The sequence below is a fragment of the Triticum aestivum genome, chromosome 3D, assembly GCF_018294505.1.
Source record: "Triticum aestivum cultivar Chinese Spring chromosome 3D, IWGSC CS RefSeq v2.1, whole genome shotgun sequence".
Classification (NCBI taxonomy): Eukaryota; Viridiplantae; Streptophyta; class Magnoliopsida; order Poales; family Poaceae; genus Triticum; species Triticum aestivum.
In genome coordinates, this window is record NC_057802.1 from 596,085,016 (window position 1) to 596,157,104 (window position 72,089).

Genomic DNA, 72,089 nt, shown 5'->3' on the forward strand with positions numbered 1-72,089 from the left:
GAGGTGCTGTTGCAGGCAGAGGAGGGGGAAGGCAGCTGCTTGGAGGATACTTCAGCTCGGAGAAGGCAGCAGCAGCTCGTAGGAGCAATGGAGGTGGCTATTCTGATGTGGGATGCCATTAAAGTTTGGTAGAAATCAAAGTTTTCTCTGGATGCCATTAATCATGCATTAGTTAGTAGCTAACGAATATTGCTTGTGATGAAACCACTCTGTTTTGATCTATCTGGTAAGCCGAATGTTTGAGTTAAATGCATCTGCATATTAAGTAAGTTACATGTTAACTCTGGACCTCTTGAAATTGTGCATCTGCATTGAGTATATTTATCACAACTCATGTGGAACAAAGCGGGTAGAAGTAGTATCAAGGTAAATGTGGATGCATCTTTCTGTGCTGAAACCATGTTGGGAGCTACGGGTGCTGTTGCTCGTGACGACAGAGGTGAATTCATTGTAGCGGCTACATGGTTCATGCCTCATGTTTGCACTGCTGATTCTGCGAAGATACACGTGGTCCGAAACGGTATTTGGCTTGCGCAAAGAATTGTACAACTCGCTGGCAATCGAATCTGATAGTATGAGTGCAGCTGAGGCTTTTAACCAACAAGAAGCTTACTATGGCCCTGAAGCGGCTATCATTATGGAGTGCAAGCAAATGGGTTCAGAGTTTGCAAAATCTTCTTGTGTTCATTGCTTCCATGAATCAAACTCTGAGAAATGTAATGAATATATTTCCAGACGTATGAATCAAATGAAGTTTTGGGAAAATTCTATTCCAGACTTTATTTCTCATCTTATTGTAAATGACTTATCTATTATTTGAGGAATAAAGTCTATTTGCTGTCAATTTTTTTATCACAACTCTTACGGCTGGAAATATATTCATTACATTTTTTGTACTTCAACTCTCTGAGTACGTTATTGAAGATAGTAAGAGATTGTTCTTCATTGTTCTTGCAGGCCAGTCTTAATTTTTTTTACGATGCATTGTCATAGAGTAACGGACAATTAATGGCGATCCGTCTCCTGTCGCGTCAAAATCTGAGGAAGCTGGCTGCTTCCTTCACACTCCTTAATCCATCCCAGAAGATACTGCTTTCACCTCCCCCTCCTGCTCACAGGTAGTGAAACCGTTTTGTTGATTCTCATCTCTTTCAATCCTTAATTCTATGTTTTCTGCATACCACATGGCCAAAATTTATACCTCATTTGCTTGTTCATGAAGTGTCAGAATTTATCAGTTGCAGCTGATTCATGCAACCAAAATGTAGCTTAACTATAATAGTTCTGTATGAAGTGTGGTTGCATTTTTCGCATAGTAGTATCACTAGACATGATTTGTCAAATGTGGCCTACTTCGTCACTCAATTTCTTGTCTAGCAAGTACATAAGACATAGCTTATCGTTTTGATCATATTTTATCCACAAGTCGAATTTAGTTTTCCTCATATTTTGCCTTCTAGTCATTGCAGATCTGATGCTATTTCCCCTAGCAAATGCTTAAGCCCCTTTTACCCGTCTATGTATTCACGGGGTGTTAGATGGGCTAGCTATGAATCAGTGAATCTGGTTTTGTCTGATGATGGGAAACCCAAGTTTGAGATTGAGGAGGTGGAGCCTTCGAAGAAGGGGAGGTTTTTAACAAAGAGGCGTTTGAAGCTTCAGAGGAAGCGGGAAAAGAGGAAGAGGAAGGAGGCCAATAAAAACGATCCACGCCGTATCAGACCCAAGGGGAAAAAAATAAAACAGAAATTTCCTACACCTGAAGCTCGGCTCAAATACAAGATCGAGAAGGTACCAACAAGTTAGCTTTATTTTCTTTTTTGTCCATTTGGTTTGCTTGGCTACTTCCTTGCTTTTTTCTATATTATAAATAGGACTTTCTAATTGCTACACAATATTTGAATAATCACTTTAATCCATCCCATGAGCATTCTGCTTTCCTAATGTTGCTCTATTAGTAGCTATTCTAACCATAACAGGGTTGGTTCATTTTGAACCTGTGATTGGCCATTTAATAATGTTGGAAAATGGAAATGCCACATAGTCCTCTACCAGGATTGGCCCTCATTTAGGATTATCTGTTTAAAATCATAATTAGCTTGTTTGATGGAAACTTTCAATACCATCGAAGCAAATGCTTAAGTGGTTGAAGATAAGATGCTTAGTTTCTCATTTTGATTCGTACAAGAGGATTTATTAATATGTGTTGTTTCTTTTCCAGTCCAAATTAAAAGAAGCTATGTTGGTTGAGAAGCTAAAGAGGTATGAGGTTGCGAAAGCTGAAGGCCCCGTCGCCAAACCAGACGATCTTGATGGTGAGGAAAGATTTTATTTGAAGAAAGTTTCACAGAAAAAGTCAAACTATGTCCCGATTGGAAGGCGAGGAGTATTTGGGGGTGTAATTCTGAACATGCATTTGCACTGGAAGAAACATGAGACTGTCAAGGTCATCTGTAAGCCCTGCAAACCAGGGCAAATCCAGGAGTATGCAAATGAGATAGCTCGGCTTAGTGGTGGTGTCCCTATTAATGTTATTGGAAATGACACCATAGTCTTCTACCGAGGAAAGGACTATGTTCAACCAGAAGTCATGTCACCAATTGATACACTGTCAAAGAAAAAGGTAGGTAGGATAGGTTGTTGGTTTATTCTATTTCCATAGATTGTCTCAACTCTCAAGTTGATGCTTGCTAATGGTTGGTAGTAAGTAGCAATTAGGAACTACAGAGAATTTCCCCTTTTTCTACTCTTTTGAACTTTCTGTTATTTTCTTTGTGGATGGCAATGCTTTGCTAGTTTGCTTATAATACTGTAGAAGTGTAGCTTTCAAGATTAATGTTTAACAAAAAAAAGATAGTAAGAAAAAAGAATAATCAACAAACTGCTACAATTTATATTTAATACACAACAAAACACAAATATTATTGTAAACTGTAAACTTGAGCATGGTTTGACAGTAACATCCATTCAGAGTTTATGTCAGGATCATACTAGCAGCTTGTTGCTAGTTCATATGTCCAAAAACACAGCTTAAGTTCAGTGGCAGCATTTGGTTCTGATCATTAGCCATCAGGCTGACCGTATATACATGCACATCTTTCCCACTGACACATGTCTTCTGTTTATCTCCAGGCACTTGAAAAATCAAAATATGAACAATCGCTGGAGACAGTTCGGCGTTTCATCGCAATCTCTGAAAAGGAGCTCGAACTATACTATCGGCATGTTGCACTCTATGGAAAACCACAACCCCAGAATGCTGATCTGGCTCATGGTGGTGGCATCCAAGCTTCTTCACTGGAAACAGAGGATATGAAGCACGGAAAGGATCAAGCTTTCTCTGATGTTGACATCATGGATACATCCGAGTCTGATGAGGAACATGATTCTAGTAGTGAATCTGATGCCAATGATGTTGCAACTGGAGATGCTACAGACAGCCCTGAAGATACTGATGTTTCTGATCATCAGCTGTTCTAGGTGAGTGAGGTGCAGTTACCTCTCGTGGCACTCTTCTCTTCATAAAAATTGAGTTGCTTCTGATTGAGCCGCACCATGATGGCATTGGTATTTTCTCTTCATTTCAGATAGACTTGAAAGTTCCCGAGACAATGTTAATGTGCTAAATCACTAAGGGTGCAAGTGGGGTTGTGACTGCCCCGTAAGACGATGTCCTGCCCTGCAAACCAAGCCAAATAAACGCCACTTGGCAGACCGCATTTGCTCAAGTGGATTCAAGCTGCTATGCCGGCTTTGTCCGGTGGGCATCCCACATATCCTGCAAGAAGAGTTGGCTGTCTCTCCCAATGAAACCCCACCAGGTCCATCTCCTTTTTCTGCCTAGAAGCTACAGCAGGCAGCAGTGTGACCACCTCTGTCGCCAGTGTCCCCTGCAGTGCATCATGTGGCGTTTGCCATCAGCATAGTAGCCAATTGTGCCAACTGCTATCAGCAAAATAGCCAAGAGAGCTTGGTCCTGTAAATTTCATGTTCCAGAGTTGCTTGCTACTACTCCCTTCGTCCGAGGATACTTGTCGAAGAAATGAATAAAAATGGATGTATCTAGAACTAAAACACGTCTGGATACATCAATTTCACCGACAAGTATTTCTGGACGGAGAGAGTAAAGACCCAACATTGCCCTTACCTAAGTTTAATCACAATTCACTGCGATGGTGGTCCGCTCATGCACTTCACCTCACACACCGTTGGCAATCTCCCATGGTGATGCTAATGACATCGATTGGTGTTCTGCAATTCGGTGCATTGGTGGTCCGCCCGTTGATGCAGTAATCCTGCATCTCATTTTTTGTCTTCTGATTTTACTCTCTAGTACTTGCTCTTTAGTACTCCCTATGTTCCTAAATATAAGTCTTTTTAGAGATTTCAATATGGAGTACATACGGATGTATATAGACATAGTTTAGAGTGTAGATTCACTCATTTTGCTTCATATGTAGTCCATATTGCAATCTCTAAAAAGGCTTATATTTAGGAACAGAGGGAGTAGCAGCGAACTCAATCTGCAATAACTTTACCTCCCAGGCTGATATTATTGAGCTCTTCATGCTGAAAGAACAGAGGACAGGCAGAGAGGCTTTGGTCCGAAGCAAGGCTCTGTCTGAAGCTTGTGTGTTGCTGAAGCTTCTTTGTTCACCGAAGCTTTTATGCCTCATGTATGGGAGTACTAATGTCGCCGGCCTAATCGCATTCGTGCAAACACTTTAATTGCCTCCATACTTGCTTGAAGAAAACACTTTAGTTAGGTCAAAATATAACTTGCCATGGAAAACACCTGCTTTATGCCCAGGAACTCATCCATGGCCTCCCATCTGCCACCAAATGCAGTTGATCAAATGTTGTCTCATGTTTCCAAAAGTGCCCTCAGCCCTCACGGTCAAAAAGGGAGCTTGTGGGGAGGCCTTGCAGTTGCAGATACGCAGCTGTCAAAAGGCCAAAGTGTACAATACCAGGGTGGCCTGCTGTATTATACTACTGTTTGCCCTTCTCACTTTTTGGCAGGCCATCATGGTCTGATCCACTGGGATTATTATTTCAGGTCAAGGCCTTAGCCTGGTCGTGATTGTGATGACATGTGGACCCAAGCTCGGCAACTAATAATAGTGCTATCCCGCAAAAAAAAAAAACTAATAATAGTGCTGTGTAGCTTCCAGCAGGTTTGCATACACAGCGGTGTAGCCAAGCCCAAGTTTGGCGCTGTTTAGGGCTCGTTTGATTCAAAGGAATTCTATAGGATTTTTGGAGGATCGAAATCCTTTGTAATTTTTTCTACATTTGTCCTTTGATTCATAGGACTGAATCTCACAGGAATTTTTTCCAATGGAATCTTTTGTACTACATTTCATAGGAAATCTAACATCCACTCCAACCTCTTTTTATAATTCTTTTGATTTTCCTGTGAAATCAAACAATCCTTCTAATCCAACGTGGGCATGAGATTCCAATCCTATACCTTTTCTATTCCTGCGTTTTCAAAATCCTGCGAATCAAGGAGACCCTAGTGTGTGTTCGGTCTGGGGCCTGGCCTGATCCTGCCTATGCCACTGTGCATACATATGAGACATACTTTTTTTGTGTGCAGAGAATACATATGAGACGTACCAATAGTAGAGAGCAATGGTTGAAACTATCAACGCGCTAAAGAGGGAATTAACCATACATGACACTCCACGCAAAAAAACAAACAAACATGACACTCATGTTACTTAGCAATAAGTAGCAGTCTAAGGAGCTTGGGAATTAAGACCCTAATCCCTTGACTTAACTATACCTTTTTTTTTGAGAATTTGCTTAGCTATAGCTATAAGTTCAAGGATTGGGTACCCTTTGGGCCTTAGCGAGGCGTAGAGAAGGACCAGCGCGTCCTCGACAGTGAGAGCACCCATCGGCAAAGCTAGCCCACATGAAAACCCGAGCTTGCAATAGATAGATTCGTACTCGTTGACACATTACAAGGGAAGGTCGCGTAGATCAAGACGGCCCACGCCCCCGAGGCTGACAACCAGTACACAGTCGCCAACACCTGCATCCATGCGCGTGAAATGAGTTTCTTCAAATAAAATAGTATAGAAAATATTAATTTAGACAATGGTGAGTTAGAAAAATAACGTAAAGAGATTATACTTATCCACTCAAAGGCGATAATGGGCTAGGAGAAGTGGTCGCGCGGCCCCTCCCCCCGCCAGTCGTGTAGGTTACTGAAGGAAGACTAGCCTCAATGGGCCCAGGACCATCAAAACACCACTTAAGCCAAAGTGAGCTCAGCCAGATCCACACCCAACCCCTCTTCATTTCCGATAGGAGTGGACAGATAGATTTGTTAATGTTCATATTGTGTGATGTACTAAGATTTTAGGCACAATTTTGGTTTCTGTATTGTGGGGTAAGGGGGCAATGCCCCCCTACCCTAACATAAGTGGGAGGGGAGGACCGCTGTCGTGTACCCTAAAAACCAGATAGGAGGAAAAAACAATAGGGAGGAGGAGGGGGGGGGGGGGGGATAGGCATTGTATCTTTTCGAAGGAATTAAGCCCCTAATCCCTTGGCTTGGATATACCTACAAGATCAAGGAATCACGACCCATTGGACCTTAGGCAGCCTTAGAGCAGAACCAGTGTGTCACGCCCATTAGCAGAGCCAATCCACAGGAAAGCCTGAGCCTGCGACAATGGACTTGTACTCGTCGACACTGCCCAGACAGAAGGTCGGGTAGATCAGGATGCCCCACGCCGCTGAGGCCGACACCCAGTACATGGCCACTAACACCTGCATATGTGCATGAAGTTAGGGTTTTTCAATAAAATAGTATGGAAAATATTAATTCAGGCAACAATTAATTGGAAAGATAAGGATATAGATTATACTTACCCACTCCAGGATGACGACCAGGTAGGAGAAGTGGTCGCGTGGCCCCTCCTCCCGCCAGTCGTGTAGGTTGCTGAAGTGGAAGGCCAACATATGTAGCCGTATGCCTACCCTATAGGCGTTTCCCCGTCAGTAGCTGTAGCCATGCACCTAAGCTGAAGGGGTATGTTATAATCTCCATCGTTGATTCACTTAAAAGAGGGTGTACTGAAGCGGAAGTGAAACAAAAAACATATGACTTTGTTCTCAACAGAACGAAGTTAACAAGAGTGTGTTCGTCCACTACTTCACGATGGTCAACCACAAAAGTCCAAATGAGCTACATATTATACGTAACAGAGAGTAGGGAGCAATAATAGTTAAACCTATCCACACGCACTAATCAAATAAGGGCCGTGTATTGCTCTCCCACTGAGAAATATTTTTCCCATACTTTCACTTTGATAAGATCGATCGATTTAAAATTCTTTCCTCCTTATGGACTTTGGTTGCTGAGGGGATCTTTACCCCGTCCTCTCCTTTAATATACAGTGCGTATTCGAGAAAAATAGGACTTTGGTTGCTTTCCATTGATGTATTGCTTTCATGGTGTCATTTCATAGATGGGTGTGATCATTTGGGGGTTCTCATTACACCTAAACTATTCATTATGGCTACATAATTTTCATTCACATCATAGTTTACCCAAATCACACTAAATTAAAGTTACAAAAGTTATGGCATAGCAACTGAAAATTCTATCTCACTGATCACTTTTCGAGAAATGTGCGCATGTCAACCGAGCACGGGGCTTGACAACCGCCGAGTCAGCCTCTCGGGCCCAACTGCCGTACGAGGGTCCCACCAACTTGAGAAGCAAGCTATTGGCGCCCGACATGGTCCGACGGGACCAAGGGGCGCGAGCCTGCTGACGATCCGACCCAAGCCATGTAATTCTAGCTCAGACAGCTATATAAGGCAAGCTGGAGATCTTCTCGGGGACCGAACACATTCTAGATCATAGTAGAGTTACGGTTCTCACCTTCCATCATCTTCTCCCTCTCTGCTTCCAGGCCGAGAGCTTGTGACCCAAGAAATCGATCTCTCAGGCAATCTTCCCGATTGTCGGTGAGCACTCGAGCAATACAACCACAAACGTGCTGTTTTCCCATTAGCATAATAGCCAATTGTGCCAATTGCCATCAGCAAAGTACCCAAGAGAGCTTGGATTTTGACCAGCATTTTTATGTAAGTCCTGTAAATTTCATGTTGTGTGCTGCATGCTAGTAATGAACTGATATATCCATTTCCTGCATCCGAAGTTTAATCCGAAATCAATGTAAGGGTTGTCTGTTCATGCACTTAACCTTTTACTGCTGACAACCTCCCAGGGTGATGCTAACGTAATCGAAGTGGTGTTTTGTAATTCTGTGTAATGGTGGTCAGCTCGTTCATGCAGTAACATTTTTGTCTTATGATTTTACTTTGCGGTGCTTGCACTAGTAACAGAAATTCAACCTGCAATCATGGTGACCTCCCGGGGCTGCTTTTACTGAACTCTGAATCCTGAGAGAACAGAGGGCAAGCAGAGGCTTTGATCCGAACCAGCGTTCTAGTGGTTTTGCCTGAAGCTTTTGTCCAACGAAGCTTGTGTGACATGTAACGTTGCCGACCTGATCACATTCACGCAAAAACTTTAAATCACTATTTTCTTGTGTGAGGAAAAAAATAATTACATCAAAATGTATTCTTCTCTCTCAGTACTATTACTTACACTTGTAATATTGGTTGTAGTTTCTGATGATGGTTTGCCATGTAAAAGTATGCACTGAAACTCAGCCCTGGCCTTCCATCTGTGACCAAATGCAGTTAGTTGATACAATGTTCGCCTGATGTTTCCAAAAGTGCCCTAAGCCCGCACGGTCAAAACGGAAGCTTGTAGGAGGCCTTGCAATTTCAGATACGCAGCTGTCAAAAGGCTAAAGTGTACAATACCCGTTTGGCCTGCTGAATTATACTGTTCGCCATCCTCACCTTTTGTCTGGCCATCATCGTCTAATCCACCGGGATTATTATTTCTTGTCATGGAAGGACTTTGGTTGTGATTGTGATCACGCCTGGGCCCCATAATCAGTACTTAATAATGTTGTTGTTTGGCATCCATCAGATTTGCAAAATTGTATATCCAGAGAAATTTTCTAGCCGAAGGTCATGAGAAGTTTTAACGTTTACTCACTGTTGACGCTCAAAAGTGGCATAGTCATAAAATTAGCTTAGGCTATATAAAGACTAATTCAAACTTAGGATTGGAGGTCACTCCGGATGGCTCTCTCTAAGAAGATCGAGATGGATATGAAGATGGTCTATAGAGGAGCTCGGATGTAATAGTTATGACAAGTTCAGAGATGCTCATGTTGACACCAGATTAAAGAATGGCATGAAACTCAATTAAGACGGCCTCTGATGAAAAGCGTTTCAACATTAAAGTTGTGCGTCTTGTCGAAACGGTGGATTTTGATATACAAATCATCTTAATCCGAGGTCGTATGCAACCTGTGGAGGCAAAACAAGGTCAGAAACAGAAGCTGCAGAGTCATTTCAGACCGGCCGAGTTGATTTGATCGGTGAGACAGAATTGGTCCGAAAATCTACCAGAGAGTTGGCAATGTTGACTCGGTAGGACCGAAGCAAACCAATCGGTGAGACCGAGTTGATCCGAGAAATTACAGAAGGATACATAGAGTTAGCAACGTTCACTCGGTGGGACCGAAATGAACCAATCGGTGAGTCCGAGTTGGTCCGGGAAATTATCAAAGATTCCTGTCCGAGTTAGGTTAGGGTTTTTGATGTTTTGGACGGAATTTTTAGTCCTTTTCTTGTACGGGAAGTCCAGCCGCCTCATAAATAGATGAGAGGTGACGGCCGATTGAACAACACACAATCGCAAAAAACACATCTACTACTTTTTCATCTACGTTTTGTCCCTCCCTCGTTCTTGCTCATTCGTTCTTCGTCGTTCTTCGTGTTGGAGAGCTGCGAATACCGAGGCTCTAGGGGCGGCTTGACCGACCTAGGGCAGCCCATAGCCGCCGCACCCCCCGACGGGGTCCCTCCCGGAAGTGTGGGGTTTCGGGTCCCCAAAAGCTCTCGCCGGTCGACTTGCGAATACTCCTTCGACGTGAGCTGCGGTGCATCACCCCCGGCGTCGAGGGTACACGTGACGTGTTTGTGTGCGGACACTCACAAGGGAGACTCAGATAAGGCCAAGAGCTAGAATATATGTGGATCATTTCACTTTTTGGAAATGAAACATACTAGTACATTATGTTTTGTCGTACCGAGAAAAGCCATTGTTTGGTGAAATCTAAGTTGAAGCCTACACATTGTCTGTATTATCGAAGTATATACTTATTCATGTGTGCGACACCATTCTATATAAAACAGAGTGTATCATCTAATCCACCAAATGCCTTCATAGGTTTAAATTTAATGGTCATGTATGTCCATGGAGAGTTGCTTAATAAATAGAATAAAAGCCTGACCTCATAAGTCAACACGCGTATCCCAAAAGTAGTGACGTGTTATTCTTGACTTATAAACAAAACAAAATTAATAACAATGTGTTCGTCCACTACTTCGCAAGGAGCAATGGCTAAAGTACAAAAGAGGTGGATACATATGATACGTAACAAGAATAGAGAGCAATAATTGAAACTATCAACGCGCTAACTAAAAGTTAAGTAGTTAGCATGGGTAGCTGTCATCTCAAAGAGGATTCATGTATAGTTGCCCCACGCAGCAACAATATTATGTCTACCCTTCTTTTTACAAGATTCTACTTTTCTCATGTTCTTTTTAGTTTTCTAGCTTAATGTTAGTTGGGCTGCCGAGTGTGGCCATTTGGAGCCCGGGCTCTCCGGTGAACCCATGATAATAAAAAATATATACTAACATTTTTAAGTTTTGAAGAAATCTGAAAATAATTCCATATGTATTCTACATGTGTATGAAATTTCAGTAATATATACTTTTAACATGTAAATACTTCTTTTCTTGTGTGTGGGAAAAATATTTATATCACTTTTTTTGTGTGTGGGCATGCAAATAAGACATTTTGATTACTCCAAACTGTAATTTTGTAAGTATTACCTACAATATTGTTTGTAGTTTCCGACGATGAATGCACTTGGTACAATGTTGCCTGATGTTCTTGAAAGTGCTCTCAGCCTCATGGTCAAGAATTGAGCTTTGTGGGGAGGGCTTGCAGTTGCAGATACGTAGGTGCCAAAAGGCTAAAGTGTACAATACAAAGTGGCCTGCTGTATTATACTGTTTGCCCTCTTCACTTTTTGGCAGGCTGATAATCGTCTAATCCACTGGAATTATTATTTCTGGTCATGGGTGGAGTTTGGTTGTGATTGTGATCACATGGGGCCCGAAGCTCGATCAACAATTCCGCGAAAAAGAAGAAGCTCGATCAACATTAATAGTGGCGCTGTGTAGCATCAGATTTTCAATAATATATTGAGAACTTCTTCTCGTTCGTAATGTGTAGTAGCAGATGGTTTTTGAAATTTTGCAAGGCCATCACAGGTTTTAACGTTATCTCCCAAGGGAGATTCTGATAAGGCCAAGAGCTAGAATTAATATAGAATTAATATATGTTTTGAAAATGAAATTTATTACTCTCTCTCTTATCCATATTACTTGTTGCTCAAACAGATGGATCGGAGGGAGTAGTATATTTTCTTTTTCTAACAGAGAGCAATTCAAACATATGTTTTGTCATACTAAGAAAAGCTATATATATTTTAGAATACCTCAAGAGGGGCAGGGAGTTCCATTCCATTATAGAAGATGAGAATTGCCCAGTTAATTGAGGATAACTAGGTGAAAACAGGATAAGAAGGCCACCAAGCCCCCGCCGATGGACAAGCGATGGAAACTCAAGACAAAAATGCACCACCAACACACCAACACACCCATGAATGCCTCGACGAGTAAAACAGATCTGGCATGGTCACCACCCAAAGGGGGTGGAGGGACCCCGACGGCTCCCGAATGAGCACGCAAGACGCCGCGCATGAAGCACCACACCACCACATCGCAAGCACTGCCGTCGTCAAAGAGGTACATAAATCACCACGACTGTGGGAGGAGCTGAAGTGTGAAACTCTGACTTCGAAAGCAAGGCAAGCACACCTCCAAGACCTCGAGTGGTCTTCAATGTCCCAACCACCGAAGACCCACCACCCAAGGCCGCCGCCTCGGTATCCAAAAGAAATGCTACAACCTCCACAGCCCACCTCCACCACCCTCCGGGGGCACCGCCAGGACATCCTTCGCTTGCTTGCAAGCTCTGACGCTGCACGACCCAGAAATCCTGTAGCCACTGCTACCCAGGTCGTCTACTTGCAAACCACAGCCGCCACGCCCACTCTCGAGATGTTGCCTCGACATCCAAGCCAGTTAGACCTAAGAGGGGTGAAGTGGCCGGGCTGCCACCACCCCTGCAACGCAGAAATGGCACCCACACCAAGCACGGCTAGAACCCCGCCACATAGAGCAATCGCCGCATCGTTTCCGGGGCCGCGCCCTTGCTTCCATCCTGATGATCCATCGCTCGGAGCCTCTGCCACGACGTCCACCATCACGTCAACGAAGACCATAGTGTCGGGGAACGTAGTAATTTCAAAAAATTTCCTACGCACACGCAAGATCATGGTGATGCATAGCAACGAGAGGGGGGAGTGTGTCCACGTACCCTCGTAGACCGAAAGCGGAAGCGTTAGCACAACGCCGTTGATGTAGTCGTACATCTTCACGATCCGACCGATCAAGTACCGAACGCACGGCACCTCCGAGTTCAGCACATGTTCAACTCGATGACGTCCCTCGAACTCCGATCCAGCCGAGCTTTGAGGGAGAGTTCCGTCAGCACGACGGCGTGATGACGATGATGATGTTCTACCGACGCAGGGCTTCGCCTAAGCACCGCTACAATATTATCGAGGTGGATTATGGTGAAGGGGGGCACCGCACACGGCTAAGAGATCCAAGGGATCAATTATTGTGTCTCCAAGGGGTGCCTCCCTCCCCGTATATAAAGGAGTGGAGGAGGGGGAGGGGGCCGGCCACCCTAGGCGCGCCCCATGAGGAGTCCTACTCCCACTCCCCCCTTCCATGTGGGAGTAGGAGAGGAGAGGGAAGGAGAGAGGGGGAAAGAAAAGGGGGGCGCCGCCCCCCTCCTTGTCCAATTCGGACTGGGGGGGGGGGGAGGGGGCGCGCGGCTGCCCCTTGGCCGCCCCTCCTCTTCTCCACTAGGGCCCAATAGGCCCATAAGTCTCCCCGGGGGGTTCCGGTAACCCCACGGTACTCCGGTATATGCCCGATACTCCCCGAAACCATTCCGGTGTCCGAACATAGTTGTCCAATATATTAATCTTTATGTCTCGGCCATTTCGAGACTCCTCGTCATGTCCGTGATCACATCCGGGACTCCGAACTACCTTCGGTACATCAAAACACATAAACTCATAATATAACCGTCATCGAACTTTAAGCGTGTGGACCCTACAGATTCGAGAACTATGTAGACATGACCGAGACACGTCTCCGGTCAATAACCAATAGCGGAACCTAGATGCTCATATTGGCTCCCACATATTCTACGAAGATCTTTATCGGTCAAACCGCATAACAACATACGTTGTTCCCTTTGTCATCGGTATGTTACTTGCCCGAGATTCGATCGTCGGTATCTCAATACCTAGTTCAATCTCGTTACCGGCAAGTCTCTTTACTTGTTCTGTAATACATCATCCCGCAACTAACTCATTAGTTGCAATGCTTGCAAGGCTTAAGTGATGTGCATTACCGAGTGGGCCCAGAGATACCTCTCCGACAATCGGAGTGACAAATCCTAATCTCGAAATACGCCAACCCAACAAGTACCTTCGGAGACACCTGTAGAGCACCTTTATAATCACCCAGTTACGTTGTGACGTTTGGTAGCACACAAAGTGTTCCTCCGGTAAACGGGAGTTGCATAATCTCATAGTCATAGGAACATGTATAAGTCATGAAGAAAGCAATAGCAACATACTAAACGATCAAGTGCTAAGCTAACGGAATGGGTCAAGTCAATCACATCATTCTCCTAATGATGTGATCCCGTTAATCAAATGACAACTCTTTGTCTATGGCTAGGAAACATAACCATCTTTGATCAACGAGCTAGTCAAGTAGAGGCATACTAGTGACACTCTGTTTGTCTATGTATTCACACATGTATCATGTTTCCGGTTAATACAATTCTAGCATGAATAATAAACATTTATCATGATATAAGGAAATAAATAATAACTTTATTATTGCCTCTAGGGCATATTTCCTTCAGTCTCCCACTTGCACTAGAGTCAATAATCTAGATTACACAGTAATGATTCTAACACCCATGGAGCCTTGGTGCTGATCATGTTTTGCTCGTGGAAGAGGCTTAGTCAACGGGTCTGCAACATTCAGATCCGTATGTATCTTGCAAATCTCTATGTCTCCCACCTGGACTTGATCCCGGATGGAGTTGAAGCGTCTCTTGATGTGCTTGGTTCTCTTGTGAAATCTGGATTCCTTTGCCAAAGCAATTGCACCAGTATTGTCACAAAAGATTTTCATTGGACCCGATGCACTAGGTATGACACCTAGATCGGATATGAACTCCTTCATCCAGACTCCTTCATTTGCTGCTTCCGAAGCAGCTATGTACTCCGCTTCACATGTAGATCCCGCTACGACGCTTTGTTTAGAACTGCACCAACTGACAGCTCCACCGTTCAATAAAACACGTATCCGGTTTGCGATTTAGAATCGTCCGGATCAGTGTCAAAGCTTGCATCGACGTAACCATTTACGACGAGCTCTTTGTCACCTCCATAAACGAGAAACATATCCTTAGTCCTTTTCAGGTATTTCAGGATGTTCTTGACCGCTGTCCAGTGATCCACTCCTGGATTACTTTGGTACCTCCCTGCTAAACTAATAGCAAGGCACACATCAGGTCTGGTACACAGCATTGCATACATGATAGAGCCTATGGCTGAAGCATAGGGAACATCTTTCATTTTCTCTCTATCTTCTGCAGTGGTCGGGCATTGAGTCTTACTCAACTTCACACCTTGTAACACAGGCAAGAACCCTTTCTTTGCTTGATCCATTTTGAACTTCTTCAAAACTTTGTCAAGGTATGTGCTTTGTGAAAGTCCAATTAAGCGTCTCGATCTATCTCTATAGATCTTGATGCCCAATATATAAGCAGCTTCACCGAGGTCCTTCATTGAAAAACTCTTATTCAAATATCCTTTTATGCTATCCAGAAATTCTATATCATTTCCAATCAACAATATGTCATCCACATATAATATCAGAAATGCTACAGAGCTCCCACTCACTTTCTTGTAAATACAGGCTTCTCCAAAAGTCTGTATAAAACCATATGCTTTGATCACACTATCAAAACGTTTATTCCAACTCCGAGAGGCTTGCACCAGTCCATAAATGGATCGCTGGAGCTTGCACACTTTGTTAGCTCCCTTTGGATCGACAAAACCTTCCGGTTGCATCATATACAACTCTTCTTCCAGAAATCCATTCAGGAATGCAGTTTTGACATCCATTTGCCAAATTTCATAATCATAAAATGCGGCAATTGCTAACATGATTCGGACAGACTTAAGCATCGCTACGGGTGAGAAGGTCTCATCGTAGTCAATCCCTTGAACTTGTCGAAAACCTTTTGCAACAAGTCGAGCTTTATAGACAGTAACATTACCGTCAGCGTCAGTCTTCTTCTTGAAGATCCATTTATTCTCGATGGCTTGCCGATCATCGGGCAAGTCAACCAAAGTCCATACTTTGTTCTCATACATGGATCCCATCTCAGATTTCATGGCCTCAAGCCATTTTGCGGAATCTGGGCTCACCATCGCTTCTTCATAGTTCGTAGGTTCGTCATGGTCTAGTAACATAACCTCCAGAACAGGATTACCGTACCACTCTGGTGCGGATCTTACTCTGGTTGACCTACGAGGTTCAGTAACAACTTGATCTGAAGTTTCATGATCATCATCATTAACTTCCTCACTAATTGGTGTAGACGTCACAGGAACCGGTTTCTGTGATGAACTATTTTCCAATAAGGGAGCAGGTACTGTTACCTCATCAAGTTCTACTTTCCTCCCACTCACTTCTTTCGAGAGAAACTCCTTCTCTAGAAAGGATCCATTCTTAGCAACGAATGTCTTGCCTTCGGATCTGTGATAGAAGGTGTACCCAACAGTTTCCTTTGGGTATCCTATGAAGACACATTTCTCCGATTTGGGTTCGAGCTTATCAGGTTGAAGCTTTTTCACATAAGCATCGCAGCCCCAAACTTTAAGAAACGACAACTTTGGTTTCTTGCCAAACCACAGTTCATAAGGCGTCGTCTCAACGGATTTTGATGGTGCCCTATTTAACGTGAATGCGGCCGTCTCTAAAGCATAACCCCAAAACGATAGCGGTAAATCAGTAAGAGACATCATAGATCGCACCATATCTAGTAAAGTACGATTACGACGTTCGGACACACCATTACGCTGTGGTGTTCCGGGTGGCGTGAGTTGCGAAACTATTCCGCATTGTTTCAAATGTAGACCAAACTCGTAACTCAAATATTCTCCTCCACGATCAGATCGTAGAAACTTTATTTTCTTGTTACGATGATTTTCAACTTCACTCTGAAATTCTTTGAACTTTTCAAATGTTTCAGACTTATGTTTCATTAAGTAGATATACCCATATCTGCTTAAATCATCTGTGAAGGTGAGAAAATAACGATACCCGCCGCGAGCCTCAACATTCATTGGACCACATACATCAGTATGTATGATCTCCAACAAATCAGTTGCTCGCTCCATAGTTCCGGAGAACGGCGTTTTAGTCATCTTGCCCATGAGGCATGGTTCGCAAGTACCAAGTGATTCATAATCAAGTGATTCCAAAAGTCCATCAGTATGGAGTTTCTTCATGCGCTTTACACCAATATGACCCAAACGGCAGTGCCACAAATAAGTTGCACTATCATTATCAACTCTGCATCTTTTGGCTTCAACATTATGAATATGTGTATCACTACTATCGAGATTCATCAAAAATAGACCACTCTTCAAGGGTGCATGACCATAAAAGATATTACTCATATAAATAGAACAACCATTATTCTCAGATTTAAATGAATAACCGTCTCGCATCAAACAAGATCCAGATATAATGTTCATGCTCAACGCTGGCACCAAATAACAATTATTTAGGTCTAAAACTAATCCCGAAGGTAGATGTAGAGGTAGCGTGCCGACGGCGATCACATCGACTTTGGAACCATTTCCCACGCGCATCGTCACCTCGTCCTTAGCCAGTGTTCGCTTAATCCGTAGTCCCTGTTTTGAGTTGCAAATATTAGCAACAGAACCAGTATCAAATACCCAGGTGCTACTGCGAGCTCTGGTAAGGTACACATCAATAACATGTATATCACATATACCTTTGTTCACCTTGCCATCCTTCTTATCCGCCAAATACTTGGGGCAGTTCCGCTTCCAGTGACCAGTCTGCTTGCAGTAGAAGCACTCAGTCTCAGGCTTAGGTCCAGACTTGGGTTTCTTCTCTTGAGCAGCAACTTGTTTGCTGTTCTTCTTGAAGTTCCCCTTCTTCTTCCCTTTGCCCTTTTTCTTGAAACTGGTGGTCTTATTGACCATCAACACTTGATGCTCCTTCTTGATTTCTACCTCCGCAGCCTTTAGCATTGCGAAGAGCTCGGGAATCGTCTTATCCATCCCTTGCATGTTATAGTTCATCACGAAGCTCTTGTAGCTTGGTGGCAGTGATTGAAGAATTCTGTCAATGACGCTATCATCCGGAAGATTAACTCCCAGTTGAATCAAGTGATTGTTATACCCAGACATTCTGAGTATATGCTCACTGACAGAACTATTCTCCTCCATCTTGCAGCTGTAGAACTTATTGGAGACTTCATATCTCTCAATCCGGGCATTTGCTTGAAATATTAACTTCAACTCCTGGAACATCTCATATGCTCCATGACGTTCAAAACGTCGTTGAAGTCCCGGTTCTAAGCCGTAAAGCATGGCACACTGAACTATCGAGTAGTCATCAGCTTTGCTCTGCCAGACGTTCATAACATCTGGTGTTGCTCCTGCAGCAGGTTTGGCACCTAGCGGTGCTTCCAGGACGTAATTCTTCTGTGCAGCAATGAGGATAATCCTCAAGTTACGGACCCAGTCCGTGTAATTGCTACCATCATCTTTCAACTTTGCTTTCTCAAGGAACGCATTAAAATTCAACGGAACAACAGCACGAGCCATCTATCTACAACAAACATAGACATGCAAAATACTATCAGGTACTAAGTTCATGATAAATTTAAGTTCAATTAATCATATTACTTAAGAACTCCCACTTAGATAGACATCCCTCTAATCATCTAAGTGATCACGTGATCCAAATCAACTAAACCATAACCGATCATCACGTGAAATGGAGTAGTTTTCAATGGTGAACATCACTATGTTGATCATATCTACTATATGATTCACGCTCGACCTTTCGGTCTCAGTGTTCCGAGGCCATATCTGCATATGCTAGGCTCGTCAAGTTTAACCTGAGTATTCTGCGTGTGCAAAACTGGCTTGCACCCGTTGTAGATGGACGTAGAGCTTATCACACCCGATCATCACGTGGTGTCTGGGCACGACGAACTTTGGCAACGGTGCATACTCAGGGAGAACACTTTTATCTTGAAATTTAGTGAGAGATCATCTTATAATGCTACCGTCAATCAAAGCAAAATAAGATGCATAAAAGATAAACATCACATGCAATCAATATAAGTGATATGATATGGCCATCATCATCTTGTGCTTGTGATCTCCATCTCCGAAGCACCGTCATGATCACCATCGTCACCGGCGCGACACCTTGATCTCCATCGTAGCATCGTTGTCGTCTCGCCAACTATTGCTTCTACGACTATCGCTACCGCTTAGTGATAAAGTAAAGCAATTACAGGGCGATTGCATTGCATACAATAAAGCGACAACCATATGGCTCCTGCCAGTTGCCGATAACTCGGTTACAAAACATGATCATCTCATACAATAAAATATAGCATCATGCCTTGACCATATCACATCACAACATGCCCTGCAAAAACAAGTTAGACGTCCTCTACTTTGTTGTTGCAAGTTTTACGTGGCTGCTACGGGCTGAGCAAGAACCGTTCTTACCTACGCATCAAAACCACAACGATAGTTCGTCAAGTTAGTGCTGTTTTAACCTTCTCAAGGACCGGGCGTAGCCACACTCGGTTCAACTAAAGTTGGAGAAACTGACACCCGCCAGCCACCTGTGTGCAAAGCACGTCGGTAGAACCAGTCTCGCGTAAGCGTACGCGTAATGTCGGTCCGGGCCGCTTCATCCAACAATACCGCCGAACCAAAGTGTGACATGCTGGTAAGCAGTATGACTTGTATCACCCACAACTCACTTGTGTTCTACTCGTGCATATAACATCAACGCATAAAACCTGGCTCGGATGCCACTGTTGGGGAACGTAGTAATTTCAAAAAATTTCCTACGCACATGCAAGATCATGGTGATGCATAGCAACGAGAGGGGAGAGTGTGTCCACGTACCCTCGTAGACCGAAAGCGGAAGCGTTAGCACAACGCGGTTGATGTAGTCGTACGTCTTCACGATCCGACCGATCAAGTACCGAACGCACGGCACCTCCGAGTTCAGCACACGTTAAACTCGATGACGTCCCTCGAACTCCGATCCAGCTGAGCTTTGAGGGAGAGTTCCGTCAGCACGACGGCATGGTGACGATGATGATGTTCTACCGATGCAGGGCTTCGCCTAAGCACCGCTACGATATTATCGAGGTGGATTATGGTGGAGGGGGGCACCGCACACGACTAAGAGGTCCAAGGGATCAATTGTTGTGTCTCCAAGGGGTGCCTCCCTCCCCGTATATAAAGGAGTGGAGGAGGGGGAGGGGGCCGGCCACCCTAGGCGCGCCCCATGAGGAGTCCTACTCCCGGTGGGAGTAGGACTCCCCCCTTCCATGTGGGAGTAGGAGAGGAGAGGGAAGGAGAGAGGGGGGAAAGGAAAGGGGGGCGCCGCCCCCCCTTGTCCAATTCGGACTGGGGAGGGGGGGGAGGGGGCACGCGGCTGCCCCTTGGCCGCCCCTCCTCTTCTCCACTAGGGCCCAATAGGCCCATTAGTCTCCCCGGGGGGTTCCGGTAAACCCCCGGTACTTCGGTATATGCCCGATACTCCCCGAAACCATTCCGTGTCCGAACATAGTTGTCCAATATATCAGTCATTATGTCTCGGCCATTTCGAGACTCCTCGTCATGTCCGTGATCACATCTGGGACTTCGAACTACCTTCGGTACATTAAAACACATAAACTCATAATATAACCGTCATCGAACTTTAAGCGTGCGGACCCTACGGGTTCGAGAACTATGTAGACATGACCGAGACACGTCTCCGGTCAATAACCAATAGCGGAACCTGGATGCTCATATTGGCTCCCACATATTCTACGAAGATCTTTATCGGTCAAACCGCATAACAACATACGTTGTTCCCTTTGTCATCGGTATGTTACTTGCCCGAGATTCGATCGTCGGTATCTCAATATATACCTAGTTCAATCTCGTTACCGGCAAGTCTCTTTACTCGTTCCGTAATACATCATCCCGCAACTAACTCATTAGTTGCAATGCTTGCAAGGCTTAAGTGATGTGCATTACCGAGTGGGCCCAGAGATACCTCTCCGACAATCGGAGTGACAAATCCTAATCTCGAAATACGCCAACCCAACAAGTACCTTCGGAGACACCTGTAGAGCACCTTTATAATCACCCAGTTACGTTGTGACGTTTGGTAGCACACAAAGTGTTCCTCCGGTAAACGGGAGTTGCATAATCTCATAGTCATAGGAACATGTATAAGTCATGAAGAAAGCAATAGCAACATACTAAACGATCAAGTGCTAAGCTAACGGAATGGGTCAAGTCAATCACATCATTCTCCTAATGATGTGATCCCGTTAATCAAATGACAACTCTTTGTCTATGGCTAGGAAACATAACCATCTTTGATCAACGAGCTAGTCAAGTAGAGGCATACTAGTGGCACTCTGTTTGTCTATGTATTCACACATGTATCATGTTTCCGGTTAATAGAATTCTAGCATGAATAATAAACATTTATCATGATATAAGGAAATAAATAATAACTTTATTATTGCCTCTAGGGCATATTTCCTTCACATAGCCACCACCATCCAAACACGCAGCACCTGCCTACCAGTCGCCGGACAACGCCACGCCACCACCCAGTCGCCCCGAGCAGAATATGCAGCAGATCTGAAGGCAGGGGCCGAGCACACTGCCCTAGGTCCACGACACCGTGACGTACCACCTGGTGAGGTAGGAGGGCAGCAGGGGGAGGAGGGAGCAGGGCGGCGCCGACCACCACTGAATCATGGATGTACCGCCGCCGAGAAGGAGAGCTTCCTTGACGTCGTCTTAGCACCCGTCCATGCCGACGCAGAATGCCGCTAGCCCATTCATTTGGCCACCGTTGCGCACCGCACCCGGCCACACCGCGCTACCACCACCAGGTCTAGGGCCACCGCTGTGACCTCCGTTCTCCATAGCACGAGATGACCGGAGGATCGCTTTCCCCTTTGAGGAATTTGGCCCGCAACCACCATGATAGGGTCGGCGTCAGTAGCGGCATGGGGAGGCGACGGGAATGACAGGTGGCGCCCACGAGGAGCTTGGTGGGAACAACTCGGGCGAAGGGAAAGTTACCTAGAGAAAAGCCATTGCCGACAACAAGTTTGGTGAGATCGAAGTTGAAGCCTACAATTAACATTATCTATGGTATTCAAAGAAAAGTATATGCTTGTACATGTATGCATGCCAATATTTAATCCATCAAGTGCCTTCATAGGTGTAATGGATGTCTATATTGCTGGGCAGTTGCTTAACAAATACTACCTCCGTTCTGAATTATAAGATGTTTTGGATATTTCAATATAGACTACATATAGAAGAAAATGATTGGACAAACACATTAAAATGTATCTATATACATACAATTTAAAAAAATAGAAGATCTTATAGAAGTGAATGGAGGGACTGGAATAAAAGTTGGATACTCAAAAGCCAACACACGCAGTGAAGTTTTGTTTTTGTCTTTGTCCATTGCTACTTCGCAAGTAGTAACATCAAAAGAGGTCCCTCCACCGGCGGGGCCCGAGGTCTTCTGCACCTCCACGGCCCAACGGCCATCACCGCATTGGAGGCAGTGTGGGCAGACGGCGTCGCCAACAGAAGGAGGCAAATACCTAATCACCCGAGAGTCGCCTCGTGGGGAGGAGATATATTTGATACGTAACCACATTAGAGAGCAATACTTAAAACTATCAACATGTTAATTAAAATTCAAGTAGTTAGTGTGGGTAGCTGTCATCTCAAAGGATGTTTCATGCATTGTTGTCCCATTAGGCAACACTATGTCCACCTTCTTTTAGATGATGTACAAATCATGTTCTCTTCATCGCTCATGTTTTTTTAGTTTCTAGTTTAATTTTAGTTAGATCGCGAGTGTGCCGATTGGAGTTCAAACTCTAGTTTACCCGCAATTTAAAACTATTTTTTTACATATAAAGTTTTGAACAAAACTGAATATAATTTTATATGAGTGCAAAATCTCATTAAGAGATACTTTTAACATGGTCTACGAAAAAATATAAATTTATGGACATTTAATAGCACACAATACATGTACAATATGCTATTTTAAGATCCACATAATTGCCTTTTTTTGTACTCGGGAATAAGAACATGTATAACATACAAATTTGTAGCACGTGCATAGATCACATCTATGTTCATATATTCCTTTTTAGGTTTTTTTCTAAATTCAAAGCATATTATTTTTATTTTAAATCCATGATCACTAGAGCCAAGTCATTGGTTTTAACGTTGTCTCCTGGAGAGGTTCTGATGGGAACAAGAGCTGGAACATACGCTGAATTGATTGACTTTTGGAAAGGGATTATATGATTAATTTATGTTGGTTTTTTCTTATGCAATGTTTCATCGAATACTATCTTCTTTTGCGAATGGGGAGCGTCTCAAATATTCCGATATACCTGAAAAGCCATTGTTGACGACAAGTTGGTGAGACCAAAGTTGAAACTACAATTAGCATGTTCGCTCCATGGGCCATACATGGACCATACACATATATACCTTTTCAGGTACATATATTATTGTCTAATCCACCATTCATGGGCGTAATTATCATATATGTGCATGCTTAATAAATATAATCAAAATTTAACAGACATATACCTAAACCAAAGTGAAATACAAAGACAAAAAAGATGACTTTCTTCTGAACAGAACAAAATTAACAAGAATGTGCTCGTCCACTACTTCACAATGGTCAACCACAAAAGTACAGAAGAGCTACATATGATACATAATGAGAGTAGGGAGCATAATAATTAGACCTATCACAAACTAATAAAAGTCAAGCAGTTGTTAGTATGGGTAGCTGTCATCTCAAAGAAGGTTCACGTATTGTTCTCCCACTCAGCAATTTTTTCCCCATACTTTCTTCTTTGGTAAGATCAGTCGATTTGCAATTATTATTCTCCTTATGGATTCTGCTGATATATTGTTTTTATGGTGTCATTGTCATAGATGGATGTGGTCATCTTGGGGTTCTGATTACACCTAACAAATTCATTACGCCCACATAATTAAGAACACATATCATTAGTTTGCCCAAATCGCATATACTTATTAATTCAAAAGCTATTGCATAGCAATTGAAAATTCTATCTCACCGATCACCTATTCACCTTTCATCTTTCAAGCTCTTTCCTTCCCGACCTTGGTGTGCAACCTGGCAGCACTTCATAATAAATACTGATACGATAAGAGGAAGCATAATAATTGCAATATTTCCACACCTTATTCCTAGTTTCATGCACGGATGGGTGTAATTAGAGCGTCATTGATTGTACCCAAATTACTTACATAACAATTCAATAAGATTCTGAATGGCCGAATAAAAATAGAATCACCATCGTATTTGTTATGCAAAAAAGGGTTGATTCTTGGAGACCATACCCATATCCAAAACATCATGTGCTCAGCCTGGTCATGTTGAAGTTGTCACTCTGGACGATAGAGAAATTTTGACTACAAATGTCTTTCATATATTTCTCTAATCTTATAAAAAACCGAGTTGGTGACGATGGTGTGTCTGCCATCTTCCAATATAGACCGTTCGATCTATATCTAACAGATAGAAAGCAAACCATGGCAAAAAAAAATACCCGCCTCCATATTTGCAGATAAGGCCTTCCCTCGTTCATCCTTATCTCCCACAACCTCATTGTTGAGCAATTAAAAAGGAAGCCTCTGGAACAATCTGGCATGGTGGCCGCTGCCGGCGCCGTCCATCCCCATGCCTCCGCTCAGTCCGACCAACAATCACCACGACGCCCCACTTCTCCTCACCTTATCTCTCCTCTTTCTCGAGATATCATTAGTTTTTAAACATGGGATTACTCCCGCATGGATCAATCACAACAAGTGTTTTGTAAAAAAATGCATCTTGGTGTTCCGTGCAATGCACGGGCAATATGCTAGTAGTTAATCTAAATACTTAGAAAACCACACTTGTGGTGTTCACAAAAAACCACACTTGTGATTTTTTTAAAGTACTTTCAAAACATACATGTTTAGTGTCCACCATGAAATCTTTTGAAATATCTAGGTGTTTTTAGGGCACCTGAGAAAGTATTTACCTACAAACACTGGGAATAAGTGCATGCAGCGTAGTAAAATGCAAGCAAGGTCCTACCCCCACCTCCTCTAGTCCTCTTTCTTTCCCTTTTGCCAGCTAACTTTCGTTTTCATCTTCTTCCTTCCCAATCTCCCTCTCCCTCTCCCTCTCTCTCTCTCTCTCTCTCTCTCTCTCTCACACACACACACACACACACACACACACACACACACACACACACACACAACAAAGGACATGTGGATTTTTAAGAGCAGACAATACATATATGTACTGTTTGCTATTTTAAGATCCACATAATTGTTTTTTGTTACTCATGTGTAATATAAAAACTAGTGGCATGTGCATAGATCACATCCATGTTTATATACTATATGTTATTTTTTAGAAAAATCAAAGCTTAATTCTGAATCTTTTTATTTAAAAATCATGGTTCACTAGAGCAAAGTCATCACGGATAGATGAGCACAAGAGATGGGACATACGTGAATAAATTGACTTTTGAGAAAAATATATTATTAATTTGGGTCGGTTGTCTTCTTACGCAATGTTTCATTGAATACTATCTCTTGTGAGCCCCTCAAATATTCTTATGTAGCTGAAAAGCCATTGTTGACAACAAGTTTAGTGAGACAAAATTTGAAGCTACAATTAGCATGTTCGCCCCATGGGCCATACATGGCCTGTACACATACACTTTTTCAGGTAAATATAGTATTGTCTAATCTCGCATTCATAAGCATAATGATCATATATGTGGATGCAAAATCATTTAGCAAATAGAATCAAAAGTCAACACACATATAATTAATGCAAAGTGAAATACATGAAATAAACACACAAAAAGGTGTCTTCTTAACAGAACGAATTTAACAAGAATGTGTCTGTCCACTACTTCACATGGGTCAGCTGCAAAAGTACAAAGAGGTACATATGATACATAATGAGAGTAGGGAGCGATAATAGTTAAACCTATCGACACACTAATTAAAGTAGTCAAGTTGTTAGTATGTGTAGCTGTCATCTCAAAGAAGGTTTGTGTATTGCTCTCCCACCAATCAATATTTTTTTCTCATACTTTCTTCTTTGATAAGATTGATCGATTTACAATTCCTTTTTCCTTATGGATTTTTATTGCTTTCCATTGATATATTGCTTTCATGGTGTCATGTTCATAGATGTATGTCATCATTTGGGGGTTCTCATTACACCTACACAGTTCATTACGGCCAAAAAAAAACTCATTCATATCATTAGTTTGCCCAAAGCACATATAATTAATATTACAAAAGCTATGGGCTAGCAATTGAGAATTATATCTCAATGATCAAATTTAATCTTTCAAGCTCTCCTCTTCCGGGCCTTGGCGTGCAACCTTGACGAGGATATGACATTTGGGCATGTTAATCGAGCAAGGGGCACATGTCTACCCATGGTCCGACTTGAGTTGTGTAACCCTAGCTCAGCCAGGTATATAAGGCAAGTTGGGAATCTTCTCCGGGGATCGAACATATTCTAGATCGTCCTAGAGCTAGGGTTCTCACCTACCACCATCTTCTTCTGGTCCGCCACTAGGCCGAGAGATTGTAACTGAAGAAACCAATCTCTCTGCTGATCCTCTCGATCGTCGGTGAGCACTCCAGCAATACAATCACCAAATGCAGGAGTAGGGTCTTACCTTCTCCCGAAGAGCATGGACATGGTTAAATCCCATGTCTCCTGTCTTACCATCTTGATTCACCGCTCGCACCCCCTCTGAATATCCGTTTCGCTTCTCGATGGCACTGCCGCACTCAAGATCACCAACAAACCTACCAACAACTTAATAATAAATATTTTATGACAAAAGAAAGCATCATAAATTGCAATCGCTTTGCACCTAATTCCTTAGGACAAGTAGTTTCATACATGGGCGTGGGTAATTAGAGCGTCACCGATTATACCCAAATTACTTACGTATAATTAAAAAAGACTTGGAGTGGTCGAATAAAAATAGAATCACCATTGCGATTGTTACGAAAGGGTTAATTCTTGGGCCTTGATAATGCCACACGTGTGGCACGAAACAATTCTGCTCTGACGTTTTTTGATGGCAAATTTAGTTACCCGAGGATGACAACTTTAGTTGTGAAGCATGGCGACTTTCTGTTTTGATGGCAAGTTTCAGTTTTTTTGGTTCTTTTCGGATGGCAACTTTAGTGTGGCATTTATCATTTGGGTTATTTTTGAAGACCGTGCCCATATCCAAAACATCGTGTACTCAGCCTGGCCATATGTTAAAATTGTCACTTTGGACGATAGAGAAATTTTGACTAACTACGGATATCTTTTGAATATTTAGTTAATTTCACGACATCATTACACATACATACATAAAAATGTTGGAACATGCAAGGAAGGTCCCACCCCTACCTCCTCGAGTCCTCTTTCTTTCCCTTTGCCGGCTAACTTTCGCTTTCTTTCTCCTCTCTCTTTCCTCCCCTCTCTCTCTCCTCCCAATCCCCAATCCGTCCGTCTCTAGAGGGCCTTAGGCGAGCACAGGCATCCAGACTAGCAGCTAGGGTTGTTGGTGCAAGCTTTCCTTTCCTCGGATCCCTTGCACATCAAGCCTCGATCGCACCTCACCTCGCGCTTTTTTGACGTCCCCCAAAGCACACACAGACGCAGGGTGCCAGGTTAGTTATTAGTTCCTCTCTCGGTTGGTGGACAGACACTAGCCAGCCAGAGAGAGATCACGAGATCAGGAGAGGCCGCCCAGAGCTAGAGCTAGAAGAAGCAGAAGGAGGAGAAGGGGATGTCCATGGCTCATCAGGCGGCGGCCGGCGGCGGCGACACGAGGCTGACCAAGGTGTTCGTGGGGGGCCTGGCGTGGGAGACGAGCAAGGAGGGCGTGCGCGGCCACTTCGAGCGCTTCGGCGAGATCCTCGAGGCCGTCGTCATCGCCGACAAGGGCACCGGCAGATCCAAGGGCTACGGATTCGTGAGTACCCTACCCCAAACAATTCTCCCTTCCCCTCATCATCGATCCATCTTCAGCAGTTAATTCTCTTGCTGAATTGAGCTCCCGATAATTGATGCTTTGTACTGGATGGATGCTGTGCAGGTTACGTTCCGGGAGGCGGAGGCGGCCATGAGGGCGTGCTTGGATCCATACCCGGTGATCGACGGCAGGAGGGCCAACTGCAACCTCGCCTGCCTCGGGGTCCAGAGGTCCAAGGCGCCGCAACCACTGTCTTATCTGCAACCATATGCTGGTAATTAATTAGTTTGCTGCTTTGATTCACTTAAAATTTACTGAATTATGCTAATTAGTTAGGGGATAGTTAGTGAGAACTGAGCGCCATGCACGTCTTAGTTTGATCGTTAGTCGTTGACCATGAGCAAGAAGCTAGCTAGACGTGCTTGCATGATGCAATTATATACCAGTTACTGTTTGCTCAATTAATTAGTTAGATGTTTTTATTAACTTGTAATTTTTCTCAACTATACTTCTAGCTGATGACCATGAGCAAGAAGCTATGCTTGAGCACGTCGTGCATGCCACATATATATCAGTTACTGTTAGTTGTTTCCTAATCAAGATCTACCAACTTATAATTAATCTGCCATGTTGAATTGTAGACGATCAGTGACCAGATGATGCAAAGTTCTTGCCAGACTTAGTACTTTTAGCTAGAGATGCACATGGTTAAGGATGCACATCATTTTATGCATGCTTAGTGCAATTGCTGAAAACTACAGGTGTTGCAGATTTGCTGGTACTAATTAAGCTGCGTAAACACCTAATGGTCTTGCTGATGTTTACACTGCCGAGATTACACTTTAAGAAAGTATGTTTCTTTTGTTTAGATTGAGTCTTAAGAACAAAATCTGATTTGATTCCTACATCACTCTGGAACAATCTGCAAGGATTTGCTAATTCTCAATGATTATTAATTTAATACTGGTGTAACTTTTGGCTGTTAAAGTATGTTTAACACTATTCAGAATGGTAATGTGAAAATAATATGTTTTTATTTGTTACGAAATAGTATACTTATAGAATATAATTCTTGTACTAGCATATACTCCCTCCTTTTTTCGAGGGAGAACGTATACTCCTCATATAAGATGTTTTGGACATGTCTTGAGTCCACATTGACTACACATATCATTTTAATTATTCAGAATGATAATTGAAAAACCGTATCTGTAGATTTTTGTCGGAAATTATTTATAGAATAATATAATTTTCTCGATCCTTATTCATATAGTAGTATTCAGTAGACATTAATAGTCAAATCTACACCTTAATGACAGTGCCAATACCTAAAATATCAATAATGATTTGTGACATAGAGTACAATGACATGCATATCCGCATATGACTAGTCATAGTGGGAGTAACATAGGTAGTAAGATGCATACTCATGCAATGCCAAGTAGGCATATTTGTGACATGACATAGTATTAACTGAGGAAAGATGGTGGCTATGTTACCATCGCATAGCGCTTCTCTAGAGAAAATGAGTCTATAGGCTAATAAATAAAGATATTAACACTATGAAGGTAGTGACATAGGCTATTGTCATATGCATGACACTAGTATAAGTTACTCTCTACAAGGACTAGCCTACCAGGGTGTAACGGTCAAAGGAGTATGCATGTCAGAGACTTGTTAGCGTCGACCAAACCGAGCCTAGGGGGGGATTTTGATAGACTAATCAATCGATGATGCCACAGTACACTAAACATGAAATTTCAGCCTAGGTTAAGGGCCATGGATAATGCAAATTGAGATAGTACATGCACAATACCGTTAGTAGTACTAGTATGCATGCGCCCGACAGATTTTCACCGGAGGTGAAAAGGTAGCCCGCGCATGCATGACCTCCAGCTAGATAGCTTTGCTGCAAAGCTGTAAAAGGCAGGCACGGTTCGTTATTCTCGGGAGCTGTTCCTTGCTGCAACATCCACCAACGTAGGAGTAGTAAATAAAGTTCGGTGCGTCTGTCTCTGTCCCGGATCTGCACTTTTTAATCTGCCTCTAAAACTATAAATACTCACTCTGTTGATCTATGCGAGGAACGGTTTGACTATCCTAAATTGAGTTTGACCAATAATTACAGTCTGACAACGATAATATATATAGATCATATCTGAACTTTACTAGTTCGACCATGGTAGTATAAACCGGTCCTTCACACAGTACCGTGAACAAGGCACCAAAGAAGGAGAAACTGCATTGCATTGGCATATCGATCTGTCTTCAATTGATTCCAGTTATGTACGATCCGTGCAAGTACACGACGAACTTATTGGCTGTTTATTAACTTGTCAATGTCCCTTCTTCGTCCCCGCACGCAGCAGTGGGCCATGTCCATGGTGGAGGCAACATCAACACGAGGGCAATGAAAGCTGCCATTGCTGCTACTGGTGGTGGTGCCACTGCCAGCTTCGTCGACCATGGCATCCAGCAAGGGATCCCCGCCGCGGCCTACAACATGTACGGGTGAGTGCACTCCATTGGTTCCCTCTCTAGATCTGTACTCTTTCTCTGTGCTTGCTGGGGCAGCTCGAGATTGCTAGCTGGAAAGGGTGTGGTTTTGGTTAAAGGGCGGTTGCATGCTCGTTGATGGTTGGCGGTTGGGGGCCAAGGACTGCACCGTCCATCCATGCTCCATGTGCCCCTGCTTCTCCCTCCAGCTTCCATGTGCCCCCACAGCTCATATATCCATATAGTACTCGCACTCTCTCGCTCCTCTCCAACTCTGTCTCTCTCTCTCTCTCTCTCTCGCTCATCCACAAAACATAAAGTGCAACTACCATGCAGACACTTTGGGAGAGAGAGAGATTAGGAGTAGGTTTAATACGAGTTGCAGTGTAAGTAGAGTGAGGGTGGGCACCTAATCATGTACTCCTAGGTACTCCCTCCGTCCCAAAATTCTTGTCTTACATTTGTCTAAATACAGATGTATCTAGTTATGTTTTAGTGTTAGATACATCCGTATCTAGACAAATCTAAGACAAGAATTTTGGGACGGAGGGAGTATGTGGGAGAGCAACTGGCATGCATTGCGGTGTACATGTATTAATGTGCTACAGATGCAGCTATACACATATAACTTCGTTGCGTAATGTTGCATTGCATCATCCACACGTACGTACGCACACGGGTGCGTCCGAATGCAACAGCAGATAAGTTCACTTGCACCACCTAATATTACAGGTAGTATACATAAGATTGTTCACTTTTCAGCTCTCTGAACTATCTGTTTTTTGTGAGGTTCAGCTTTGAACTATCTTTTTTTTGTGAGCTCAGCCTGGCTAGTTCACCTCCTTCTCCCTTCAAAACATCCTAATCTATATCCTATCTAAGTGTATTTTACACTGGTCCAGCTTAACTTTGTGATGTGGAAATGGCTTCTGCGAAATTCCTAAAAAAATGGAAAATTCGCAGATGTAGGATGTTGTGTGAAGTTTATGCATGTTGTTTTTTGTTTATAAATGACAAATTATGGCCCATGCAAAAAAAGAAACCTATTACCGTGTTGTTGCACCTATCACAGATACTCTTATTTGTAATATTTATACCTTACTTCATCCAGACTTGTAGTTTTTCAATTAGAATTATATAGGCATCCTCCTTCTAGAATTGGCTAGGCTTAATTTATACCTTACTTCATTCAGACTTATAGTTTTTGTATTGTACTCCCTTCGTCCCGAAATAGGTGTCGCTCAAATAGATGTATCTAGCACTGAAATATGTCTAGATACATTTGTTTGAGCGATAAGTATTTCTGGACGAAGCTAATCGTTGTTGATAGTTTTTTCCTACTCAGTTGGTCAAACTTTACACCATCTGACTTGAGATAAAAAGTTATAAGCCTTCTATTGGACGACGGAGGGAATATATGATATGATAGTTTAGCATGTTAAGTAAGCCAAAGCATATTTTTAGGAGAAAAGTATAGTAACGTTAATCAAGTGAATTACTGTTACAAAAAATAGCATATTTAAGTGATTTTTTTTGCATGGATGCAAGGATGGTGGTTTAAGTATAAAATCTTACCTAATTATCTCTTTATGTGTCTTAAATACATTCTCAGAATGTCCGCAGATGTACATCATGTTATAACACAAGAACCCCCCAAAAAAGCAAAAATATGATCAAATGAACAATGATGAAAAATGCAAAATGTTTTTATATTGTATGTAGAAACCAACTTGCTTTTTGAAGTACAAGCATGCCAAATTTGATTATATATTTAACAAGAAATAATGTTGCAGGTGCAGAAATTTAGTATGATGCACATCAGCTACGGAGTTTTTGAAATTCATAGACCCAAAACTCAAGCGCCCATCCTTCCATCTTACATTCACATTTACCTTTCCCGAACTATATATACATGACACTGAGAAAAAAAACAGAAAATGATTTCTTTTGAAATATATGCTGAGAAAATATTTGTTTATCTGATTTCTTTCTTCTGAAAATCAATTGCAGGTACTCTCCATATTTCTCGGACTACAGCTATCAGCCACTGGTACGTATCCTATCCGTGAAAAATCAACTGGTTTGCTTGCTTGTTGTGAATTATTGTCCAACATGTCTAATCATGTACGTGCATGCCCCTTCGCGCCCAAATTTTGCCAGACCTATTATCAGGCGTACGGTGGGCTAGCCGGAGGGGCGCAGTACCAGGTCTTCAACGGTGGGGCCACCACAGCGCCGACGGCGGGGCTAGCAATGGCTGATCCAAACGGGCTCTACCCCTATTACCAATATGCACCTGCCGTGAGTGCCGCGGCTGCATACAACATGATGCAGTACCCCCAGATGTACCAGTACGCGGCGGTCGGCGCCCCACCGGAGAGCAGCCCTACCGCGGTGTCCGGCCTCCACCAGTTCATTGGCGCGACCGCGTTTGAGCCTAGTACTGGCGGCCAGGCAGGAGGTGAGACTTTCGCTTAACTAAATTCTTGTTTGATCTAGAGATTCTAGACACATGTCAATGGTGAAAAATCCATAATATTAGTCTGAAAAATATGTTTTCTGATTTTCTCTATGCAGGTATGACACTGGCTCAGCTGACAGCTCCAGCTCTGCCGGCATCTGCACCACAGTATCCACAGTATCAGTACAGGCTCGTCTCTCCCATGCCCATTGCAACACCAGATCAGAAGAAGCCCTTAGCCTAGAAAACCATGGCTGCCTTAATTAAGTCTGCCTCTTCATGCACCTACATATCGTCTTTCTTCATTTACACATGCATATCCCTGCACTGGGAACTTACTAAGTTGCGGCCAATGACCACTATGGGTTGAGTGGTGCATTTGGCAAGCTAACAGGACTGAAAGTCCAATTTTCCATTTTGTAGTAGTCTGGTCTGGTACCTAATTAAGGTCTTGTATCTTTTGAAAAAACAATAATCTAAATGCATGCATGTGTCCTCAGTCAGCACAAGCAGCTAATCTATATGCATATATAGCTCACAAATTAATAGTTAGTCTATCTTTGGTTAAATATTAGTCGTGAAGTTCACATTACTTAGGTGTAGCAAAGTTTTTGGTGCACCTTGCGCTCTTAAGGAAGAGCGGATGGTCAAATAGTTAAGTGGTTGAGTCGCTGCTGATTTTTCATAAGCAGCTTATGTCTCCCAGGGAAAAAAAACTTTTTCATGGGGTGTAGCTCCATAGAAATTAAGCTCATGGAGTTGCACAATGAGTTTAGTTAGTCAAGGATATTTTTAAACACGTACATTGGGGTGTCCTTATATTTCTCTATTAATTTGGTCATTAACTTTGGTTCCCTTCCTCGTCCCCAACACCATGCATGCATTGCATCCATATATGCATCCTCTTCACCAACTAAGGCAGCCATGGCTAGGCCCAAGCTCGGATGAAAACTTACATACCTGAAACAGTGACAAAATTATATTTACTATTAATTCGCCGCAGATTTTATTATGTAATGACTATTATGAAATGCACATGCATATAGCCTCCATTTCAGAAGCTAATGTGCGTACAAATGCATATCTTTGGGACTTGCAACACATTGGCACTCTCTGAACTCATTTCCCGATCCTTCATTTGCATGTCACATTGCCGGTAGCTTTAGCGTTGGAAACCGTAAAATATGAAACCTCATGCACAAACAGTATTTTTTGGTTGAGATCAATGCATAGAAAAAAAACATGGGTACAATTACCTGTTACTCTTCGATTCCTCACAACACTGGGTCGGTCCTCATATTTTCATCACAATTAATATTAATGGGAAGACGTGTTAGAAATTTTTAGAAAAATGTGCACATAATGTTTCATTTGCGTTAAACCCGATTGATATAGATAAATGCGCATTTAGCACTAAGGGCATCTCCAATGCTCAGACGCTTGGTTGGGCGCTGGACAAAAATAAAATTCAAAAATTTGGCTTAGTGTCTGTGTTAGCATCCATGTCTCCAACGCAAATAACAATTGGCAGGCGCTAATAAAAGTTCATACCGTGCTTTTATGTTTATGAGCTAAAGTTTTAGCGCATTAAAGTCAAAGTATATACTTTAGTAGATACAAAGTCCATTTTTCAAATATCCACTATGATAATGAAAAAGATGCATAAGATTTTGGTGGGATTCGATTTTTCTGTTTTTTCTCGTGGGATAAAAATGCCTCGAGCGCCCGACGACTCACTCTTTACCGACATAAGCTAGATTCCTGCCTTCGAATGAGAATCGAGTGAAGTTAATGGGAAATCGATCTTCGCGTCCGTCATTAGCATCCGCGTTGTAGATGCCCTAAGTGTTCACTGCGTTTATTGGAGAAAGAAAAAAATTATTAAAATGCCAATATTTTTATAGTAAACTACTCAATACTTAATTTATAGTAAGCTTTTATACTTATTCATAACTGCATACGAGTCTTGTTTAACTATTTTATTCTATTGATACAATCGGGATTACAAATTCTTATTTTAATAATGCTAGCTAGCACCCAAAGTTTTATATAATTCAAATAATTATATACACTTACAAATACAATAACGAATAAGTATTAACTCTTTATTGAATGTTTTTTGTTTTACGTTTTAGTTTGATATGTTTTACTACAATGATTACCATCTAAATTTAAGCAAAGTATGACTAAAACAACAACAAAACTAAATCCATATACAATAGTTTATGCCTAAGATATACCATAGTGTGATTATATGTTTTAGTATCCCGAAGTATCATAGAGGCTCTAAATATACTTAATCTAACCAATATACCAAAAGAACTTTCTAGCTAGAAGACTCTAACAATATGCCAATAGAACTTTCTAGCTAGAAGAGGAATGCATCGAAAATGCCAAACTAAGACCGAGCTCCATGGAGGCCTTAATTTGAAAAAAAAAATCAAAAATTCAAACTTGCCAGTTTAAAAAAATTCTGAAAAAATGTGCATGGACCTAGTGAAATATTGTACATGTGTGTAAATTTTCAGGTTGAAATACGTTGCAAATGTGAGCTACACAAAGAAAAACAAATCGAGGGCTTTTTAGCATACTCATCCTCAAAATCCATGATTTTTTTATGCAACTCGCAGTTCAAGGTATTTTCATCCTAAAATTTTACACACATACACATTGCATCCTTGTATACTTTTTTCGAATTTTTTGAAACTAAAAAGTCTAAATTTTGAATTTTTCAGAATTAAGGCCTCCATGGAGCTCGGTCTCCAAAATGCCCTACTCGGAATGCATAGCTTATTTTAACAAATATGTAATTATATAGTGTATGTGGTGTCAATAAGTGCCTTCTCCTATGTGCATTTATTCTCATAGGAGAAATGGTAGCAAACATCATTTTTAGGACAGTAAAACCGCACCTAATCCCAGCCCTATCATGACTTGGCAGTTTTTGGCCGTTTGTTTCTTTGATCTGGCCAATGTGGACCGTTAGATGTGCTGTCAGTGAGGTGTCCCATGCAGTTTTTTTCCTGACCACTGTCCTAAAGTTACGCTACTCTGAAAGGAAAAACTGAGATCTCTGGTTGCATGGGAGGGAGGCGTTTTGGCTCCAGGGAGCGTTTGCTCCCGCATGAACAGTAATTCAAAAAAAGTACTCCCTCCGATCCATATTATTTGTCTTAGATTTGTCTTGACAAGGATGTAACTAGACATATTTTAGTGTTAGATACATATGTTTCTAGAGAACTATAAGACAAGTAATATGGATCGGAGGGAGCAGTAAAATGTTTTTAAAATATATTTTTTTTGTGATTGTACGCATTAGTGTCGCAAGCATGCTTGACAATTTTCATGCGAAATGGAGCTTTGGTGTTTCGTCGGTAAAAAAAAAAATGGGTTGACATAATTGATGGTAACATTTGGTGTTCAATTTGTTTTTATGCATAGGCCAAAATGTTTAACCTTTTATCCTAATATTTGCAGGTAGCATTTGGATGTGACTGAATCCACAAATTTTTTGCTGGGATATTTTTGACATTTCAAAATTCTTTTCTCGCACAAGAGCACATGCACCCGGAGTCAAATTGAATTTCATGGTTACTTAGGCCTTTTCTCCCGGCCCATTTGTCTACATTCCATGCAACAACACCAGAGATCCAGTCGATTGGGCAGCTACTCCAAGGAACAGTTCTCAACCTCGTGACGCGAGGGTTTCGTCTAGGGCAGCCGTCGCCGTTAGGGAATTATTGGTCTCCTCGCCTCCGGCTGCCATCTTGGCACTGAGGGATGCGGGATCTCGCATCTTCAAGAGTTCTATTTTTTCGTCATCGTCTAGTGATCATCTGTTTTGTGAGTAGAAATTTACTTTCATTCTTAAATTTTTATTATATTTTCTAATTTTTTGTATCTAAATCAGTAAAATTACAGGTGTTTCTAAAAGAAAAAAAGACAGCCAGTCAATCGCTAACCCTCAATCAAAAAGAAAATAGAAAAACAATCGCGAACCCTCGCGTCGGTCGATAGAATCGACGATGCTTGCACCGGTGGATTCATGTTGGTCGCCAACTTCACTCGATCTGCCGTGGATCTCGAAGCTGATGGACTTCTTGACCTTCTTCTCTGTATTAGCAAGCTGTACCACCAACATTCTCAATCTTCCTGCATGTCAACAGCTTCATCTTCCTCCAGCGATGTACCTTCGTCATGATCTCCTGCAGCAATCTGCAGGATCCGAGCCCCCGCTTCATGAAAACCGTGAGCATGTGAGGCAAGAGCTTCACGTTGGAAAGCATCCGCACCCATCTGGAGGGCTGCACGGTCTTCTTTGTTCTACAAACTTGCTCAATAGCAGGAGCCGGCATTACAAATTTTCTCGGCGGGTTATCGAATGAATTGATGCTATTCTTAGCTATATGCGATGGCTGTACTTTGCAAGCTTCGGGTACCGGAGAGAAACACACGCTTGCCTCCTTAACCAAGGAGGTCAAAAGTATTCTATTCGCTGCTCTAGCTTCAAAGGCACACACTAGTTCTTCATAGATTCTTCGGCATGGGTACTTTGAGATCTTGTCGTCATATTCGTGTGCATCATCCTGGAAATTCGATAGCTCCTCAGCTGTAAAAATCTGAAAGAAAGACACTCCCCCCGTGTTACAACACGAACAACAAGTTTCCAATAACAAATGTTCCTCGGTACAAAATATTTACAGATATTAAGATTTACCTCTTCCGGTTCACCAACTAGAATTTCTTCTTCGGAGAAACATATGAGCATCAGAGCTGTTGAAAGTTTCAGTAAGCTCCAGCCCTGGGTGTTGATGCCAGACACATCCTTAAGTTGCTCACCGGCACGCCTCAAGGACGCATCATGTTTCTTCTTGATTTCATCGCAATCATACAAGGCACATGCTGACAGAACAATACATTCATTGACCTGGACACAAAGAGCATTGCTTCGTCACCGATGAGAAATACGAAGGCAAAATATATTCTATAAAAATGCAAAGGCACAAATTATCGGGAAGCAAAATGACAAAGAAAGCATCACTGAAGAACAGGAAGGGCACTCACTGGGAAACTGGCAAACTCACCATCTCTGGTTTGACATCGAAGCCTTTACGATTCAGGAACATTATTAGTCCTTGACTCATGGGGAGGCGTTCCTCCTTAGTCAGCTCTGATTTTTCCATAGGCACTAGACTATGCATGATATGCTTCACGCCCCACATCACCTCCATCACAGTTTCATCGAAAATGCAAGGTATGCCCTGAAAAGAAATCGGGACAAACAGTGATCAAATTTATTCACAACCATAAAACAAACAAGGAGTATACTAACCATGCTCGCTTCTATGATTGTTTTATACTCAGGTTTCCCAACAACTAACATCTGCCCAGGACGGCGCCACCTCTTGATGAACTTAGACAGCCTTCTGCAAACACTAGTGTCAGATCTAATGGCGCTGGACTTGTCCTTGAACTTCTTGAATTGTTTGAGCCAAACAATCTGACAAAGAAAAAAAAAAGGATGACCTTGTCAAGGGGCCAAAAGAAACAAATAAACAATATCATGTGATGTTTCTTCAACGGGGGTTAACCACAAACAACTAATTCAGAACAAGCATAAACGTCTAATTCAGAATATGTTCATGTGCTAAGGCAACATGATACACTTGAACATATTGTGATAATCACGAACGATGCAAGACCACTAGTTACTCAGATTAATTTGGAGACAAACAAGCGACACAAAGAAGTAATTAAGAGAGGGAATGGAAAGGGTGGGGCACTAACATATCGCGCCATATATTCTGCTCCGAAGTTCGACCAGATATTCTGAATAATATGATGAAGAGGGAAAAGGAAAATTAATTAGCCGATGACATAAACAACAAGAGAAAGCAAGCACAACAGTAAGACAGGTACCTCCTTGGCGCCTGGTAGATAGAGCTGGACCCCATCGAAAGATAGAATTGCAAAGCCCGAGGGTGTCTCCAACAGCAGCAGAATCAGCCCGTGGTTCCCCAATTTGTAAGCTGCATGACAAGCTCAGTAAGCTTGTGCAAAACAAGAAAAGACCGCACCAAGCCACCAAGACCAATCGCCAATTCAGGTACCATCTAAAATCTAACCAAATGCCCGAACCCTAACTCGCCGACACCCTGTGGGGTTGAGACGTGTGGGATCAGGTATGAATCGATCTATATCACTATATGTTTGCCCTGCGGCGTACATATGCCACTACAAATAAGGATCCCTGCCAGTCAAGAACTCAAGATCAAGTTTTCCCTGCTGCCATGGGCGGATTCAGAGAGGGAGGATGAGATTGGCGGCGAGCAGACGGCTCACCTATACTGGTGATCGTCCCCTCCGGAGGAATAGGACCACGCTTGGTCCGTACCCCCATAGCCGGAGGACCACGCCAACGTCGCCTCCTCGACGGCAGAGGACGCAGCCTCATCGTGGAAGGGGGAGACGAGAGGAGGTTAACAGAAGTTGCGGCCGCGCGCGTGGTGATGTTACGGAGTCGAGTAGGTTTTTGTCTTCCAAAACAAAACTTTTCAACGGGGTCTTGTAGATCCTAAAAAAAAGGTGGTCTTGTTTTTTTTTTCTGTTCTTAGATTTTGTCAACGTTTGGGATCTTAGGGTATCTCCAATATCGTCCGTCCGGATGTAGCTGTCTGGAGGTAATTTATTATCCAACACAGTACCCCATCTGACTGTGCACCAGTTCAATTGTCCGAATTCCCGCAAACCGGTTGCAAACTAGGGCAGCTTTGTGGGTGTCCGGACCCATGTAAGCGTCCGATACCCCGGTACCATCCAAAAACATCTCCGGCACACGCGCCCTCTACTCCCAGCCTGCATTCATGCCGACACAGGGCGGACGCGACCTCTCATGGGAGCCGGCATTGAAGAGGTGTGCCGCTTCTCGGTCTCCGTGTCTGTTCAATGTCGGAGCAACACCACTTAATAGGACAGGCGATGCCTATCTACCGCATTCAAACTGGCTCCCGTCCGTCCATCTACCGACATTAAACAGGCGCAGCGACCGAGAAACCAACTCCTACCTGAGCGGAGTGACTAGATAGGATGGGAGGGCTATCTACTGCATTCAAACAGGCTCCCGTCTGTCCGCTTGCCAACATTAAACAAGTGCGGCGGATGAGAAACTTACTCCAGTGCCTGCATTGACACAACCCGCTGCTTAGCCTGATCAGCACCCGCTATTTGAATGCGGCCTCGCCCGACACGATCCGCACTGCACCACGACAACCTTTGATCCTCCTCCGTGCATGACCTCCGCCATTAACACGAGCTCTAGGGCGAGGTGGGAGATCCTCCTGGCGGAGTAGAAGCATGAGGTGGCCAACCTTGCGGCCCACTAGGAGGACCGTTGTGCGTATTGGATATAGGTCGGCTTGTCGGCGATCTCTTCGGGGGTGAGAGACGGCAACCCGACGACGGAGGAAGTGTCCGACTACGAGCTGATGCCCCTGCCCGCGCTGGTCCATGTCGGCTTCACCATGGAGCAAGCGCAGACCACTTCGATGTTGTCATGACATATGTGCACCCGGAGCCGCCAAGGACAAAACACTATATAGGAAACAAGCATGGCTAAAAGGGTGTGCCCATAAAGTTTTAAAAAAAAGGGTGTGCCCATACCTCGTTCAAAGCAAGGCGGAAGGCTCCCTTGCCCCGTGATATATCTCGCTTATAGCGAGACTAACATTCGCCTCGCGTGAAGTGCTCGCGTATATGGGCCAGCCCGTTAGCGATGTAGCTCGCTTACGTATGGTTTTGTCCGCCTTTTACTTCTCTTTTTGTTCCTTTTTCGCTTATTTTATTTATTCATCTGTTTTCTTTTGTTTTCAGTTTTTCATCATTTTTTTGTTTCTTTCACAACTTCTAGTTTTTTCTTTGTTTTTCTTTTTCAGTTTTTACTTGGTTTTTTGCTTTTCTTTTCTGTTTCCTTTTTGGTTTTTAAAGATTTTCTTTGTTCTCTCTGTATAATTTTTGAATACATCAGGAAAAAATTATATACACATTTAATATTTTCCCAAATGCTAAATTAACATTTTCCACAACTTATATTTTTTGATGTCTACATTTTCATACATAGTGTCCATTTTTGTATATACTAGAAACATTTTTATATAAAAATTTATCATTTAAAAAATTCTTGATTAATTTTTTAACGCATAATTTTTATTACTAGTCTTATCATAAACATTGTACAGAAATTTTATAGACCAGGAATATTTTATATATGCATGTTTAACACCTTCGAAATTAATGATTAACCTTTCCTAAAACATAATACATTTTTTATGTCTACTTTTTTCATACACATTCTACATTTTTCTGACATGTCAGGAACATTTTTTATATGTATATGTTTAACATTGTCCATACGCATTCTGTTTTTTCCATACATATTCTATTTTTTTTCGATTTACTCTTTTTTATACGCTTTGTACATTTGTTGTTTACATTAGAAACATTTTCTTCCTATAACACTTAACATTTTTAATGCATGATTAACATTTTTCAACTTTTCTATATGAAGTGGTCTTTATAATAGACATACTCGGAATATTTCGAAACATAAGAAAAGTATAAAAAAACAAATGCGAACAGGTGAGAAAAGCGGGGGAAAAATGCTGAAGGCAATTGTCAGCGTTGGGCCAGCCCAATTGGACGGCTGCCTTTACCAAGTCGTCCTACTATTTCACTTGATAGAATATAAAAAATATGATACTAACATTATAAAATATTTGAAAAAATATATTAACCTAATACGAGTAGAAAATAATTGTTTGAAAATATCTGCAAAAAATGTTGATACCATAAAAGAAAATAGTTGAAAAAATTTTGATAGCGTACAACACAATATTTGTACAATTTTAAAAATGTTCGCGCATCTAAAAACTTTTCCATATTATAATAAAATGTTAATCATGTATTTGAAAATGTTATAAATGTATACAATAAAAGTTTCCAATGTATATAAAAATTGGATAATGTTTATTAAAAGTATACATCAAACATGTATTTGAAAGAAATGTTAATCACTGTATTTAAAAATGGTTATCATGTATGAAATATTGTTAAGCGTGTATAATGTTCTTGATGTACAGAGAAATGTAGGCATCAATTATTTTGAAATTATCTATTTTCAAAATGTTTAACATGTATAAAAACAATGTATCACAAGCACATGAAAAATGTACATATAAAGCAGAGGAAAAAGGTTACAAAAAACAAATATATAGAAAACAAAAATGAGAATCAAAAAGCTTCTAAACCAGAGAAAAATCTATGAAAACCATAAAGAAAAACACATAAAAAGAAAGAAAGAAAAGGCACAAATGAAAACCGTAGAAAAGCAATGAAAAAGGAAGAGAAATGTAGAAAAATGAAAAAAAAGTCGGTGAAAAAAAAAATAAACCCCCGGGAAGAAACAAAAAATCTAAAGAAAAAAGCGAAAAAACAACATACAAGGGCAAGAGAGCGAGCGGCTGAGCAGTACTGGGCCCGCCCATTCGCTCGCTCTTTTCGGTGCATCTTCGAACAGAAAAACACCATGCCCTGCCGCAGCAATGCGCCGAGTCGACGACACGAACACGAAAGCCAGGTGTATATTTCGGTAGCCCTAAAAATAAAGGAACTGCTAGGCGTCGGTGCACCGGCCGAACAGTTCGGCCGGTCTAGCCCCAGCCACCCGATGCGCAGGATTAGAGCCGTTCGTTCACCCCTCTCCAACGTCATCATCTTCTTCCCCCTCCCCCCTACTTCAGATTAGCCGTGCGCTCGCCCCTCGGCCGCCGCGCGCTCGCTCCCGGCCGCCGTTGGATGCGCCCCCGGCCGCCGCGCGCTCGCCCCTGGCCGCCCAACGCTCTCGCCCCTGGCCGCCCAGCGCTCGCTCCCGGCCGCCGTTGGATGCGTTGCTACAGCCTCGACACCGCAAAACCCGCCCCCCGCAGCTCTCGCCCTCCATAGCCACGACGCCATCGCCCGCGGTCGCAGAGCTGGTGGTCGACGCTCACCGGGGTCCCTCAGTTGTCGCCGTCACGGTCGTCGGCAACATTAGTTGCGGCCCGCCGGCTTGTCGAGTCGAAAACTCGCCATGGTCATCATCGTACATGGTGGAAGCTTCTGCAAACGTTGGATGTAGCTTTGCCATAGCCGGTTGCAGCTTTGGTCCTCCGACCATAGCTTCTGTCACCTCCGGTTGAAGCATTTTCGTTTGCCAGTTGGAGCTTTTCCCATCAACAGTTGTACCTTCTCAGGTGCCGATTGCAGCTTCCATGGCGCCCCGTCTCAGTTTCCATGTATCTCTGGTTGGAGCTTTTTGTCAGCGGTGGTAGCATTCTCGTGTGCCGGTTGTAACAATTTGAAGTACTGGTTGTAGCACGGCGTGACAGCATTGTAGCAAAAATTCCCGCCGCCGGCTATGGCAATGCCGCAAAATGAGACACCGGTTGTAGCAAAAATCGACACAGTTGTAGCAAATATCGCTGGATCATAGTGGCTACAAACTCCGGCGAACTCGGGTTGCAGCTCTGACGAACGAGGTTGTAGCTTTTTTGTTGAACGGTTGTAGCATTTGTCGTCACACGTTGCCGATTGTAGCTCTGTTGTGCACACGTTGTAGCATCTTTGCAAGCTGATTGTAGTTTGTGGTACGTGGTTGTAGCATTCGCAACACCATCGTCGGCAGGTCTCTCGTGCAGCAACCTAATGGGGATCCGCCGGTGGTGGCCTTGCCGGAGAAGCCGCGGCGCTCGGCGGTAGCGCCTGAGGTCGCGAGGGGGGGGGGGGGGGGGGGGATGAAAGGTGGAGGGAGGTTGAGTGGTAGAAGGAAGAAGAAGATAAGGGATCGCCCGGTGGTGGCCTCGCCAGAGAAGCCGCTGCGCTCGGCGGCAGCGCCTGAAGTCACGGAGGGGAGAGGGGGATTGAAGGTGGAGGCAGGCTGAGTGGTGGAAGGAAGAAGAAGATAAGGCAAAAGAAAAAAAACTAGGAGAAGGACGCGCGAGAGACTCTAGATCCACGTGAATCGAACGCACGCGACGCGATTGGCCGAGCGTTTCGGCCGGGGCATGCGATCGGCCGAGCGTTTCGGCCGGTGCCCCGGCGTAAAACGTTTCCTAAAAAATAAGGTGTATACTTTTGGTTGTTTTCGAAGGATAAATAAATAACCGTACCTCCGCGTACCCGTCGTGACGTTCATGACGTGTACGTTCGTGACTCTGAGTTGCTCACCGAATTGGATTGGGCAGTGCTACTGGCAGCCCACATATACGTGCCCGCCCACATATACGTTGGAGATGGAGAACAAGAAGCTGATCCACCTGCTTGCGCGATCCTCTCATCCTGCACCATAGTACGTAATTAATAAATTAATTATGCCCTGAGTTTTAAGGACTACTATTTTCTTGTGATCTTACTAATGAATTCTAGTACTATCTAAGTCGCTTGGTTTTCATTTGCACCTCAATTGGATATTTTCTAGAGAATCATTGGTTCAAATCCACGGTCGGGACGTCTCTTGGGCTCCTTGCACTCATCCACGTGGAGGCAGAGTATGTAATTCCTGCGATTGATGGAATATGTAAGATGGTGAAGGCGTGAAGCAGCTCTTACGCGTGAGAAAGCAGAATGATCAACGTTAATTCTTATGTGTATATATTCCTTAGCAATTAGTAAAAGAATTGTCGTGTACGTTGTTGAGCAGTGGTTATGATGAATTGATGATTGATCATTCTACGTCGGTACCAGTGGGTGCTACTCCCTCCGTTCAATAATATAAGATCGTTTTTCAAGCTAGCACAGTTTGAAAAACGATTTTATATTATGGGACAGACGGAATAGTAGCTATAGCTTTCTTCTGTGTTTACTACGCACCGACACTTCTGCATTCATGGCGAACCTACCATGGGGTTGAGCGGTTTTTTTCAGAAACACATGAAATTTTGTTCATACTAGTAACAATTAGAGGCACGCTGATATGGGTCTAGGATAAAAAAATAAAGTAACTCCTATGACTGAGAATTACGATGAAATCTCTTGCTAACACCTTCTTCATGGTATCAATATGTGCTAAAAAAATACTCCCAAAACTTCGTTAAAGAGGCTGCAATTGGACTGAAACAATAATGTTATCACTCTTTCACACGCACGAACATTACCAATAACACTTTTTAGAAACGCCTTGAGTAGCCCATCCAAAAAGATGGGAAGTCTTGATCGATGAACGTACTTGGGTTGGGATGATCCCCAAGAAGTGATGGTCGTCGAATCACATATCTTCAGCATGGTCATCAAAGAGATACCATGTATTAGGTGAAAAGACCGACCGGGATGGCTGCACGCGCATGATCGAACCAAATTTCCCCGCCCTAGCACCCGTATCCCGTCGATCGACGGTATTTCCTATTCGCCGCTCGAGATGTCCTATAGGACGCTAGTGAGCGGCAAACAGACGCACCTTCGCACTGGTGCAATCCGACAGAGCCGGTCCATCTGGCGGAGCACTGTAGCGGCCGACACACTACATGGCTCTGACATTGTAGCGCATGGTATACTGTAGCAACCTTTTTTTGACAGGTTTCTTCTAACATTTCCTTAAAATATGAATATTCTTCAAAAATGCAGACAATTTTTGAAATTTCTGAACATGTTTTTGGAAAATATTAACATTTTATGAAAATGTAAACAAATTATGAAGTATCTGAACATTTTTTCAAAAATTGTTCAGTATGTGTTTTAGAAAAGTTCAGTGTATATTAGAAAATTGTTCACCTCATATTGAAAATAGGTTCATCGTATCATTTATTTTTAAATATCTGCAATCCACTAACTCTTTGTCCTAAGCATGCAACGCTTCCACGTCAATAATTATTTTTCACAATTAATCATGAGATTAACCTATTATATATGATTTCAGCATACCATTTTTTAGAACTGTTCCGTGTCATCGTTCGGGTTATCTACTACTATTATGAAATGTTCAGTTTGTATAACAAAATGTTCATCATATAATTACAAAAGGTTCATCATATATTAAAAAATATTGAATGTATATACAAAAAATTCAATGGTGTATTGAAAAATATCCAACGTTTATTAGAAGAAAAATACTCACGGTATATTGCAAAAGTTTGAAAAACTAGAACAGTTTTCAAAAGGAAAAAAAAGAGAAAACCCAGAAGAAAACCAAATTTAAAAAAGAAAGAAAAAAGAAAAAGCAGGCGAAATAAAGTACCAAACACATGCACACACACAAAACAGCTAAACTGAAAAACAAACAGGCAAAAAAGGTTAGCCCGGCTGGAGGCTCGCTTCAGCGAAGTCGCTGCTATTTGCGTCCCACTGCTAGCGTATTGATTGGCCTCGCTGTTCTTCGTGAAAAATGTCGGCCCAACGCACAAAACTGACGAGCAAGCAACCGAAACAGGCCAGCCAATTTAGCAGCGAGGATCTGGACATGTTTTTTCAACATTCCGGAAGGTTCTGGACATGTTTTGTTGTTTTCGGGTTTTTCTGGTTTATATAATTTTTACTTCTTCAATTTATTTTTAATTTTGTCTTAGAAACATAATTTTAAAAATAAATGTGGTTTTACAAAAAAAATGTTAGTACATTCAAATAATATTCACAATTTGAAAAATGAATTTGTTTTTAAAAAATGTTCCTAATTTGAATAAATCTATGGAAATTTGAAAGAATGTTGGTGTTAAACAAATGTTAATTTGTTTTCCAAAAAACCTGCGTTTTCAAAAATGTTTGCAATTTTGAAAAAAATGATTTAATAGAAAATCTTCATTTTTTCAAAATATGTTCATATTTTCTAAAATGTCCTTTTCCTTTTGTAGTTTTTAAAACACCAAATGAAAAAAGTTGAAAAACAATTGCTGGCTACAGTAGTCAGCTCGCGGCACTAGAGGGCCGGTCCAGTCGGCCGACTGTTTGCTACATAGAGCAGCAAATAGAAGGTCCCCGATGTTACTGCCTGTGTTCTGCACGCCGCTAATGTGCGCCTACGCTTGGCAATGAATACCTCGCCTCAGATGGTCGGCGATGGATGCGGAATAGGAGTCTGGCGGGATCACTACCTGGATTGGATGATTATATTTGTTCTGAAGAAGGAGGGCCCGGATTTATTATAAAAGTGCCCAGAACTACAAAGCACCCCCAACATAATAAAAAATGCATCGAGGTCCCTATAATACGAAATGGCCGCAACCGCCACCATAGTGAATCGCCAATGTGCTGCTGTCGCCTCTTTCCTATGCGATCCAGCCTGACCTTGTCGATGATTGCGAAAAAGTCTTCATGCACGTGTCGCTAAGGGGAGTAGCGCCGTGGAGCAGCAGTCGTTTCTGTAAAATCCTTGAATCAGTCGGAGGCACCCGACAACTTTTGTCGTCATCGCAAACAGGGGGTGAGAAACCCTAACCTTGTCATAGCAAGGATACAAGTGGAATAAACAACGGAACTCTGTCGAACCCGTCCTAATGGATGAACTCAAGGAGGATCCGAGCCTGAACGTCGTATGTGCAACAAAAAATCAACTTAGCTTAAACAACTATCTGTGGCAAAGGCATCAGGAAACCCCTTGTTGTGGAACGCAGTAATTTCAAAAAAATTCCTACGATCACGCAGGATCTATCTAGGAGAAGCATAGCAACGAGCGGGGAGAGTGTGTCCACGTACCCTTGTAGACCGAAAGCGGAAGCATTTTATCAACGCGGTTGATGTAGTCGTACGTCTTCACGATCCGACCGATCCTAGCACCGAACGTACGGCACCTCCGTGTTCAGCACACGTTCAACTCGATGACGTCCCTCGTACTCTTGATCCAGTTGAGGCCGAGGGAGAGTTCCGTCAGCACGACAGCGTGACAACAGTGATGATGAAGTTACCGGCGCAGGGCTTCGCCTAAGCACTACGACGATATGACCGAGGTGTGTAACTGTCGAAGGGGGGACCGCACACGGCTAAGACAAATCTTGTGTGTCTTTGGGGTGCTCCCCTCCCCCGTATATAAAGGAGGGAGGGAGGAGGCGGTCGGCCTAGGGGGCGCGCCAAGCATAGGGAGTCCTACTAGGACTCCCAAGTCCTAGTAGGATTCCCTTTCCTATTCGGAGTAGGAGAGAAGGAAAGAGAGGGAGAGGGAGAAGGAAAGGGGGGCCGCACCCCCACCCCTTGTCCAATTCAGTTTGGGCAGGGGGGAGGCGCGCACCACCTCTTGGCCCTTCTCCCCTCTCTCCACTAAAGCCCAATAAGGCCCATTACTTCTCCCGGTGAATTCCCGTAACTCCCCGGTACTCCGAAAAATACATGAATCACTTGGAACCATTCCGATGTCCGAATATAGCCTTCCAATATATGAATCTTTACCTCTCGACTATTTGGAGACTCCTCGTCATGTCTGTGATCTCATCCGGGACTCCGAACAAACTTCGGTCATCAAATCACATAACTCATAATACAAATCGTCATCGAATGTTAAGCATGCGGACCCTACGGGTTCGAGAACTATGTAGACATGACCGAGACACATCTCCGGTCAATAAACCTGGATGCTCATATTGGCTCCTACATATTCTACGAAGATCTTTATCGGTCAAACCGCGTAACAACATACGTTGTTCCCTTTATCATCGGTATGTTACTTGCCTGAGATTCGATCGTCGGTATCATCATACCTAGTTCAATCTCATTACCGGCAAGTCTCTTTACTCGTTCCGTAATACATCATCCCGCAACTAACTCATTAGTCACATTGCTTGCAAGGCTTATAGTGATGTGCATTACCGAGAGGGCCCAGAGATACCTCTCCGATACACGGAGTGAGAAATCCTAATCTTGATCTATGCCAACCCAACAAACACCTTAGGAGACACCTGTAGAGCATCTTTATAATCACCCAGTTACGTTGTGACGTTTGATAGCACACAAAGTGTTCCTCCGGTATTCGGGAGTTGCATAATCTCACAGTCTGAGGAACATGTATAAGTCATGAAGAAAGCAGTAGCAATGAAACTGTAACGATCATAATGCTAAGCTAACGAATGGATCTTGTCCATCACATCATTCTCTAATGATGTGATCCCGTTCATCAAATGACAACACATGTCTATGGCTAGGAAACTTAACCATCTTTGATTAACGAGCTAGTCAAGTAGAGGCATACTAGGGACACTCTGTTTGTCTATGTATTCACACATGTACTAAGTTTCCGGTTAATACAATTCTAGCATGAATAATAAACATTTATCATGATATAAGGAAATATAAATAACAACTTTATTACTGCCTCTAGGGCATATTTCCTTCAGTCTCCCACTTGCACTAGAGTCAATAATCTAGATCACATCACCATGTGATTAACACCAATAGTTCACATCACCATGTGATTAACACCCATAGTTCACATCGCCATGTGACCAACACCCAAAGGGTTTACTAGAGTCAATAATCTAGTTCACATCGCTATGTGATTAACACCCAAAGAGTACTTATGTGTGATCATGTTTTGCTTGTGAGAGAAGTATAGTCAACGGGTCTGCCACATTCAGATCCGTATGTATTTTTTGTAAATTTCTATGTATACAATGCTCTGCACAGCGCTACTCTAGCTAATTGCTCCCACTTTCAATATGTATCCAGATTGAGACTTAGAGTCATCTGGATCAGTGTCAAAGCTTGTATCGACGTAACCCTTTATGACGAACCTTTTTGTCACTTCCATAACCGAGAAACATATCCTTATTTCACTAAGGATAATTTTGACCACTGTCCAGTGATCTACTCCATGGCGAGGTACACAATAGGTCTGGTACACAACATAGCATACTTTATAGAACCTATGACTGAGGCATAGGGAATGACTCTTCTTTCTATTTTCTGCCATGGTCAGGTTTTGAGTCTTTACTCAATTTCACACCTTGCAATACAGGCAAGAACTCCTTCTTTGACTATTCCATTTTGAACTACTTCAAAATCTTGTCAAGGTATGTACTCATTGAAAACACTTATCAAGTGTTTTGATCTATCTCTATAGATCTTGATGCTCAATATGTAAGCAGCTTCACCGAGGTCTTTCTTTGAAAAACTCCTTTCAAACACTCCTTTCTGATCAACAATATGTCTTTCACATATACTTATCAGAAAAGCTGTAGTGCTCCCACTCACTTTCTTATAGATACAGGCTTCACCGCAAGTCTGTATAAAACTATACGCTTTGATCAACTCATCAAAGTGTATATTCCAACTCCGAGATGCTTGCACTAGTCCATAGATGGATCGCTGGAGTTTGCACACTTTGTTAGTACCTTTAGGATTGACAAAACCTTCTTGTTGTATCATATACAACTCTTCTTTAAGAAATCCATTAAGGAATGCAGTTTGACATCCATTTTCCAGATTTCATTAAATGTGGCAATTGCTAACATGATTCGGACAGACTTAAGCATCGCTACGAGTGAGAAAATCTCATCGCAGTCAACACCTTGAACTTGTCGAAAACCTTTTGCGACAATTCGAGCTTTGTAGATAGTAACACTACTATGAGTGTCCGTCTTCCTCTTGAAGATCCATTTATTCTCAATGGCTTGCCGATCATCGAGCAAGTCAACCAAAGTCCATACTTTGTTCTCATACATGGATCTCATCTCAGATTTCATGGCTCCAAGCCATTTCACAGAATCTGGGCTCATCATCACTTCCTCATAGTTCGTAGGTTCGTCATGGTCAAGTAACATGACCTCCAGAACAGGATTACCGTACCACTCTGGTGTGTATCTTACTCTGGTTGACCTACGAGGTTTGGTAGTAACTTGATCTAAAGTTTCATGATCACTACCATTAGCTTCCTCACTAATTGGTGTAGGAATCACTGGAACTGATTTCTGTGATGAACTACTTTCCAATTCAGGAGATGGTACAATTACCTCATCATGTTCTACTTTCCTCCCACTCACTTCTTTCGAGAGAAACTCCTTCTCTAGAAAGGATCCATTCTTAGCAACGAATATCTTGCTTCGGATCTGTGATATTAGGTGTACCCAACAGTCTCCTTTGGGTATCCTATGAAGACACATTTCTCTGATTTGGGTTCAAGCTTATCAGGTTGAAGCTTTTTCACATAAGCATCGCAGCCCCAAACTTTAAGAAACGACAACTTTGGTTTCTTGCCAAACCATAGTTCATATGGCGTCGTCTCAACGGATTTAGATGGTGCCCTATTTAACGTGAATGCAGCTTTCTCTAATGCATAACCCCAAAACGATAGTGGTAATTCGGTAAGAGACATCATAGATCGCACCATATCTAATAAAGTACGGTTATGACGTTTGGACACACCATTACGCTGTGGTGTTCCAGGTGGCGTGAGTTGCGAAACTATTCCACATTGTTTCAAATGAAGACCAAATTCATAACTCAAATATTTGTCTCCGCGATCAGATCGTAGAAACTTTATTTTCTTGTTACGATGATTTTCCACTTCACTCTAAAATTCTTTGAACCTTCCAAATGTTTCAGACTTATGTTTCATCAAGTAGATATATCCATATCTGCTCAAATCATCTGTGAAGGTCAGAAAACAATGATACCCGCCGCGAGCCTCAACACTCATCGGACCGCATACATTGGTATGTATTAGTTCCAACAAGTCAGTCGTCTTGCCCATGAGGCATGGTTCGCAAGCATCAAGTGATTCATAATGAGGTGATTCCAAAAGCCCATCAGCATGGAGTTTCTTCATGCGCTTTACACCAATATGACCTAAACAGCAGTGCCGCAAATATGTTGCACTATCATTATCAACTTTGCATCTTTTGGTATCAATATTATGAATATGTGTATCACTACGATCGAGATTCAATAAACCATTCACCTTGGGTGTAAGACCATAGAAGGTTTTATTCATGTAAACAGAATAACAATTATTCTTTGACTTAAATGGATAACGGTATTGCAATAAACATGATCCAATCATATTATGCTCAACGCAAACACCAAATAACATTTATTTTAGGTTCAACACTAATCCCGAAGGTAAAGGGAGTGTGCGATGGTGATCTTATCAACCTTGGAATTACTTCCAACACACATCGTCACCTCGCCCTCAACTAGTCTCTGTTCATTTTGTAACTCCTGTTTCAAGTTACTAATCATAGCAACTGAACCAGTATCAGATACCCAGGGGCTACTATTAACACTAGTAAGTACACATCAATAACATGTATATCATATATACTTTTGTTCACTTTGCCATCCTACTTATCCACCAAGTATTTGGGGCAGTTCCGCTTCCACTAACCATTACCTTTGCAGTAGAAGCACTCAGTTTCAGGCTTGGGTCTAACTTTGGGCTTCTTCATGGGAGTAGCAACTTGCTTGCCATTCTTCTTGAAGTTCCCTTTCTTTCCCTTGCCCTTTTACTTGAAACTAGTGGTCTTGTCAACCATCAACACTTGATGCTTTTCTTGATTTCTACCTTCGCCGATTTTAGCATCACGAAGAGCTCGGGGAATCCTTTTCGTCATCCCTTGCATATTATAGTTCATCACGAAGTTCCAGTAACTTGGTGATAGTGACTAGAGAATTTTGTCAATCACTATCTTATCTGGAAGATTAACTCCCACTTGATTCAAGCGATTGTAGTACTCAGACATTCTGAGCACATGCTCACTGGTTGAGCTATTCTCCTCCATCTTGTAGGCAAAGTACTTGTCGGAGGTCTCATACCTCTTGACACGGGCATGAGTCTGAAATAATAATTTCAACTCTTGGAACATCTCATATGCTCCATGGCGTTCAAAACGTCTTTGAAGCCCCGATTCTAAGCCGTAAAGCATGGTGCACTAAACTATCAAGTAGTCATCATATCGAGCTTGCCACACGTTCATAACGTCTCCATCTGCTTCTGCAATCGGTCTGTCACCTAGCGGTGCATCTTTGCAAGTCCCTTCAAATTATCAGTTTGGTTTGGCCTACTAGATTGATCTTTCTTGCAATGGGAGAAGTGCTTAGCTTTGGGTTCAATCTTGCGGTGTCCTTTCCCAGTGACAGTAGGGGCAGGGCACGTATTGTATTGTATTGTATTGTTGCCATCGAGGATAACAAGATGGGGTTTTTATCACATTGCATGAATTTATCCCTCTACATCATGTCATCTTGCTTAAGGCGTTACTCTATTTTATGAACTTAATACTCTAGATGCATGCTGATAGCGGTCGATGATTGGAGTAATAGTAGTAGATGCAGGCAGGAGTCGGTCTACTTGTCTCGGACGTGATGCCTATATACATGATCATACCTAGATATTCTCATAACTATGCTCAATTCTGTCAATTGCTCAACAGTAATTTGTTCACCCACCGTAAAATACTTATGCTCTCGAGAGAAGCCACTAGTGAAACCTATGGCCCCCGGGTCTATCTTCATCATATTAATCTTCCAATACTTAGTTATTTCCTTTGCTTTTTAGTTTGCTTTTATTTTACTTTGCATCTTTATCACAAAAATACCAAAAATATTATCCTATCATATCTATCAGATCTCACTCTCGTAAGTGACCGTGTAGGGATTGACAACACCTTATCGCGTTGGTTGCGATGATTTATTTGTTTTGTGTAGGTGCGAGGGACTCGCGCATAGCCTCCTACTGGATTGATACCTTGGTTCTCAAAAACTGAGGGAAATACTTACGCTACTTTGCTGCATCACCCTTTCCTCTTCAAGGGAAAACCAACGCAGTGCTCAGGTAGCAAGAAGGATTTCTGGCGCCGTTGCCGGGGAGGTCTACGCAAAAGTCAACATACCAAGTACCCATCACAAACCCTTATCTCCCGCATTACATTATTTTCCATTTGCCTCTCGTTTTCCTCTCCCCCACTTCACCCTTGCCGTTTTATTCGCCCTTTTTCCGTTCGTCTTTTCGTTTGCCTTGATGTCTTTCTTGGCTCTTTGCTCGCTTGGTTGAAATAGTTGAGTATTTATTCCTAAACAGAGAAGCTAAGATCTATGGATCCTCATCCGCTTGCTAATCTTTTTAAGAGATCCAATTATGATGAACCAATTGCTAGTGAGTTTTGTGCACTAGATTATCTTTATGAAGTTTTGCTTGAAATTTGTGAATCTGAAAATTGTGATGAAGAAATTTATGAAGAGATTCACGATAGCTCCTTGAATAAAAAGCATGATTGCAATAATTTTATTTTAAATTCTCTTGATGTCAATTGTGCTAATAATATGCAAAACCCTAAGCTTGGGGCTGGTAGTTTTGCTATGTCTACTACTTGTTGCAATGATCATGATTGGGGTGATTCTTCTTATGATCTTGAAAATTTATCTAATCCCCATGATGAATATGAGATTGATAATATTGTTTGCAATAATATTGAAAGTGGGTTTGGAAGAGTGTCAACTTTAGATCCCACATATTTGGAGAATATTCAATCTTATGAATTTTTTGATAAAAGTGGGTTTGGAGAGGTCATGACTTTAGTTAATGTTAATCCCACGATATCGGAAGAGTGTCAACTTTGCATGCATGTGGATCGTGTTGAAAATATTTTATGTGATAGCTATTTTATTGAATTTGCTTATGACCCCACATGTAATTATTATGAGAGAGGAAAATATGGTCGTAAAAAATTTCATGATAATAAATTACCTCTCGTTATGTTGAGATTGCTATTGTTTCTTTCCGCTTCCTTGCATATGCTAGTTTTTGCTTGCTATGATAATTTGTTTGCATATAAGATGCCTATGCATAGGAAGTATGTTAGACTTAGATGTGTTTGTCACGTGTTTCATGATGCTCTCTTTGTGCTTCAATTCTTGTCTTTCTTGCGAGCATCATTAAAATTATCAATGCCTAGCTAAAAGGCTTTAAAGAAAAGCGCTTGTTGGGAGACAACCCAATATATTTCCTTTCTGTCGTTGAATAAATATTTGTTCTAGCCTCTGTTTAGATGTGTTTTTATGTTTTAATTAGTGTTTGTGCCAAGTTAAACCTATAGGATCTTCTTGGATGATAGTTATTTGATCTTGCTGTAATTTCCAGAAACTTTCTGTTCACGAAACAAATTGTTAAAAATCACCAGAACGTGATAAAATACTGATTCCAATTGCTGCTGATCAATAAACAAATTCTCTAGGTCTTCCTATTTTGGCTGATTTTTTGGAGTTCCAGAAGTTTGCGTTAGTTACAGATTACTACAGACTGTTCTGTTTTTGACAGATTCTGTTTTTCGTGTGTTGTTTGCTTATTTTGATGAATCTATGGCTAGTAAAATAGTTTATAAACCATAGAGAAGTTGGAATACAGTAGGTTTAACACCAATATAAATAAACAATGAGTTCATTACAGTACCTTGAAGTGGTCTTTTGTTTTCTTTCGCTAACGGAGCTCACGAGATTTTCTGTTGAGTTTTGTGTTGTGAAGTTTTCAAGTTTTGGGTGAAAGATTAGATGGATTATGGAACAAGGAGTGACAAGAGCCTAAGCTTGGGGATGCCCATGGCACCCCCACGATAATATAAGGACACCAAAAAGCCAAAGCTTGTGGATGCCCCGGAAGGCATCCCCTCTTTCGTCTACTTCCATCGGTAACTTTACTTGGAGCTATATTTTTATTCACTACATGATATGTGTTTTGCTTGGAGCGACTTGTATGATTTGAGTCTTTGCTTTTTAGTTTACCACAATCATCCTTGCTGTACACACCTTTTGAGAGAGCCATATATGATTTGGAATTTGTTAGAATACTCTATGTGCTTCGCTTATATCTTTTGAGTTATATAGTTTTGCTCTAGTGCTTCACTTATATCTTTTAGAGCATGGTGGTGGATTTGTTTTATAGAAACTATTGATCTCTCATGCTTCACTTAGATTATTGAGAGTCTTAAATAGCATGGTAATTAATTTAAATAATCCTAATATGCTTGGTATTCAAGATTAGTAAAAACTATCTTATGAGTGTGTTGAATACTAAGAAAAGTTTGATGCTTGATAATTGTTTTGAGATATAAAGATGGTGATATTAGAGTCATGCTAGTTGAGTAGTTGTGAATTTGAGAGATACTTGTGTTAAAGTTTGTGATTCCCGTAGCATGCATGTATGGTGAACCGTTATGTGATGAAGTCGGCGCATAATTTATTTATTGATTGTCTTCCTTATGAGTGGCGGTCGGGGACGAGCGATGGTCTTTTCCTACCAATCTATGCCCCTAGGAGCATGCGCGTAATACTTTGCTTTGATAACCTATAGATTTTTGCAATAAGTATATGAGTTCTTTATGACTAATGTTGAGTCCATGGATTATACGCACTCTTCTTCCTTCCACCATTGCTAGCCTCTCTAATACTGCGCACTTTTCGCCGGTATCATACACCCACAATAAACCTTCCTCAAAACAGCCACCATACCTACCTATCATGGCATTTCCATAGCCATTCCGAGATATATTGCCATGTAACTTTCCACCGTTCCGTTTATTATGACACGCTCCATCATTGTCATATTGCTTTACATGATCATGTAGTTGACATCGTATTTGTGGCAAAGCCGCCGTTCATAATTCTTTCATACATGTCACTCTTGATTCATTGCATACCCCGGTATACTGCTGGAGGCATTTCATATAGAGTCATATTTTGTTCTAAGTATCGAGTTGTAATTGTTGAGTTGTAAGAAAATAAAAGTGTGATGATCTTCATTTTTAGAGCATTTTCCCAAGTGAGGAAAAGGATGATGGAGACTATGATTCCCCCACAAGTCGGGATGAGACTCCGGACGAAAAAAGAGAGAAGAGGCCATAAAAAAAGAGGAAAAGGCCCAAATAAAAAAATGAGAGAAAAAGAGAGAAGGGACAATGTTACTATCCTTTTACCACACTTGTGCTTCAAAGTAGCACCATGATCTTCATGATAGAGAGTCTCTCATTTTGTCATGTTCATATACTAGTGGGAATTTTTCATTATAGAACTTGGCTTGTATATTCCAATGATGGGCTTCCTCAAAATGCCCTAGGTCTTCGTGAGCAAGCGAGTTGGATGCGCACCCACTTAGTTTCTTTTGTTGAGCTTTCATATACGTATAGCTCTAGTGCATCCGTTGCATGGCAATCCCTACTCACTCACATTGATATCTATTGATGGGCATCTCCATAGCCCGTTGATACGCCTAGTTGATGTGAGACTATCTTCTCCCTTTTTTTCTTCTCCACAACCACCATTCTATTCCACATATAGTGCTATGTCCATGGCTCACGCTCATGTATTGCGTGAAGATTGAAAAAGTTTGAGAACGTCAAAAGTATGAAACAATTGCTTGGCTTGTCATCGGGGTTGTGCATGATTTAAATACTTTTTGTGGTGAAGATAGAGCATACCCACACTATATGATTTTGTAGGGATAACTTTCTTTGGCCATGTTATTTTGAGAAGACATAATTGCTTTGTTTGTATGCTTGAAGTATTATTATTTTTATGTCAATACTAAACTTTTGTCTTGAATCTTTCGGATCTGAATATTCATACCACAATTAAGAAGAATTACATTGAAATTATGCCAAGTAGCACTCCGCATCAAAAATTCTGTTTTTATTATTTACCTACTCGAGGACGAGCAGGAATTAAGCTTGGGGATGCTTGATACATCTCCAACGTATCTATAATTTTTGATTGCTCCATGCTATATTATCTACTGTTTTGGACATTATTGGGCTTTATTATTCATTTTTATATTAATTTTGGGACTAACCTATTAACCGGAGGCCCAGCCCAGAATTGCTGTTTTTTTGCCTATTTCAGAGTTTCGCAGAAAAGGAATATCAAACGGAGTCCAAATGGAATGAAACCTTCGGGAACGTGATTTTCAGAACAAACAAGATCCAGGAGACTTGGACCCTACGTCAAGAAATAAAGGAGGAGGCCACGAGGTAGGGGGGCGCGCCTACCCCCCAGGGCGCGCCCTCCACCCTCGTGGGCCCCTCTGCTCCACCGACGTACTCCTTCCTCCTATATATACCTACGTACCCCCAAACGATCAGATACGGAGCCAAAAACCTAATTCCACCGCCGCAACCTTATGTACCCACGAGATCCCATCTTGGGGCCTGTTCCGGAGCTCCGCCGGAGGGGGCATCCATCACGGAGGGCTTCTACATCAACACCATAGCCCCTCCGATGAAGTGTGAGTAGTTTACCTCAGACCTTCGGGTCCATAGTTATTAGCTAGATGGCTTCTTCTCTCTTTTTGGATCTCAATACAATGTTCTCCCCCTCTCTCGTGGAGATCTATTCGATGTAATCTTCTTTTTGCGGTGTGTTTGTTGAGACCGATGAATTGTGGGTTTATGATCAAGTTTATCTATGAACAATATTTGAATCTTCTCTGAATTCTTTTATGTATGATTGGTTATCTTTGCAAGTCCCTTCGAATTATCAGTTTGGTTTGGCCTACTAGATTGATCTTTCTTGCAATGGGAGAAGTGCTTAGCTTTGGGTTCAATCTTGCGGTGTCCTTTCCCAATGACAGTAGGGGCAGCAAGGCACGTATTGTATTGTTGCCATCGAGGATAACAAGATGGGGTTTTTATCACATTGCATGAATTTATCCCTCTACATCATGTCATCTTGCTTAAGGCATTACTCTGTTTTATGAACTTAATACTCTAGATGCATGCTGGATAGCAGTCGATGAGTGGAGTAATAGTAGTAGATGCAGGCAGGAGTCGGTCTACTTGTCTCGGAGGTGATGCCTATATACATGATCATACCTAGATATTCTCATAACTATGCTCAATTCTGTCAATTGCTCAACAGTAATTTGTTCACCCACCGTAAAATACTTATGCTCTCGAGAGAAGCCACTAGTGAAACCTATGGCCCCCGGGTCTATCTTCATCATATTAATCTTCCAATACTTAGTTATTTCCTTTGCTTTTTTACTTTGCTTTTATTTTACTTTGCATCTTTATCACAAAAATACCAAAAATATTATCCTATCATATCTATCAGATCTCACTCTCGTAAGTGACCGTGTAGGGATTGACAACCCCTTATCGCGTTGGTTGCAAGGATTTATTTGTTTTGTGTAGGTGCGAGGGACTCACGCGTAGCCTCCTACTGGATTGATACCTTGGTTCTCAAAAACTGAGGGAAATACTTACGCTACTTTGCTGCATCACCCTTTCCTCTTCAAGGGAAAACCAACGCAGTGCTCAAGAGGTAGCAGGGTCATCTTATAATGCTACCGCCGTACTAAGCAAAATAAGATGCATAAAAGATAAAGATCACATGCAATCAAAATATGTGACATGATATGGCCATCATCATCTTGTGCTCATGATCTCCATCACCGAAGCATCGTCATGATCTCCATCGTCACCGGCACGACACCTTGATCTCCATCGTAGCATCGTTGTCGTCTCGCCAGCTATTGCTTCTACGACTATCGCTACCTCTTAGTGATAAAGGAAAACAATTACATGGCGATTGCATTGCATACAATAAAGCGACAACCATATGGCTCCTGCCAGTTTGCCGATAACTTTGTTACAAGACATGATCATCTCATACAACAAATTATATCACATCATGTCTTGACCATATCACCTCACAGCAAGCCCTGCAAATACAAGTTAACATCCTCTATTTTGTTGTTGCAAGTTTTACGTGACTGCTACGGGCTTAGCAGGAACCGTACTTACCTACGCATCAGAACCACAACGATTTTTCGTCAAGTGTGTTGTTTTAACCTTCAACAAGGACCGGGCGTAGTCAAACTAAATTCAACTAAAGTTGGAGAAATAGAAACCCACTAGCCACCTGTGTGCGAAGCACGTCGGTAGAACCAGTCTCATGAACGCGGTCATGTAATGTCGGTCTGGGCCGCTTCATCCAGCAATACCGCCGAATCAAAATATGACTATTATCGCCCACAACTCTTTGTGTTCTACTCGTGCATATGAGATCTACGCATAGACCTGGCTCGGATGCCATTGTTGGGGAACACAATAATTTCAAAAAAATCCTATGATCACGCAAGATCTATCTAGGAGACGCATAGCAATGAGCGGGGAGAGTGTGTCCACATACCCTCGTAGACCGAAAGCGGAAGCGTTTTATCAACGGTTGATGTAGTCGTACGTCTTCACGATCCGACCATTCCTAGCACTGAACGTACGGCACCTCCGTGTTCAGCACACGTTCAGCTCGATGACGTCCCTCTTACTCTTGATCCAGTTGAGGCCGAGGGAGAGTTTCGTCAGCACGACGGCGTGGCGACGGTGATGATGAAGTTACCGACGCAGGGCTTCGCCTAAGCACTACGACGATATGACCGAGGTGTGTAACTTTGGAGGGGGGCACCGCACACGACTAAGACAAATCTTGTGTGTCTTTGGGGTGCTCCCCTCCCCCGTATATAAAGAGGGAGGGAGGAGGCGGCCGGCCTAGGGGGCGCGCCAAGCATAGGGAGTCCTACTAGGACTCCCAAGTCCTAGTAGCACTAGTAGAAAACGGCCCATTTGTCCCGGTTCCTGAACCGGGACTAAAGGGTCGGTACTAAAGCCCAGTACCTTTAGTCCCGGTTCTTATACGAACCGGGACAGATGGGGCTCCACGTGGCCGCTGCGGTTTGCCCAGACAGGAGGGCCTTTTGTCACGGTTGGTAGCACCAACCGGGACTAAAAGGCATCCACACATCAGCAGTTCAGGGGCTGGGGTTTTTGTTTTCTTAAGGGGGGGGGGGAGTTGTGGCACCCCGGCTCAGAGCAACCGGTTTACCTTGCATTGCCAGCCCAGAGATCAAGTCTTCTGGCAATACACAACAACATGGTACAGGAACGACCGCTTTATTGATGCTAGCGGATACATAAGTCTGATATTACATCGAGATACGAGGCCAAATGGCACACACTGTGTGGCTAAACAGTATGTACATTATTTAATGAACATGACGAGGGCCTCGATCACACGAACTACGCGGCAGCGGAAGAAAGACGAAGTGGAAACTCCATAGCACAGGGACACCGACGTGGACACGGCCTAGACACGAGATGCGCTCTGATGCAAACCGACTTGTCTGAAAGCTGGCATGACATGCCAGGTCAGTACATTGAATGTACTTGCAAGCTCACAACAAACATAAGCACGATGACAGACAATATCATGACAATTAATCAAATTAATGCAATGCAAGAACTACTAAAGATGCAATGAAACCAATACGCGCAGCGAGTCTCACAGACTCGCTTACCAGACGGTTACCTCGTAACCAAACGGTGACCATACCTGGGTCACAACTGAAACCAACCACTCATGAACAACTCAGGAGTTCATGAATCACCATGAAACAAAATGCATCACAATAATCATTTAGTTTGCAAGATTAATTATAAAAGTTGATCCATGGTGTGACTTACTTCCGAGCTATGCCCATAATCGAGGACGCGACTATCGATAGATTAAATACACTCTGCAGAGGTAGCGCACTTTACCCACACTACGGGGCCACTAGCCTCGCACTCCGATTCGGGTGGACCAAAGCTTTCCGATAAAACCCTCCCTTTGTCATGGCACTCTCCTGGCCACTCCGACCAACTCCCTCTCAGGGCTAGGTCTTGGGTGGCGCCGTGCCTACCAAAGGCACCAACGGCCACCGTCGTGGCAAAACGGTCCCAAACGGGGACAAGGTACCATAAAAACAAAAACGAGCACACAAGGTTATGTCTGCTTACCGGGCCAGGGTATGCACGCCCATAACCTTCCCTCGCGGGAGGCACCGGTGCGAGGCACAACAAAGGACCGAATTAAGACCCTCCCACAAGGTAAATGTGGTCGCACTGAATAAAAACCCGATTCAGTGGCACCATGATGTGATCAACATCATATTCAAGTTGAAATTAATCAAGTTTAACTTTGACAAAAACTTTTTATAAATAACAATGATACTTTGACATAATCAAGCAACTAACGACATGCAAAGCAAATAACACATGGATATGGATCAAACTTATCAACATAATTATTTTGCAATAGTCAGGATAAAAAACTTCATTGGTCCTAATTCATTTTTATTAACAAGCAATATTTTTATTAACTCATCATTTATATGAAAATATCACTTAATAACAGAACTATCATTATCTACCATAGCAATATAACTAATGCAAAATTTTATTCTACTTGACCAAACAAGTTCATGCAATTTTGTGGCACCCCGGCTCAGAGCAACCGGTTTACCATGCATTGCCAGCCCAGAGACCATGTCTTCTGGCAACACACGACATCTTGGTACAGAAAACAACCGCTTTATTGATGCTAGCGGATCATAGTTTATATTACAACAGGTGGCGAGGCCAAGCGGCACACACGGTGCGGCTGAACAATATGTACATTATTTATTGAACATAAAGGGGCCTCGATCATAACAACTACGTGTTCCGTCGTAGCGGAACTCCATAGCACATGGACACCGATGTGGACACGATCTAGACTCGGACAGCACTCCTTTCCAACGAGACTTTCCTGAAATCTGGCATGACACGCCAGGTCAGTACATTGAATGTACTTGCAAGCTCACAACAAGCATAAACATAATGACAAACAATATCATGATAATTAACCAATTATTAATAATGCAACAATGTATCCAACATGCTGTGATCAAGCTCTTGTGAGAAAAGTCCCTCGTAGTGGCTTACCAACGGCGACCACTCTTGGATCACAAACGTACCAAACTTGTGGTCTTAACTAGGGTTACCTCGTGATCTTTCGGCGATCACAACCACGACCAACACTTGGTCTCAAACGGTGATCCTTCCGGCGATCACAACCACGACCAACACTTGGTCTCAAACATCAAGATGGCCATCCCGCCATCGTCAACAGTGTAAAGTTCGTGACTTAGTGTGCAAAATTTATTAAACGTTGACCCATGATGTGACCTACTTTCGAGCGTGTCCGTAACCGTGGACTCGGCTATCGATAGATTTATTACACTCTGCAGAGGTAGCGCACTGTACCCACACCACGGAACCCATGGCCTTGCACTCCCATTCGGGTGGACCAACGACATTCCGACGAAACCCCTCCATTGCCATGACACTCTCCCGGCCACTCCGACTTACTCCCCACTGGGCTAGTCCTGGGTGGCCTCGTGTCTACCAAAGACACCAACGGCCACCGTCATGCCCAAAACATAAACAGTCCCACACGGGGACAAGGTACTATAATCTCAACAACGGGCACACAAGGTTATGTCTGCTTACCGGGCCAGGGTACCGCACGCCCATAACCTTCCCTCATTGGAGGCACCGACCAGAGGCATGACAACAGACCGAATAAAGGCCTTCCCATAAAGGCAAATGTGGTTGCACTGGGAAAAACTCGATTCAGTGGCACCATGACCCGCTCAATGATATATTCAAGTGGGGTTATTATCAGGTTCAACTTAAATTGAAAATAACCGGTGTCATAGTATGCCATGAAAATGCAACACGAACATATGCATCATATATCATCGGAAATAACTGGGTCAACTATATCCACACTAAGCATAAACATCAACAACTCATGACACTTCCCTGGTTATGATTAATCATCACTTTAAACAGAATCTTTACTTGGCAAATTTTATCATTTTTCTCCTTCAAGAAAAATAACTCCAAAATAATTACTCATATCCATAATCCTTCCTAACAAATATTACTTCTAGTTACTTAACCAACTTAGTTAGCTTTAGACTTTCTGTAAACTAAGCATGACAACTTAAACAAACAACCAACAGAATGTAAATAATATAATAGTGATTTAAATGCATGGATTAACTCATTCATTCAAGTTAAAAAACCACAAATATTGTAATGGACCATGAAAATGTTGTTGTGGCTTGCCTTAGTGCAGATGAGGTTCAGAAGCCTCCTGGTGATCCTCAAGACAAGCTTCACTTTCTGAAAATATTTATAAACACAAAAAGAAAACATCAAGAACCCTTCTGAAATTCACCAGAAAATCTAGACAGCAGAGAAAAATCTCATTTTTGGTGAGCTGCTAGATTTGTTCACAAAGAACACAATGCAAAAAGAATCAATTCATTTGGACTTATGGTTAAAGAGTTTTGGCTGTTTGAAGCTCTCTGGAAAAATGGAATTTGAATTTAACTAAAAACAGAACTGAGGGGGGTGACGTCGAAGGCGTAAAGCCTCGCGGGCGCCACCACTCGTACCGCTTCACGCGCGTACAGAGTGGCTGACTAGCCGGCCCCGCTAGTAAGGTTAGAGGGAGGGGGACAAGGAAACAGAGGACGGCGCGGCTTCGCCGGAGCACACGCCGGCGAGGAGAGCTTCTTGGCCAGAACGAGAGGGAAGGATCGAAAGAGGAGACGGAGGCGCACCTGCCCGTACCCGTAGATTAGCTAGGGGTGGTCGGACGACATCGGAAACAGCCTCTCCAGCGGCGACAGGAAGCAGAGGTTGCCGGAGATGAAGACGACGGCGGCTTGAGGCGACACGAGGGGCTCCAACTGGGCGGAACGGCACCACCGAGGCACGGCGGAGGCCCTAGAAGGGAGGCCCGAGCCTGGGAGGGGCTGGAGATGCGGAGACGTCCCGAGGGGATCGCCGGCGAGCTCGAGCTCGGGGACGGCGGCCCGCGGCCTGCCCGGCCGGGCTACGGCTTTCTACGAGATTGTGGAGTGTGTGGGAGGAGTGGATGGTGCTCGAGGAGGCTGGGGAGGGCTCTATTTATAGCCGAGCGTCGAGGGGGATCGGGCTCCGCCGATGGACACCTGGACACGGCGCCCGGCGACGAACGGCTTCAGTGGGTGAGGGAGAACGCGACGCAGCTCACGCGGGAACTGTGGGCGAGCGGAGACGAGCGCAGGAGCGAGAGGGTGGTGACGAGCACAGTGCGGAGCGCACTGTTGTGTTGGCCGGACCGTGGCCGTGCTCACTACGGTGAGCTCCGGCGTCGGCGAGCGCCAGGAGGGAGTTAAGAGGGTTTGGACGAAGATTGTGGCGAAGTTTGGCAAGGCTAGGCAGGCGGGGAAGCGCGCACGCGTGCAACAGAGCGCTCGGCGGCACTCAGAGCGCGGCGACATGCAGGTTGGCATCGTGCACACGCGTGGTCACCGTGTGAACTCTGACCTCAGGCTGACCTAAGCCTAAACTTCATGTGTGGTATGTTGTTCGTGGTAGTTTTAGTGGTTACCACACTTGGGTTTGATTGCAGGCGCAGTAGAATAGATTTCAACCGCCTGGTAAGTTTCTGGACAGTAACTTTGAGAGCTTACTGTGGTCAAACTACTGAGAGCTGGGAGCTGGGCTTTGGAGGTTAGCAATCATCTACTAAGGTGATGATGCACAAGAAAAATCAGCCACAATGGAGCAAGTAAAATGGTAGTTGCTGAAGAAACTACCATTTCTGTTCAGAACAAAAAATATTTTTTGTAGCAAAAATAGTCCAGAAAGTGATGAAATATTTTTTTCTCAGGAAGTTTCCCTTGGGTTAAAAGAATATTTGTGAATTTCCTTAGATTTTTGTGGGCAAGAAAAATTGGGGTTGCTTTGGAGCACATTGAGGCTAGCTAGGGTTTAAGAGAGGGAAATGAATATTTTTCCTTTAAGAAAAATATTCAAAATATTATTTTGAGGTGAACTAGAGAAGAAATGATAGTTAGAGAGGGAAATGAGGCACTTGGGTGAAAGTCAAGGGGTACCCAAGTGTTTAAGTCCATATGAAAAGATTCAAAACTCCAAATTTTCAAACCAAATCAAATAAAAATCAGACAAAGGGAAGAGGGCAAAAACCAGGCTGTCACAAACCTCCCCCACTTAGGATGAATCTCGTCCTCGAGATTCAGTTGCTTGGGAAAACCATTCTGGATAATGGGCCTTAAGAAATTCTTCCCGTTCCCAAGTTGATTCTGACTCTGTGTGATGCTCCCACTGAACTTTGTAGAACTTCCTTGCTTTACTACAAGTGACTCTTTCCATCTGATCCAAAATTCTACTGGCCTCTCTTCATATGTTAAATCCTTTGCCAACTCTATTTCAGTCATAGCAGTCTTTTTCTCAGGCGGCGATATGCATCGCCTCAACTGTGAGACATGAAACACATTGTGTACTTCTGACAATTCAAGGGGTAGCTCCAACTGATATGCAACAGTACCCACTCGGGACATAACTGGAAATGGACCAATAAATCTGGGTGCCAACTTTCCACGAGTCTGGAATCTCTTGACTCCTTTCATAGGAGTGACTCGGAGATATACATGTTCTCCGGGTTCAAAACTGATCTGTCGGTGCTTTGCATCATAATAACTCTTCTGTTGAGATTTGGCAAATTGCAATCTGTCTCGGATTTCCTTAGCTTGTTTCTCAGCTTCCATCATGAGATCTGTTCCGAAAATACGGCTATCTCCAGTTTGAGACCAATTTAAAGGAGTGCGACACTTACGGCCATACAAAGCCTCATACGGTGACATCTTTAGACTGGTTTGGAAGCTGTTGTTATAAGAGAACTCGGCGTACGTCAGACAGTCTTCCCATTTAGGTCCTTGGGCCAAAGCACATGCTCATAGCATATCTTCGAGTATTTGGTTTACCCACTCAGTCTGTCCATCAGTCCGAGGATGATAAGCGGTACTATATTTTAGCGCTGTCCCCAAGGCTTGATGGAGACGTGACCAAAAATCGGAGGTAAAAAGTGAACCTCGGTCAGAAGTGATGGTTCGGGGTACTCCATGTAGACTGACTATTCTGGATACATACAGCTGTGCAAGTTGATCCGCTCGATATGTGGTTCTGATCGGGATAAAGTGAGCTACCTTGGTTAAGGTGTCCACTATGACCCAGATTGCATCATTGCCTCGCTGAGTCTTAGGTAGCCCTGTGATGAAGTCCATGCAGACATCATCCCATTTCCATTGTGACACTGGCAATGGTTGGAGAAGTCTGGCTGGCTTCTGATGCTCTGCCTTCACCTTGTTTCATATGTCGCAACAGGCCACAAAATAGGCAATGTCTTTCTTCATTCCATCCCACCAGAATAATTGTCGAAGGTCTTCATACATTTTCGTACCTCCAGGGTGAATAGAATATGAAGATTCGTGTGCTTCCGACAGGATTTTCTTATTTAAGTCTGTCTGACTGGGTACACAAATTCTTCCACGGAATCGGAGGGTACCAAATTGGTCCTTTGAGAAATCTGGAGTCTGTCCTGCTACCATACTCTTGGCACGTTTCTGCAGGACGGTGTCAGCTGGTTGGGCCTTGCTGATCTCTTCCTCAAGTGTAGGGGCAACTTCCAAAATATTAGCAAGGCCAGCATCAACTATGACCAGGTTGAGCTGAGCAATTTCCTCTTGAAGTTCAGGAGGCAAGGATTTCAATATGACATTTAGACTGACAGACTTTCCACCGAGTGCATCGGCAACCACGTTGGCCTTACCCGAGTGGTAATTTATTCCAAGATCATAATCCTTGACTAACTCAAGCCATCTTCGTTGACGGAGATTTAAATCTGACTGAGTAAATATATACTTGAGACTTTTGTGATCGGTAAAATTTTGGCACCTCTTCCCGATGAGATAGTGTCTCCAAATTTTTAGAGCATGAACCACCGCGGCCAATTCCAGATCATGAGTAGGATAATTTCCCTTGTGGGGTCGTAGCTGTCGCGATGCATATGCTACTACCTTGCCTTCTTGCATAAGTATGCATCCAAGTCCTTGTCTGGAGGCGTCGCAGTACACATCAAAGCTGCGGTAAATATCCGGAAGAGTCAACACCGGTGCGGTCGTCAGCCGTATCGTTACCTCATTGAAACTTTTCTCATAGTCATCAGTCCATTCAAACTTCTTATCCTTTTTGAGCAGCTCCGTCATGGGTTTAGCAATCTTGGAAAACCCTTCAATGAAACAACGGTAGTATCCGGCTAATCCAAGAAAACTCCGGATCTGTGATACGGTTGTGGGCGGCAACCAATCGAGCACATCCTTTACTTTGCTCGGGTCCATGGCTATACCTTCGGCGGATAGCACATGTCCAAGAAATACAACTTGCTTGAGCCAAAACTCGCATTTACTGAATTTGGCGTATAGCTGATGGTCGCGGAGTCGTTGTAGCACTGCTCGGAGGTGTTCTTTGTGATCTTCTTCACTTTTTGAGTAAATAAGTATGTCATCGATGAAGACTACCACGAACTTATCGAGGAAGTCCATGAATACTTTGTTCATCATATGCATGAAGAAGGCAGGGGCATTGGTGAGACCAAAGGACATAACTGTATATTCATAAAGACCGTATCGAGTGGTGAATGCGGTCTTAGGAATATCTTCCTTTTTAATCTTGAGCTGATAATATCCTGTCCTTAAATCAATCTTGGAGAATAACTTGGCCCCACTGAGCTGATCAAACAAGTCATCAATCCTTGGCAGTGGATATTTGTTTTTGATGGTGACATCATTCAGCTGACGATAATCCACACACATGCAGAGGCTGCCATCCTTCTTGTCCACGAAGATAGCAGGTGATGCCCATGGTGAAGAGCCGGGACGGATATATCCTTTCTGGAGCATTTCATCAAGCTGTTTCTTTAGCTCCACTAATTCTGATGAGGGCATCCGGTCATACTTCTTGTATAACGGGGCGGTTCCGGGCACAAGATCTATAGCAAACCCAAGCTCCCGATCTGGTGGCATGCCTGGCAGTTCTTCTGGAAATACATCAGGAAACTCACCGACCACAGGAATTAATTCCAACTCACTAGCCACAACGGTGAAGACCATTTCTTTCTTGGGTATGCTTCTGCGAGCATAGAATTTTGTAGTCTGCCCCTTCTGACTGGTCAAAGTGACTTCTCGGGTCACACAATTTATGCATAGTTGATATTGGGTCAACCAATTCATACCCAAGATAACATCCAACTTTACAGACTCAATGATTATGAAGGAAGTTGGAAAACAGACTCCGTTGATATTGATTTCCATATTACGGCAGACCAGATTGCTCTTGATTAAGGATCCCGGGGTTTGTACCAGCATATTCTTGCCCAAAAGCGAACAAGGAAATTTGTTTTGGGCAACAAAACTCCGAGAAATAAAAGTGTGGGAAGCCCCAGAGTCAAATAAAATTATGGCAGGTACGTTATTAACATAAAACATACCAATGATGACTTCGGGGTTCTCTTGGGCTTCATCTGCGGAGAGGTGATGAACGTGCCCAGTAATGTTTTGTTGGGTCGGGCATGACTCCATAAAGTTGACTTGTGGCCTGATTAGTGCACTTGCCTTGCCGTTCTTGGGACACTGCCTGGCATAATATCTGGTTTGCCCACAACTGAAGCAAGAATTGTTGCGCTGGCGCTCCTCGTGCACTGGGTTGGTCACGACATTCTTGACTTGGGTGGTGGTCTTGTTAACATTCTGTTGCCAATTGGGTTTGTATTCCACCTGAGTCTGCTGCCAGGTACGAGCCTTTTGCACTGGTTGCCCTTCCTTCCTTGGTTCAAACTTGCGCTTGTAATCGTTATTAGCAGGCCTATTGTCCGATATGAGCTTGTGCTCCCTTTCAGCAATGAAAGCTTTGTTCACCAGAGTTTGGAAATCTGGGAAATCAAAAATACTGAGGGTACACCGGAGTTGCGGGTTTAATCCCCCAAGAAATCTGTCAATCTTTCTTTCTTCGGTGGCCACGTCATAAAGGGAGTAACGGGCCAGATGACTGAATTTTTGCAAATATTCTCCCACAGACTGATTTCCTTGGAGTAGTGCGAGAAATTCACGCTGCTTGCTACCTCTTGAGCACTGCGCTGGTTTTCCCTTGAAGAGGAAAGGGTGATGCAGTAAAGTAGCGTAAGTATTTCCCTCAGTTTTTGAGAACCAAGGTATAAATCCAGTAGGAGACCACGCTCAAGTCCCGCGCACCTACACAAACAAATAAGAACCTCGCAACCAACACACTAAGGGGTTGTCAATCCCTTCACGGTCACTTACGAGAGTGAGATCTGATAGATATGATAAGACAATATTTTTGGTATTTTTATGATAAAGATGCAAAGTGAAATAAAAGGCAATAGAAATAACTAAGTGTTGGAAGATTAATATGATGGAGGATAGACCCGGGGGCCATAGGTTTCACTAGTGGCTTCTCTCAAGAGCATAAGTATTACGGTGGGTGAACAAATTACTGTCGAGCAATTGATAGAATTGAGCATAGTTATGAGAATATCTAGGTATGATCATGTATATAAGCATCACGTCCGCGACAAGTAGACCGAAACGATTCTGCATCTACTACTATTACTCCACACATCGACCGCTATCCAGCATGCATCTAGAGTATTAAGTTCATAAGAACAGAGTAATGCTTTAAGTAAGATGACATGATGTAGAGGGATAAACTCATGCAATATGATATAAACCCCATCTTTTTATCCTCGATGGCCACAATACAATACGTGCCTTGCTGCCCCTGCTGTCACTGGGAAAGGACACCGCAAGATTGAACCCAAAGCTAAGCACTTCTCCCATTGCAAGAAAGATTAATCTAGTAGGCCAAACCAAACTGATAATTCGAAGAGACTTGCAAAGATAACCAATCATACATAAAAAAATTCAGAGAAGATTCAAATATTGTTCATAGATAAACTTGATCATAAACCCACAATTCATCGGATCTCGACAAACACACTGCAAAAGAAGATTACATCGAATAGATCTCCAAGAAGATCAAGGAGAACATGGTATTGAGATCCAAAGAGAGAGAAGAAGCCATCTAGCTAATAACTATGGACTCGAAGGTCTGAGGTAAACTACTCACACATCATCGGAGAGGCTATGGTGTTGATGTAGAAGCCCTCCGTGATCAATGCCCCCTCCGGCAGAGCGCCGGAAAAGGCCCCAAGATGGGATCTCACGGGTATAGAAGGTTGCTGTGGTGGAAATAGGGTTTTGGCTCCGTATCTGATGTTTTGGGGGTACGTAGGTATATATAGGAGGAAGAAGTACGTCGGTGGAGCAACATGGGCCCCACGAGGGTGGAGGGCGTGCCTGGGGGGGGGGGGGGTAGGCGCGCCCCACTGCCTCGTGCTCTCCTCATTGATTGCTTTACGTAGACCCAAGTCCTCTGGGTCACGTTTGTTCCAAAAATCACGTTCCCGAAGGTTTCATTCCGTTTGGACTCCGTTTGATATTCTTTTTCTGCGAAACACTGAAATTGGCAAAAAACAGCAATTTGGGCTGGGCCTCCGGTTAATAGGTTAGTCCCAAAAATAATATAAAAGTGTATAATAAAGCCCTTTAAACATCCAAAACAGAATATAATATAGCATGGAACAATAAAAAATTATAGATACGTTGGAGACGTATCAGTGCTTAACCATCATAATTCCAGTAGGGATATGATATTACCAGAATTGATCCTTGAATTTTGACCAGGTGATCTCCTCATCAACAGGCCACATGGCTTTTGCATTTTCCCCCCATATGGCAGCAGTGCCTTCAAGATAATGAGTTGCAAATGGAACTTTATCATCTTCTTCAGTACGAGCAATCTCAAGCTTCCTCTCAATGGTTCGCAACCAATCGTCTGCATCCAAGGGGTCAACAACCTGACTGAAACTGGGAGGCTTGGTCCTCCGAAATCTGACAGTTTGGAGTGATGACCGTTCTGATTTCCATCCTGTCCAACCACAGCTTGCACACTTCTTAATTTTTCAATCAGATCATTATTCCTCCTTTCCTCATACATACGCAGAATTTGCTCGGTGGAAGGCAGATATGGCGGTCGAGGCGGTGGTGGTATGTACGGCTCGGGAGAGTGTCCTGCCTGTCGTGCGGAACGACGAACAGGAGCATCCTCATGAGCGTTGCTACTGCTGCCTCCCCGCGGCATCCTATTGTGGATTTTTTCCAAGACAACGCAACCGAGATGAGAAACATCCAAAAATAAATTGGGGAAAAGCCAGCAACAAATCCCGAGAGAAAACAAAATAACGAAGAAAATACAGCGAATAAAATAGAGTCCCAACATAATTATACATAGACTCATACATGAAAGGTAAACAACATGCCAGGTTCAACTACTCTCATACAGGAAACGAAACATCATGACTCGTACTACGACATCCGTACACCATCCTGACGACTGCGAATACTCAGAAGCTCTACTGCTCTGCTGGTGCTGCGGGGTCCTCTCCTGAAGCGGACTCGGATCCTGAACTGACGACGTTAACGGAAACCTCCGGGTTAAAGGTAACACAACGACGCTGCCTCGAGGGCTCTCCCTCCGGGGCAGGTGTAGGGTG

At 42.9% G+C, this 72,089-nt stretch overlaps 3 protein-coding genes across 7 annotated transcripts in view; 2 read left to right on the forward strand and 1 right to left on the reverse strand.

Moving 5' to 3' along the window:
* LOC123080789 (CRM-domain containing factor CFM9, mitochondrial) overlaps window positions 1-4,203 on the forward strand; it is a 5,242-nt gene extending 1,039 nt beyond the window's left edge. The window contains exons 1-6 of one of the 4 annotated variants that reach the window (XM_044503739.1): window positions 1-93; window positions 958-1,118; window positions 1,461-1,791; window positions 2,222-2,623; window positions 3,133-3,480; window positions 3,588-4,203. The exon at window positions 1-93 is cut by the window's left edge and continues 27 nt beyond it. In XM_044503739.1, the coding sequence (XP_044359674.1) occupies window positions 1,009-1,118; window positions 1,461-1,791; window positions 2,222-2,623; window positions 3,133-3,480 (1,191 nt within the window). In that variant the 5' untranslated portion in view covers window positions 1-93; window positions 958-1,008 and the 3' untranslated portion in view covers window positions 3,588-4,203. The remainder of the gene's footprint in view (window positions 94-957; window positions 1,119-1,460; window positions 1,792-2,221; window positions 2,624-3,132; window positions 3,481-3,587) is intronic. The other 3 variants (XM_044503741.1, XM_044503738.1, XM_044503740.1) reach the window with 3 other exon arrangements.
* A 22,265-nt stretch (window positions 4,204-26,468) lies between these two features.
* On the forward strand, window positions 26,469-33,881 carry LOC123080791 (RNA-binding protein 24). 2 transcript variants are annotated; one of them, XM_044503742.1, is made up of 6 exons: window positions 26,469-27,802; window positions 27,926-28,076; window positions 30,169-30,313; window positions 32,309-32,348; window positions 32,459-32,759; window positions 32,876-33,881. In XM_044503742.1, exons 1-6 carry the CDS (start codon window positions 27,617-27,619, stop codon window positions 33,001-33,003), a joined length of 951 nt encoding a protein of 316 aa, XP_044359677.1. In that variant the 5' UTR covers window positions 26,469-27,616; the 3' UTR covers window positions 33,004-33,881. The 2 variants fall into 2 exon arrangements, with proteins under 2 accessions (XP_044359677.1, XP_044359678.1); XM_044503743.1 differs by having other exon boundaries at window positions 30,172-30,313.
* Window positions 33,882-36,666: 2,785 nt separating this feature from the next.
* LOC123075770 (uncharacterized) lies at window positions 36,667-39,283 on the reverse strand. The gene is made up of 7 exons (XM_044498295.1): window positions 39,102-39,283; window positions 38,679-38,788; window positions 38,547-38,588; window positions 38,092-38,259; window positions 37,844-38,020; window positions 37,477-37,686; window positions 36,667-37,378 (listed from the first exon to the last, which is right to left on the reverse strand). The coding sequence occupies exons 1-7, from the start codon at window positions 39,211-39,213 to the stop codon at window positions 36,878-36,880; spliced, it is 1,320 nt and encodes a 439-aa protein (XP_044354230.1). The 5' UTR covers window positions 39,214-39,283; the 3' UTR covers window positions 36,667-36,877.
* Window positions 39,284-72,089: the final 32,806 nt, after the last annotated feature.

Bases quoted from the DNA above. Each gene is read 5' to 3' on its own strand.
- LOC123080791 (XM_044503742.1), top strand. From the start codon at position 27,617: ATGTCCATGGCTCATCAGGCGGCGGCCGGCGGCGGCGACACGAGGCTG. The intron at 30,314-32,308 runs GTGAGTGCACTC...AATCAATTGCAG, and splicing joins GCGGCCTACAACATGTACGG to GTACTCTCCATATTTCTCGG. The intron at 32,349-32,458 runs GTACGTATCCTA...AAATTTTGCCAG, and splicing joins ACTACAGCTATCAGCCACTG to ACCTATTATCAGGCGTACGG.
- LOC123075770 (XM_044498295.1), bottom strand. From the start codon at position 39,213: ATGAGGCTGCGTCCTCTGCCGTCGAGGAGGCGACGTTGGCGTGGTCCT. The intron at 38,589-38,678 runs GTACCTGTCTTA...CATATTATTCAG, and splicing joins ATCTACCAGGCGCCAAGGAG to AATATCTGGTCGAACTTCGG. The intron at 38,021-38,091 runs GTTAGTATACTC...ATTTCTTTTCAG, and splicing joins CAATCATAGAAGCGAGCATG to GGCATACCTTGCATTTTCGA.